This window comes from Ovis aries, chromosome 25, assembly GCF_016772045.2.
Source record: "Ovis aries strain OAR_USU_Benz2616 breed Rambouillet chromosome 25, ARS-UI_Ramb_v3.0, whole genome shotgun sequence".
NCBI lineage: Eukaryota > Metazoa > Chordata > Mammalia > Artiodactyla > Bovidae > Ovis > Ovis aries.
This window is the reverse complement of record NC_056078.1, coordinates 16,639,618-16,711,706: the sequence shown is the minus strand read 5'-3', so window position 1 is coordinate 16,711,706 and position 72,089 is coordinate 16,639,618. Positions and strand designations below refer to the sequence as shown.

The following is a 72,089-nucleotide window of genomic DNA, read 5'->3' as shown; positions in this document are numbered from 1 at the left end:
ATCTCTTTAAGAATTTCCCACAGTTTGTTTCAATCCACAGTCAAAGGCTTCAGCATAGTCAATGAATTAGAAGTAGATTGTTGTTGTTTTTTAATTCTCTTGTTTTTTTCTGTGGTCCAGAGTATGTTGCCAATTTTATCTATGGTTCATCTGCCTTTTCTAAATACAGTTAGTAAATCTGGAATTTCTTGGATCACATACTGTTGAAGCCTAGCTTGAAGGATTTTGAATATCACCTTGCTACAGTGTGAAATGAGTGCATTCATGCAATAGCTTGAACATTCTTTGCACGTCTTGGGCCTCCAAAGAGAACAGAGACCTGCCCACACCTTGATTATAATCTAGTGAGACTGCATCAGCTTTCTGACCTCTAGGACTGTTACATAATAAATTTGTTTTTGGCCAATAAATTTGTTACATGAGCCATAAAGCACTTGTACACTGTAGGAGTTATTTTTGTTTGTTTGTTTTTTGTTTTTAAAGAGACCCAAGAGGAGAATCATTCCCTCCTCTTTTTCTGCTTTTAGAGGCTACTAACATTCCTTGGCTCATGCCCCCTTCCATCTTCAAAGCCAGCAATGGCCAGTTGAATCTTTTCATTCTGTGTCACTCTAACACTGACTCTTCTGGTTTCTTCTTTTACTTATGAGGACTTTTATGTTATCTCGAATGTATGGATGTGAGAGTTGGACTGTTCAGAAGGCTGAGCACCGAAGAATTGATGCTTTTGAACTGTGGTGTTGGAGAAGACTCTTGAGAGTCCCTTGGACTGCAAGGAGATCCAACCAGTCCATTCTGAAGGAGATCCAACCAGTCCATTCTGAAGGAGATCAGCCCTGGGATTTCTCTGGAAGGAATGATGCTAAAGCTGAAACTCCAGTACTTTGGCCACCTCATGTGAAGAGTTGACTCATTGGAAAAGACTCTGATGCTGGGGGGGATTGGGGGAAGGAGGAGAAGGGGACGACAGTGATGGATGGCATCACTGACTCGATGGCCATGAGTCTGAGTGAACTCCAGGAGTTGGTGATGGACAGGGAGGCCTGGTGTGCTGCAGTTCATGGGGTTGCAAAGAGTTGGACATGACTGAGCAACTGAACTGAACTTATTAATATGACAACCGAATAGACAATTGATGAGCTTATGCCCAATAAATATGTCATGGAAAATAAGATGCAATACTTTGGGTTTATTGGATCATTTGCAATTATATCTTAAATATATTATCACTAATATCAGCATTTCTTTGTTTCTATTTTTACCCTATTATAATAGCCTAAGGGAAATTTTTTAAAAATTCCAAACACTAAGATTTCATAAGCAAACATAATGAAAATGGTCACAAATCCATACTATTGTTACTGAGTCTGAGGTCATACTGCTGGTTGTGTGACAGGCCAATAAATCAAGAGATGAGTCACTGGGGCAAGGATTAGTACTTTATCAGAGAGTCAGCAATCCAAGAAGACAGCGGACTGTTGTCCTAAAGAATAATCTTACCTGGGTTAGGATTCAAGCTTCTTTTATATTAAAAGAGGAGAGAGCGTGGTTCATTGCTGCAAACTTCTTGGTGATACAATCCTTTTTTCTTGTAGCTGTGCATGTAGGTCGGTCACACTATTCGGTAAACCTCCAACAAGAATGTTATTCTCTGTTTTGCAACTTCTTATCTGTATATGAATATAAAAGTGTCATACCTTTAAAAGTCAGAGCTTTGAGGATGGAATGTCCTTTATAGTTCAGGCTAAAGGCAACATTCTTGTAGCAAAGGCAACAGAATACAAAGGTTAAGGTAATAGAAACAGATCGAGTATGGAGGCAGATATGTTCTTCCCTATTGCACTATATGCCAGCAAATTTGGAAAACTCAGCAGTGGCCACAGGACTGGAAAAGGTCAGTTTCCATTCCAATCACAAAGAAAGGCAATGCCGAAGAATCCTCAAACTACCGCACAATTGCACTCATCTCACACGCTAGTAAAGTAATGCTCAAAATTCTCCAAGCCAGGCTTCAACAGTACATGAACCGTGAACTTCCTGATGTTCAAGCTGGTTTTACAAAAGGCAGAGGAACCAGAGATCAAACTGCCAACATCTGCTGGATCATTGAAAAAGCAAGAGAGTTCCAGAAAAACAACTATTTCTGCTTTATTGACTATGCCAAAGCCTTTGACTGTGTGGATCACAATAAACTGTGGAAAATTCTGAAAGAGATGTAAATACCAGACCACCTGACCTGCCTCTTGAAAAAACTGTATGCAGGTCAAGAAGCAACCGTTAGAAGTGGACACGGAACAACAGACTGGTTCCAAATAGGAAAAGGAGTACGTCAAGGCTGTATATTGTCACCCTGCTTATTTAACTGATATGCAGAGTACATCATGAGAAACGCTGTGCTGGAAGAAACACAAGCTGGAATCAACATTGCCGGGAGAAATATCAATAACTTTAGATATGCAGATGACACCACCCTTATGGCAGAAAGTGAAGAAGAACTAAAAGCCTCTTGATGAAAGTGAAAGAGGAGAGTGAAAAAGTTGACCTAAAGCTCCACATTCAGAAAACTAAGATAATGGCATCTGGTCCCATCACTTCATGGGAAATAGATGGGGAAACAGTAGAAACAGAGTCAGACTTTATTTTTGGGGGGCTCCAAAATCACTGCAGATGGTGACTGCAGCCATGAAATTAAAAGACGCTTACTCCTTGGAAGGAAAGTTATGACCAACCTAGACAGCATATTAAAAAGCAGAGACATTACTTTGTCAACAAATGTCTGTCTAGTCAAGGCTATGGTTTTTCCTGTGGTCATGTATGGATGTGAGAGTTGGACTGTGAAGAAAACTGAGCGCCGAAGAATTGGTGCTTTTAACTGTGGTGTTGGAGAAGACTCTTGAGAGTCCCTTGGACTGCAAGGAGATCCAACCAGTCCATCCTAAAGGAGATCAGTCTGGGGTGTTCATTGGAAGGACTGATGCTGAAGCTGAAGCTCCAATACTTTGGCCACCTCATGCGAAGAGTTGACTCATTGTAAAAGACTCTGATGCTGGGAAGGATTGGGGCAGGAGGAGAAGGGGACGACTGAGGATGAGATGGCTAGATGGTATCGCCGACTCAATGGACATGCGTTTGGGTAAGCTCCGGGAGTTGGTAATGGACAGGGAGGCCTGGCGTGCTGTGGTTCATGGGGTTGCCAAGAGTCAGACACGACTGAGCGACTGAACTGAACTGAACTGATTGCACTTGTAAGCCAAGAGAAAGTACTCTACAGCAAAGTAGCTGGTGATTAGCATATATATGTAAATATGTGTCTCCCTGGTGGCTCAGACAGTAAGGAATATGTGTGAATTGTAGGATACCTGTGTTTGATCCCTGGGTCAGAAAGATCCATCTGGAGAAGAGAATGGCTACCCACTCCAGTATTCTTGCCTGGAGAATTCCATGGACAGAGGAGCCTTGCAGACTACAGTCCATGGGGTCACAAAGAGTTGGACATGGCTCAGTGTATTACACTTTCACATGCTTCACTTCAGCAAACCTATATAAACCCAAATTTGGCTGATGCAGACTACCTTAGCTGTCAATGCACAAAGTACAGAAGAATGTGCTGCATGAAAGTTGAAAACTATGTTAAATTCTTAAAAATACATGAATCCATTATCAGACTTTGTTATGTCTGGTAAATATTTTGATTACTATAAATTCAGTTCAGTCACTCAGTTGTGTCTGACTCTTTGTGACACCATGAACCACAGCACGCCAGGCCTCCCTGTCCATCACCAACTCCCAGAATTTACCCAAACTCATTTCCACTGAATCGGTGATCCCATCCAACCATCTCATCTTCTGTCATCCCCTTATCCTCCTGCCCTCAATCTTTCCCAGCATCAGGGTCTTTTCAAATGATTCAGCTCTTCGCATCAAGTCGCCAAAGTAGTGGAGTTTAAGCTTCAACATCAGTGTTTCCAATGAACACCCAGCACTGATCTCCTTTAGGATGGACTGGTTGGATCTTCTTGCAGTCCAGGGGACTCTCAATAGTCTTCTCCAACACCACAGTTCAAAAGCATTAATTCTTCAGTGCTCAGCTTTCTTTATTGTCCAACTCTCATATCCATACATGACTACTGGAAAAACCATAGCTTTGATTAGATGGACCTTTGTCAGCAAAGTAATGTCTCTGCTTTTTAATATGCTGTCTAGGTTGATCGTATCTTTTCTTGCAAGGAGTAAGTGTCTTTTAATTTCATGGCTATAGTCACCATCTGCAGTGATTTTGGAGCCCCAAAAATAAAGTCAGCCACAGTTTCCAGTTTCCCCATTTATTTGCCATGAAGTGATGGGACTGGAGGCCATGATCTTACTTTTCTGAATGTGGAGCTTTAAGTCAACTTTTTCACTCTGCTCTTTCACTTTCATCAAGAGGCTTTTAGTTCTTCTTCACTTTCTGCCATAAGGGTGGTGTCATCTGCATATCTGAAGTTATTGATATTTTCCAGCAATCTTGATTCCAGCTTGTGCTTCATCCAGTCCAGCGTTTCTCATGATGTACTGTACATAGAAGTTAAACAAGCAGGGTAACAATATACAGTCTTGATGTACTCCTTTTTTTTTAAATTTGAAACCAGTCTGTTGTTCCATGTCCAGTTCTAACTGTTGCTTCCTGATCTGCATACGGTTTCGGAGGAGGCAGGTCAGGTGGTTCGGTATTCCCATCTCTTTCAGAATTGTCCACAGTTTATTGTGATCCACACAGTCAAAGGCTTTGGCATAGTCAATAAAGCAGAAATAGATGTTTTTTTTCTGGAACTCTCTTGCTTTTCCGATGATCCAGCGGATGTGGCAATTTGACCTCTGGTTCCTCTGCCTTTTGTAAAACCAGCTTGAACATCTGGAATTTCAGAGTTCACATATTGTTGAAGCCTGACTTAGAATTTTGAGCATTAGTTTACTAGCATGTGAGATGAGTGTGCAGTAGTTTGAGCATTCTTTGGTATTGCCTTTCTTTGTGATTGGAATGAAAACTGACCTTTTCCAGTCCTGTGGCCACTGCTGAGTTTTCCAAATTGCTGGCATATAGAGTACAGCACTTTCACACCATCATCCTTAAGGATTTGGAACATCTCAACTGGGATTCCATCACCTCCAATAGCTTTGTTCGTAGTGATGCTTCCTAAGGCCCAAATTGACTTCACATTCCAGGATGTCTGGCATCCTGGAACCAGCATTATCTGGGATGTCTGGCATCCCTGATAACCATCATGATTATCTGGGTCATGAAAATCTTTTTTGTATAGTTCTTCTGTGTATTCTTGCCACCTCTTCTTGATATCTTCTGCTTCTGTTGATATGTATTTTAATATCTGGTAGATGTTATCAGATGGACCTGAGCTGGGACTAATAAAATAGATATTTCTTAGATTATCTAGATTGGTCCTCTGAAAAAGCACAAATGATGGGCAAACCAGTAAGTCCCATCAGCACCCAGACTGGAATCCTGAAATATCATTTTTCACCGAAAGAAATCAGTTTTATGTAATTACTGAATTCTGGGTCTGGATTAGTAAATACACAAGGAATATTGGCACATATTATACCAGATAGGAAGGAACCTAGCAAACAGGCTCTATTCAAAAGGACTCAATTGTTAACCTGAATACCTCTCATTGGACAAAGACTGGACAACCAATTGGAGTGGAAACGTTTAAAATATCAGATAATTAAAAATCAGGATAAATTTGTGATTTCTGGATGCTAGAGAATAGCTCATAATTTTAGTAAGCCAAGGGAAACAAGAATTTTTACCCTGACTTTCCAGTATGAGCTGTACCTTACAGCAATTCAAGTAGCTGAAGTCAAGCTTCTCTTTATTTATGTGTTCCAGCTAATAAAGGAGAAATGATAGAACATCATCAGTAGTGAGCTGGTAATGATATTCAATGGCTGGTAACATTAAAAAATGGAGTAATAGATATTATCTGTCTCCTGACAGAAATACACAAAACCCTGTATAAAACAATCACGCCATACACAAAAATTTAAATCTTAATCTTACTCTTCTGTATCTCATCAAAGAAACAGAGTCAACAAAATTCAGATTGTGGAGGAATTCTGTATGACAAAAGAGCCTGATTCTTTAATAATAACAATAATGCAAAGATAAAAAGCCAAGATATTGAGGGAGAATCCATGAAGAGACAAGACATGTATGAAAGAACCACGACATATGCACCTATCTGGACTGCAAATCAAATAGGGGAAAAGGGGAAATAAAATAATTTTTTTTAAAGGGAAAAGAAAGCAACTGCAGAGCTGTGAACAATAATGAATATTTGAAGGTTTTGAGAATACGTTTTACATTATTTTAAGATGATAATGGTTTCGTCTTTACAGTAAAGACAAGAGCCTTAAGTTTAAAATATCGGTGAGGTGGGATGTTGGGAATAGTTAATCATATTATTTTTTCTACTTCTGTTTATGTTTTTAATTTCCTTAATAAAAAGTCAAAAATGTTTCCATTAATTCAAATTTGTATAGTTTCTAAGAGCAACAATAAGAACTCCTTTATCAAGAGAAGAATTTAGATGCTTGATTTTTCTTGATTAATATTTCAAAGAAGTTAATAAGATACCATTAAAGTTAGAAACTCAATTATCTGCTCGAGCTTAACACTGGCAAATTTCTTTCCAATCAATTTCCTCTGCTTCATAAAAGTTGTTTCAAGCAAGCTGAGGGGACTAGAAATTATAACTGAGAGGTAAGAAATAACTTTGGAAATTTGTTTTATGGTTTAATTTCATATTTAATCTAGACTTTGGCAATTGCGTACGCATTGCCTAACAAAGTTTTAGAAAAACTAGCCTTATGTACCATATTTAGAGAGCTTTCTACTATGCCTAGCTCTCTGTTAAGTATCTTCCCCTTTTTTTCAGTCATCTTTTATCTCATTGAATGGAATATTTTTCTATAATAAAGTTAGAAAATCAGATAATTGAACAAATAATTATGCCTTTGTTTTAATTGGCTAACCGTTAGAACATTGTATACCAAACTTCAGTCTATATAGATTAGATATTTAATTATAAAAAATGAAGCCATAAAAGCAATATAATAGAAAATACTGATGAATTTTTATAATCTATGATAAGGAATGACTTCCTCATGTGATATCAATTCAGAACCTACATTAAAAACACTGATAGCATTGAAGACATAGAAAGTTATATCACAATATTGCAAAAGGACTCTTTTATCCAAGTTTATGGCCAACTGGTAGATATCTAAAATACATGTTATTAAGAGTTAATATTCTTAATAAATTGAGCATTTATAAATGGATGATAAAATCTTTCTGAGAGAAAATGGACATGAATAAATGATGCACAAATAAAGCAGTGGAAATACAAATTACCAACATACACATGGGAGAAAAGTTCATCCACACTTGCTAGTAATAAATACAAATTAATATAAAGATGAGATGACATTTCCTCGTCTGAGTTTGATTGGACAGATGTGTGGTGTTGGTGCTGCAAACTGCTGGGAGGAGTTGAACTTGGCACAACGTCTCTCAAAGCAGTTTCACTGTATTAAGAGCCTTAGTGTTTGCATAACCTTTAACATGGGAACTCTTTTTTTTATATAAAAATAACAACTGTGGAAACACTAACATAAACATTTATTGCAGCATTTTCATAATAGCAAAAAAGCTGTAAGCAATCTGAAATCCCAGGGATGAGGAATTTATTCAACCCTTTGATAGATATATACAGATGCCAAAGATGCCTTATTAACACAGAAGGATGGTGATGGCTCTTGTTAAGTGGAAAAACAAGGGTTCAGAGCAATTTATATTGTGGTATCTCATTTTATTTCTCTCTCTCTCATATATATATATATATATATATATATAATACACATATATACATAACTATAATATATCTGCATTCTATACACTATTAAAAACATAATTTCTGCAATAAAACAATTTAAAAAGATGTTTTATTTCCTACTGATTTGAAAAGTTTCTGGTAAGAACTTCTACTGTAAAATGTAACAATAGGAAAGATCATAAGATCATTCAAGATAATTGAATGCTTGTTCTTGTTGAGATAGAATGACCTGTGAGTAAACTACAGCTCCAGAGGCAGAGCCCAGAGTGATCATGTAGTCCTCATGGTGTAAGTTCATCTGATTTTAATGCATCTCAAAGATAAGAAATGTAAGACTTTTTTGTATTTGGGTAGAACATGGATAGGATTTTTAATCTAGAACACACAAATATATGTACATGAACAGAGGAAAAAACTGCCTGCCAAGGAAGCTTGGGAAAGCTGATGAGGAAAGACTAATGCTACTGGTTCATAATACCCAGTAACTAAGGGACTTTCAAACTCTGTGATACAACTGTCAAGTGATATACATTATGATAGCAAGTTGAAATGATTTACTGGGTTAAATAACTCATAGTATTAAAATTAATTTTACCCATTTATTTTTACCTTTTTAAAAAGATGAGGATACCAGAAAATGTGATATTAGATATGTGGCGTGCTTTATTCTTCTGTTGAAGAGTGCTGCTCTATTTAGATTTTACTGTAGTAAAAATCTAATTATGTCATACCTCTGCTTGTAAGCTCTCAGTGTTTTCCTATTATTCTTAGGACAAGAACAAAACCCTTTAATGTGGCCCAGGAGCCCATGAATAATCTTAGCCTCACCTATCTCACCATTTCTACAATGTTCCAGTCTTCTCTTTGATTTCTTGAGGTCCAGCCAGTTACCTTCTTTCAAGCCCTTAAACATAAGATTTTTCTAACTCCAGATTGAGACTTCAAGTGTCTCATGAAAGAAATTTAGTGAGTTGAAATGAGCATTTAAAAAAATGAAACAGAACAACACTGGATAGGAGGTAAAGAACATCACAAGTAAAAAAAGGGTAAATGTTATTTTATGTAATGTGTTTCACTTTATGTGTTTCTTTACTGGATTATGTGCAAAATGTAATTCTTCCTGGAGTAAAACATGTTTGAGAAGGAGTACTCTAACTCAGGATTTCTCAGCTTTGGCACTATTGACATTTTGGCTGGATAATCCTTTATGGTGGAGAGTTGTCATGCTCTTTAAGATGTTTACCACTGTCTCTGGCCTCTACACACTAGATTCTAGTAGTACATTCTTTTTCTGTTATGATAACCCAGAATACCTCCAGACTTTGCCACACATCCACTAGCTGAGAACTACTGCTCCAAGGCATCATGTCTGATCTCACAACAAAGCTTTTTTACCAACTATTGTCACCTACTAAACGATCTTCTCACCTCTCCTCTCCTGGTAACTCTTCTTCACCTTTCAGATCCTAGCTCAACTGCATCCTCCTTGGGGAAGTCTTTCCTGAGACCTCAATAAGTCTCATCCTTCTATTTTATGGTCTTAAAAAGTCACATGCTCTATTTTAAGCACTTATCTTATCCACTTACCTCTGTGGTTATTTGATGACTATCTGCCTGTCTCACTAGGCTGCTAGTGCCATGAAGTCAGGGATCATGTCTGATTTTGCCCACAATACTGCTAAGTCACTTTAGTCGTGTCTGACTCTGTGTGACCCCATAGACGGCAGCCCACCAGGCTCCCCCGTCCCTGGGATTCTCCAGGCAAGAACACTGGAGTGGGTTGCCATTTCCTTCTCCAATGCATGAAAGTGAAAAGTGAAAGTGAAGTTGCTCAGTCATGTCCGACTCTTCGCAACCCCATGGACTGCAGCCTACCAGGCTCCTCCATCCATGGGATTTTCCAGGCAAGAGTACTGGGGTAGGGTGCCATTGCTTTCTCCATTGCCCACAATACAACATTGTGCAAATATTTTTTCAATGTCTACTATGTCCAGTTTGTAAACAAGATGCTAGATATACCTTGGGTAGCTGAAAAAGCAAAATCCCTGCCCTTGAGTGGCTGAGTCTCGTTCATTTCAATTGCTCAGTCAGGGCCGACTCTTTGTAACCCCACGGACTGCAGCACACCAGGCTTTCCTGTCCATCACCAACTCCCGGAGCTTGCTCAAACTCATACACATTGAGTCGGTGATGCCATCCAACCATCTCATCCTCTGTTGTCCCCTTTGCCAATGGCCTTCGATCTTGCCCAGCATCAGGGTCTTTTCCAGTGAGTCAGTTCTTCATATCAGGTGGCCAAAGTATTAGAGCTTCAGCATCAATCCTTCCAATGAATATTCAGGACTGATTTCCTTTAGGATGGATTGGTTTGATCTCCTTGCAATCCAAGGGACTCTCAAGAGTCTTCTCCAACACCACAGTTCAAAAGCATCAGTTCTTTGGTGCTCAGCTTTCTTTATAGTCCAACTCTCACATCTGTACATGACTACTGGAAAAACCATAGCTTTGGCTAGACGGACTAATTTGGAAACAGACTAATACTTAAGTACAAGTTAACAATGGAAATGGCACTAAGGTAAAGATGTGTTTTGTGTTAGAGACACCAAATTCATGTTGTCAGGAGAAGGTACATTGGGGATGTGAACATTAGGTAAAATTTGAAGTGTTAGAAGGATACAGTCATATAAAAGCAGGGAAAGACCATTCTAAGACCAAGTATCTTATTAAAAAATAAAAGCCCTTATGACAGGTTCCTATTAGATTTTTAAAGGCTCACTCTGCTATGAAGAGAATGCAGAGGAAATGAAAAGAAGGGGAAGCCACTTAGAAAGTCATCTAGTCCAGGCAGGAGACCATAGAATGGAAATGGAAAGAAGTATATGAAATGTAAGTATTTATTAAGTATCTAGTGTGTTAGTTGTCAGATAATAAATATTTTTTGATTTAATATCTATTTCATGAATTCATTCAGTATTTAAGCTTTAAGAAATTAAGACAACTTTGGATTAAGTTTTGAGTAATTGCCTTTTATTTTTGTCACCATATCTGCCCGTTAAAGTTTTCCAATTCCAAATTGTCAAAGAAAAATTTCCCTGTATTCTCAGACAAATTAATCTGTTTCCACAGTTATAGCAAATCTGACCTAGTACCATTGTACCACTTATCATTGTCTACCTTAGATGAGATATTTGTGTTCATCTGCCCAATTAAAGTATGGGTGCAGTGAAGGCTGGTAATTGTTTTTGAACTCTGATACAATGGGCTATACATAGGAGACATTAAATTATGTTGGTTGAGTGGAATGAATGCTCTGAAAAACTGGGAAAAATCAGTCTTTGTGCTCCCATGGCTGATTCATGTCAACGTTTAGCAAAAACCCCTACAATGTTGTAAAGTGATTAGCCTCTAATTAAAATAAATTAATTAATTAAAAAAAACTTTGCTTTGACTCAGTCAGAAATAATCTCCCAGTAGACATGAAATTTTTATACTTATTTGAAGTTAAAGATTATTTTGAAAAGGCAGTGTTTTAAAACACGTGTCAATCTCAGATATACTAAACACAGGTTTCATTAGTGTAGCTTTTGACGATGCATTTTATGGAGCTAAGGGAACATGTATTTGCATTTCTCTTTGATGCTTAGCTAGGAGTGGAATTGCTGGACCACAGGGTTAGGTTATGTTTAACTCTCTCAAAAGCTACCTAAACTTTCTCCAAAGATGTTTACTATTTTATGTTCTCAGCAGTTATTTATGAAAATTCATTCTTCTTCACATTTTTATTAACTTTTGCTATGCCAGTTATTTAAAGATTTTCAGCCTTTTTAGAGGGTAGGAATTGCTATCTCACCAAAGTTTCAGCCTGAAGTTTCCTGATGACTAATGATATGGAATACTTCATCATATCCTTATTAATCATTCACTTATCTTCCTTTTTGAAGTATTTCAGTCCTTTACCAAATTAAATTTTTTTCCAGCTATTTTGAGATGCAACTGACATATAACTTTGTGTAAATTAAAAGAGTACAACATGGTGATTTGATACACATATATATGACAAAATGATTACCACAATGAAGTTAACACGTCTATCACCCTCACATCACGTAATTAACAATTTTTGTTGTTATGGTGGTGCGAACATTTAAAATCTACTTCCTGAGCAACCTGCAAGTATACAGAACCGTATTGTTAACTATAGTGACTGTACTGTATATTATATAGCATACACTGTAATATACACACTATATTGTATAAAAGATAATAAATTCATATTTCAACTCAAAATTTGTACCCTCTGGCCAACATCTCTCCATTTCCCCCACCCACCAGCCCCTAGAAACAAAACATCTATTCTATTTCTATGAGCTCAGTTCTTTTGATTCCACATTTAAGTTAGATCATATAGTATTTACCTTTCTCTGTCTGACGTTTCATTTAGCATAATGCACTTAAGGTCCATCCAAAAATGACAGGATTTTGTTATTATTTTATGGCTTATAAATATTCATACATATTATACATAGGGGGGCTTAGCAGGTGGTGCTAGTGGTAAAGCACCTGCCTGCCCATAGGAGACATAAGAGACACAAATTTGATCCCTGGGTCAGAAGATCCCCTGGAAAACGGCACGGCAACCCACTCCAGTATTCTTGCCTGGAGAATGCCATAGACAGAGGAGCCTGGCAGACTGTAGTCCATGGGGTCGCAGAGTCAGACACGATAGAAGTGACTTAGCACACACATTATATTCAGGTAATTATAGGTAAAAAATATATATATATACATGTATTCTATTATATATAGGTATGTTACATATATATATGTATGTGTATATATATATATATATCAAGGAATGAATGGCTGAAGAAAATGTTATATATATAATATATAATTATGATTATATTATATATTATAGATTTATAGATTTATTTTTATAAATATAATTTATTATGATTTTATAAACATATACATCATATACAATATATATGATATATATGTACCATATATATTTTATATATATGATATATATATATAACATTTTCTTCAGTCAGCCATTCATCCCTTGATAGACACTAATGTTATTCCACTTCTCAGCTACAGTGAATAATGCTGCTGTGAATGAGCACAGGAGTGCAAAGATCTCTTTGAGGTAGTGATATCTTGTCCCTTGGATATATATTAATACCAGGAACTAAGATCATATGGTAATTCTATTTGCAATTTTTTTGAGGGAACTCCATACTGTTTTCCGTAGTGGCTGTACCAGTTTACATTGCCACCAACAGTGCAAAAGAGTTCCTTTAACTCCACGTTTTCCTTAGCACTTATCTCTTGTCTTTTTGAGAATAGCCATTCTAAACTATGTGAGATCTTATTGTAGGTTTGATTACATCTCCCTGATAATTAGTGATGTTTATTACCTTTTCTTGCACTTGTTGGCCTATATGTTCTCTTTGAAAAGCATTTATTCAGTTTCTTTGCCTGATTTTTAATGAGATTATTTTGGATTTTTGCTATTGATTTGTATATGCTCTTTATATTTTTTAGATATTAACCTCTTACCAGACTTATGACTTGCAAATATTTCCTCCCATCCCGCAGGTTGCTTTTTCATTTTGTTGATTCTTTTCCTGTATAGCAACTTTCTTACTTTGATGGAATCCCACTTGATTTTTGCTTTTATTACTTTTGCTTTTGGTATCATACCCAAATTTCATTGCCAAGACGAATGTCAAGGAGTTTTCCTTTAGGTTTTGTTTAGAGTTTTATGGTTTTTAGGCCTTACATTTAAGCATCTAGTTAATTTTTGTGAGTGGTGTAAGATAGGGTTTCATCTCTCTTTTTCTTTTTTGCATGTGGGTATTCCTTCACTAATTTTTTTTTTTTAAGAAGAAAAACTTTTTTTCAACCGGATTCAGTGATATGCATGCTATAGCAAAGGCTGACTGTAGCAATCTCTTTTCAAACCTGCACTGATGTATACATTAGGCTTTATTTGGGAATGATTAATTTCTGGTAAAATGTAGATTCAATCTAACATTACACCAATTTTTACATTTATTGTAGACCCTTTTAGTACTAGAGGTTAAATTTTCATCACCAAAAAATGAGACTAACCTTATAGCTACTAATAAGGTAATAAGCTGTGAAGTTAATTCCCCACTATTGCTTGGAAAATATACCCCGAGGTGGTTAAGAGAAATTCTGGCCTTATCCAAATCTGTTATTTAATTCTTCAGTCATCATCTACTATTGGCTTGGTTGTCAGTCCTCTTCTTTCTGACCCCAACCAATTAAATGCCAGTGTTTCTCAACTCTTTAAATAAGGGCATTTTTTATTTGTTTGTTTTTTCTCCTACTTCTATGCTCACAGGACTAGTCAAAACAATTCTGCCCAAATCGGGCCTGACTGCACTGTCTTCCTCCTGTAGACAGGGATCCTATGTTCACCATACATACTTCATTTTTAGACAGCCTTTGCACTTTTGGTGCCTTCTTGTCTTCTTCAGTGCCTATATGTAGAAGCCGTCTAAACAGGTCATTTCCAATTCTGTGAAGATCTCAGGTAAAGCTTCCACTGCTCCAAGTACCTGCCCCACCATTCTATTGGTCTAGCACAAAGTGGAGTCAATTTTTGTTCCAGCTTCAATAAGACCTACTGGAGCACCATATAGAAGATCATTGTCCCTTTACTAAATTAAAAAATAACTGTGTTGTATGTCCTTTTATTATTTAATTGTAGGTGTTCTTTATATAAATAATATATGTATCATATATCATTATACATAACATATGTATAAACATCTTGATCCCCTTCCCCCAATCACCCTGTTCACTTCTGACAACCACCAATCTGTTCTCTTTATATACATATATATATATGGATATGCTGCTGCTGCTAAGTTGCTTCAGTCATGTTCGACTCTGCGCGACCCCATAGACGGCAGCCCACCAGGCTCCCCCGTCCCTAGGATTCTCCAGGCAAGAATATTAGAGTGGGTTGCCATTTCCTTCTCCAATGCATGAAAGTGAAAAGTGAAAGTGAAGTTGGTCAGTTGCGTCTGACTCTTGGCGACCCCATGGACTGCAGCCCACCAGGTTCCTCCATCCATGGGATTTTCCAGGCAAAAGTACTGGAGTGGGGTGCCATCACCTTCTCCGATGGATATGCTAAATACTTCTATTATATAGTTTTCTGATGGAAATGATATCTTGCATATTTTTTACTATGTACATTTTAAATTTCTTTTATTACTGAAGTATAGTTGAGAAAGAACATTAGTTTTCAGAGTACAACATAATAATTTGACATTTGTATACATTGTGAAATGATCACCAAAATAAGTCTACTTTCCCTCTGTCATCATAGAAAGTTTCAGAAACAATTTTTTTTGTAATGAGAACTCTTAAGATTTTCTTTCTTAGCAGGTTTCAGTTCTGCAATAAAGTATTATTAACTATAGTCACCATGCTGTACATTATATTCCTATGACAATTATTTTATAATTGGAAGTTTGTAACTCTTGATCTGCTTCACCCATTTCTCCCAACCACCCCCTGCCACTTCTGGAAACCACTGGTCTGGTTCTCTTTATCTATGAGTTTTGCTTGTTGCATTTTTTAGAAGTGAAACATATAAATGTTTTTAGAAGTCTACTTTTAGAAGTCCACATATAAATAAAATAATATAATTTCTGTCTTTCTCTGATTATTTCATGAAATACAATACTTTCTAGATCCATCCATGTTCTCTCAAATGGCAAGATTTCTTTCTTATGGCCGAATAATATTCCACTGTGTGTATACACACACATAGACACAGCCCTCCACTTTTCCCTTCCATTCATCCATCAGTGGGCTCTTGGGTTGTTTCCATTTTGTGACTGTTGTAAATACTACTACAGTGAACATAGGGGTGCATATACCTTTTTGAGTTGGTGTTTTCATTTGCTTTGAACAGCCAGAATTGGAATTGCTGGGTCCATATGATAAATCCATTTTGAATTTTTTGAGGAATCTCCATACCAGTTTCCATAATGGCTGTACCAAATTAAATTCCCATAAACAATCCACAAACGTTACTTTTCTACATCCTTTTCAGAATCTATCTCTTGTTTTAATAACAGCCATTCTGACACATGTGGGATGATAACTTATTGTGACTTGCTTTGCATTTCCCTGATGATTAGTGGTGTTGAGCATCTTTCCATGTGCCTATTGGCCACCTGTACATTTTCTTTGGAAAAATGTTTATTCAGATCCTCTGCCCATTTTTAGTCAGATGGTTAGTTTATTACTGAGTTGTATGGGTTCCTTCTTTATTTTGGTTAGGAACTCTTTATTACACATATCATTTGCAAATATCTTCTCCCATTCAGTAGATTACATTTTTACCTTGCTGATGATTTCCTTTACTGTATGGAAAGATTTTTGGTTTGATGTGGCCTATTTGTTTATTTTTGCTTATGTTTCCATTGCTTCTAGAGCCATATCCCAAATTTTATATATAGATCCAAATTTATATATACATATACATAAACATATGTGTGTATGTATATATATAACTAGATATATGTATATATATGTATAGTTAAGACCAAGGTTGGCCAAGAGTGTACTGCTTATGTTTTCTTTTTTTAAATATAAATTTATTTATTTTAATTGGAGGCTAATTACTTTACAATATTGTATTGGTTTTGCCATACATCAACATGAATCTGCCACAGGTATACACGTGTTCCCCATCCTGAACCCCCTCTCCCTCCTCCCTCCCCGTACCATCCATCTGGGTCGTCTCAGTGCACCAGCCCCAAGCATCCAGTATCATGCATCGAACCTGGACTGTAATATCATATAAGAAACGAATTGCCAGTCCAGGTTCGATGCTTATGTTTTCTTCTAGGAGTTTTATGGTTTCTAGTCTTTCATTCATTTTGAGTTAATTTTTTGGTATAGTGTAAGATGGTGGCCCAGCTTTCCCAAAATTATTTGTTGAAAAACTTTTACCCATGTATGTTGTTGCTTCCTTTGACATAAACTAGTACTCTTGCCTGGAAAATCCCATGGACGGAGGAGCCTGGTAGACTGCAATCCATGGGGTCGCTAAGAGTCGGACACAACTGAGCAACTTCACTTTCACTTTTCACTTTCATGCATTGGAGAAGGAAATGGCAACCCACTCCAGTATTCTTGCCTGGAGAATCCCAGGGACGGGGGAGCCTGGTGGGCTCCCGTTTATGGGGTCGCACAGAGTCGGACACAACTGAAGCGACTTAGCAGCAGCAGCAGCAGTAGTTGACTATATGGTATTGATTTATTTCTGGGCTCTCTATTCTATTCTGTTGATTTATACGTCTGTCTTTATGCCAGTGCCATACTATTTTGGTTTGTAGTATAATTAGAAATTGGGAAGTGTGATACCTAATGCTTTGCTCTTCTTTCTCACAATGGCTTTAGCTATCAGGGATCTTTTTTGGTTCTATACAAATTTCAGAATTGACTCTATTTTGGGGGAAAATGCCATTGGACTTCTGATGGAGATTGTATTGAATTTGTAGATTGCTTTGGGTAGTTTGTGCATTTTACCAATATTAATTCTTCCAGTTCGTGAACAAAGAATATCTTCCCATTTATCCGTGTCTTTTAAAATTCCTTTCACTAATGTACTTTTCAGTGTATAGGTCCTTCATCTCCTTGGTTAAGTTCATTCCCAGGTATTTTATTCTTCTGATGCAATCAAAGGTATTTTGTAAAGGAGATTGTTTTCTTAATTTCTTTTTCTGATAATTTGTTGTTAGTCTAGAAAAAGACAACTTATTTTTATATATTGCATTTGTACCCTGAAACTTTACCAAATTTGTTTAAATGCATTTACTAATTTTAGCAGTTTTTTTGGTGGTCTTTAGGGTTTTCTATATATAAAATAATGTCCACAAATAGTGACAGTTTTACCTCTTCCTTTCCAGTTTGGATGCCTTCTTATTTTTCCTGCCAAATTGCTAGCAATTTCAGTACTGCTGCTGGTGTTTAGTTGCTAAGTTGTGTCGGACTCTTTGTGACCTCATGAACTGCAGCCTGCCAGGCTCCTCTGTCCATGGGCTTCCCCAGGCAAGAATACTGGAGTGGGTTGCCATTTCCTTCTCCAGCAGATTGTTCCAACCCCAGGGATCAACCCAACCCAGGGATCGAACCTGTCTCCTATGCATCTCTTGCATTGGCAGGTAGAGTCTTTATACTGATCCACCAGGGAATGTTGAATAAGAATATGTTAAGGTCCACTACTACTATTTATTGATGTCAGTTATTCCCTTTAGGTCTATTAATATTTGCTTATGGGTTTAGGTACTCCTAGGTTGGATGGATAAATATTTACAAATATTACATCATCTTGTTGAATACCTTTTCTACTCCTTCACATTCAGTCTTTGTGTCCTTTTATCTGAAGTGAGTCTCTTGTAAGCATATATGTGGGTCTTGTCTTTTAATCAATTCAGCCACTCTGTCTTTTGATTGGAATATTTAGTTTATTTACATTTAAAGTCATTGTTGATAGACATGTACTTATTGCAGTTTTGTTAACTGTTTTCTGGCTATTTCTGGCTAATTCTCTGTTCCTTCCTTCTTCTTGATTTCTTTCCTTGTGGTTTGATGACTTTATAAAGTGTTATGCTTAGATTCCTTTCACACTATCTTTTGGGTATCTACTATGTGTTTTTGTTTGGTGGTTATCGTGAGACTCAGATATAACAGGATATATATGTAACAATCTATTGTAAGTTGATAGCAAGTTAAGTTTGGATGTATTCTGAAACTTAGCTTATTATTACCCTTCCTGTTGTAGTTTTGATTTCATATATTTATTTATTGGCTGTGCTGTAGGGAATAAGGAATCTTAGGAATCTTTTACCTCTTTTGTCTCTAACCTTCATACTGGTTTGATAAGTAATTGATCCATTATCTTTACTACATTTTTTATCTTTACCAGTGAGATTTTTAATTATGTTTTCTTGCTACTAATTAGAACCCTTTTTAGCTTAAAGAGTTTCCTTTAACACATTACCAGCTGGGGGATTTTTGCAGAAACTAACTCCAGTGGCCAGCGATTTGTTATGGAAGGGAATATTGAAACACCCACACTGAGTAAGTATCAACAACTTTTTGTGCACTTAATGTATTTATTTGAAGTTTTGCACATGTCTTACTAAAGGATTCTAATATTTAGAATGTGATGGGCATTACAGCAGGCACCTGTGTGGAGGGAATCAGAACACGTATTACAAATATATCACGTTTCACTGTGCCTTCCCCTGGAAGAACAGACTACACTTTCTGGCAGAATTTTTTTAAAGTTGTGTGGGTATTATTGCCTCTAGGACATGTTCTTTTATTTAACCTGATAGTCAACAATGTGGATCTTTGTGGGGGGCTCTTCTAGAAACAGCATAAGAAAGACCAGGTGCAGGACTACCACTACACTCACCAGAATGGTCAGTTCACCCATTCTCTCACCACTGCTAACAAAAATTGCTGTAAGTCATTTTATTCTGTGCTTTAAGGCTACAATAAATTTTAAACACATTGAATAAACTGTAATTACTCAGTTAGAAACCCATTTTTGAATTTTCTGGAGGATATTAAAGTTTGCCAGATATTGGATTTGATCCATCAACTCCTTTCATATATTTATTATACTCCATCACTGACTTGATGGACGTGAGTTTGCGTGAACTCCGGGAGTTGGTGATGAACAAGGAGGCCTGGAGTGCTACAATTCATGGGGTCACAAAGAGTCGGACACGACTGAGCGACTGAACTGAACTGAACTGAATATACAAGTGGGATTAGTTATCTGATAGCCAGTCTTCCTGTCGTCTTTTCCTGTAGATGCTATAGAGGTGTCATGAATAGTTGTCACCATGAGAAGTTGTCTTTCCATATAAAAACAACCATTTCTCCCTTCTGTAAGAATGTCGTTTCCCCCCTCTGTAGATTTTTAGATTCCCCCTTTAATTGGTTTGGTAGGCCACAATTATCTCTGAGAGTCCCACACACTCTGGTTTTATATTTCAGATGTGAACACACTATTGCAATAATTGTCTTGATAAATATGGTTCCATGAACCAAGATAAGGTTGTAGGACTGATAATATTTTCTGCAGTTTCTTTCCTTCATCTCTGTAAATCTCAAGGTTGCATATATATCCCATTTCCATATTTTCTAAGTTTTCCAGGATTATATGTTTGGAATCTGAATTGTCCTCTCCACTTTATCACTGCCTTATCAAATGATTGCTCTTGTTTGGATAAATGAATCAATTAAAATTTTGGTAGAAAATAATTCAAAAGAGGTTTAACTTTTGAAATTCTGTCTGCAGGAAATGGAGTCCCCAAGTTATTGTTAAAGTGAAGAAATGTCATTATTTGTTTGAAGGTTAATCTCGTTATAATCTTTGGAAAGATATGTGTTTCAAGTGAGGGGTCAGTCTACTGATATTCTTTCCAGTGTGACTTTATTTGTCCCATCAAAATTATTAATTCAAGAAACTTCTTCATGTCACTACTAGTTACATTCAATCCATTTAAAAACTGTATCATACTTTTTATATAATTTGTCATTCTGCAGATGATACAAATTTGAGTAGTGACCAACTTGAAAAATTCCTTGCCAAAAATTGCTATTTCACTAACACTTTGCAGATTATTACATTCAATAATTATATAACTGTTCCTGAAACACCTGTAAAACGTTCCAATTTTCATGAAATGTTGTCTTCAATCCACTCATCTATAGATGCAAAGGAGCATTCTCCAGCATTGTGAGTTTTATTTTCACTTTCCATATTAGAATCAATCACTATGTTTTTTTGTCTTTTTGTTGGTCTTATATTCACATTGTCTGAATCAGAACTATATTCTGAAGAACTATCATATTCTGAGACACTAGTATATATGTCAGACAATTAGATAAAGCATCTGCATAAAATTCACTCAAACTCTTCACTCAAAATTTTGTGATGCGTCATTTTTGAAAATTTTATCTTAATAAATATGTTAATAACATACACAAGTTTGGAACAAAAACCTAACAGCACAAAATGTGGATGATAATGACAATCGTAAGTTATATAATGAAGCATTGATCAATTTTAAGGTCTAACGACTTTACAAGGTGATGTTAATTGTTTCATGCTCTAAAACATATTGATACATCTCCAGTCAATGACCAGGTAACAAAAGATGTATTAATATGTCTCTGGTCAATAATGCGTTTAACATTTCCTGGAAGATTGTTTTAGTGGTAATGAACTCTTTCAGTTTTTGTTTGTCTAGAAAGCTCTTTATCACTTCTTCAAATTTGAATGATAACCTTGCAGGCAGAGTGTTCTTGGTTCAAGGTTTGCCCTTTCATCCTTTAAATATATAGTTCCACTCTCTTCTGGCCTGCAGATTGTCTACTGAAAAATCAGTTGATAGCCTTATAGGAGTTCCTTTGTATGTTATATGCTGCTTTTCCTTTGCTACTTTTAATATTCTCTCTTAACTTTTGCCATTTTGATTACAAATATATCTTGGTGTGGAAGTTCCTCCTTGGGTTCATCCTACATGGGACCTTCTGTGCTTTCTGGACTTGGGTGACTGTCTCCTTTCCCAAGTTAGGGAACTTTTCAGCTATTATGTTTTAAATATAATTCTCAGCCCTTTTCTCTCTCCTCCCTCTGGGATCATTATCTGCTGATGGATGGGTCTGTGTCCCTACCTAGTTATTTGACCTGAAGCATCCTAGCACTGGCACCTACAAGCTATTGGGTGGGGCCAGGTCTTGTCACTAATGAACTAGAGGGAGGATTCTACAATGGCATCTGCCAGCAGTGGCTTTCACAGAGTAGAATGAGCTCCAAATATGGCTGCTGCCATCTATCCATGTCCCCAGTGTGAGCTGCATCCACCCTCTACCTCTGCAAGAGACACTCCAAGACCAGCAGGTAGATCTGACTCAGATGTCTATCAAATTACTTTGCACTGAGTCCTGGTGAGGATGAGATTTGTGTGCACTCTAAGAATGAAGTCTCCATTTCCTGAGGTCGTATGGGACTCCTGAAATTGAGCCCCACAGGTCCTCAAAACCAAATGCTTCAGGAGCTTGTCCTCCCAGTGCCAGACCTCTGGGCTGGAAGCCAGATGTGGGTTAAGAGCTTTCACTCCTCTTGGAAAAACTCTGCAATATAAATATTTCCCAGCTTGTGGGCTGTACACCCAGGGGTATGGGACTTGATTATATCATGAGTCCACTCCTTTTTCCTATCTTTAGTTGTAACAGATATTTTCTGATAGGTTTTGGTCTTTTTCATAGATAGCTGTTCTGAAGATAATTGTGGATTTGGCATGCTTGTGAAAGGAGATAGATTCAGAGTCTTTTTACTCCACTAACATGGCTGATCTCCAGGTCTGCTTTAATTTTTTTCCAACAGTGTTGTGTAGCTTTCATTGTAGAAGTCTTGAACATATACTGTTAACTCTATGACTAGAAGTGAAAGTGTTAGTCACTCAGTAGTGTCCAACTTGTTTGCAACCCCACGGACTGTAGCATGCCAGGCTCCCCTGTCCATGGGATTTCATAGGCAAGAATACAGGAGTGGGTTGCCATGCCCTCCTCCAGTGGATCTTCCCAACCCATAGATAGAACCTGGGTCTCCTGCATTGCAGGCAGCCTCTTTACTGTCTGAGCCACCAGGTAAGCCCAAAACTTATGACTAAGCACTTTTAATGCTATAGTTCATTTATCTATTTAAAAATTATCTGCAGGATCTGTATTGATGTCCCCTTTATTTCTGATACTGCTATTTGTGTTATTATTCTTTGTCTCTTTCCTCATCATTCTAGGTATAGGTTAATCAAGTATATTAATCTACTGGAGAATTAACTTTTGTGTTTGTTATTTTTTATTTATTTTCTGTTTGTAATATTTATATTCTTTTAACTACTTTCAGTTTAATTTTGAAATATCAATTTAAAATTCTCTCCTCCCATCAGATGAGAAGTTGTTTGAGGACAGGGACAATATCTCATGATTGACATGTTAAACCTCAACATATATTTTTAAAATCAGTTATGGAAACAGATGAAAAGTTTCCAGTTCTGCAGCATTTCATCTGCTTAATATGTATATTAGTTATCTTGCTGAATAATAAATTACCCTAAAGGTTCTTATCTGATGAGGAAGGGGAAGAAATATAAGAAAATGATTTAAAATAAAAGTCTATTTTAAATGATAGAGTCTAATAATGTAGAAGACACAGAGAGAAGGACCAGCCAGACTGTATCAAATTTAAGTCTCTAAATTTTGGACAAATAAATTTCTCTGAGCTTCAGTTTCCTCATCAGAAAATATGGTAACACTACCACTGAAAGGGTTGTAGGATTAAAGGAAAGAACACATAAAAGAGCTGCAACCGTATTTGTGTGCCTAGCACATATTAGGAGCTCAGTAAATGCTATTCATGTCCATATTTGAAAAAAATGCTCTCAAGTAGGGTTGTTGAATGTGTGGAAATAAATACTATGCACAGCACAGGACACAGTTTATTTCAGTTCCACCCGGAGTATTGCTGTTTTTTAGTAACTCAGTTGTGCCTGAGTCTTGCAATCCCATGCACTATATAGCCTGCCTGGCTCCTCGCTGAAGTGAGTGGGTAGCCATCACCATCTCCAACCCAGAGTATTAACTGCTAACTATCAGTAGAATCAATAAATCATTTTATGGTTATAGAAGGCAGAAGAAATCTATATACTTTGGGGGGGGTACTAATTTTTGCTTAAAAATTTAAAATCTACATCTTGCTTCTCCAACTGAAGGTTGGTTTTGTTTTGTTTTTTTGCAAAAAGCCTACCTGAGTTAGTGCAGTATTAAAGGGAGATGGAAAAGAAAGTCAAGATGGGGCACATGAAACAACTTTGGACCTCTGTATTCAAGAGAGTAGACTGAAAGCCAGTACCTGGATCAGGAATTTGATTCTTTGTACAATATCTGAGTGACCACCAAATGGGAGAATCAAGTAGTCTGTTTCTAAGGAATTTAAATATGTATGTATGTATGTATCAGTTCAGTCACTCAGTCCTGTCCGACACTTTGCGACCCCAAGGACTGCAGCATGCCAGGCTTCCCTATCCATTACCAACTGCAAGAGCCTACTCAAACTCATGTTCATTGAGTCAGTGATGCCATCCAACCATCTCATCCTCTGCTGTCCCCTTCTCCTCCTGCCTTCAATCTTTCTCAGCATTAGAATCTTTTCAGTTGAGTCAGTTCTTCACATCAGATGGCCAAAGTATTGGAGTTTCAGCTTTAACATCAGTCCCTCCAATGAATATTCAGGACTGATTTCCTTTAGGAGGGACTGGTTGGATCTCCTTGCAGTCCAAGGGACTCTCAAGAGTCATCTCCAACACCACAGTTCAAAAGCATCAATTCTTTGCCATTCAGCTTTCTTTATAGTCCAACTCTCACATCCATACGTGACTACTGGGAAAACCATAGCTTTGACTAGACAGACCTTTGTTGGCAAAGTAATGTCTCTGCTTTTCAATATGCTGTCTAGGCTGGTTATAACTGTCCTTCCAAGAAGTAAGCATCTTTTAATTTCATGGCTGCAGTCACCATCTTCAGTGATTTTGGAGCCCAAGGAAAGAGTCTGTCTGTCAAGAATGGAAACCATTGTTTCCCCATCTATTTACCATGAAATGATAAGACTCTTAAGAGTCCCTTGGACTGCAAGGAGATCCAACTAATCCATTCTGAAGGAGATCAGCCCTGGGATTTCTTTGGAAGGAATGATGCTAAAGCTGAAACTCCAGTACTTTGGCCACCTCATGCGAAGAGTTGACTCACTGGAAAAGACTCTGATGCTGGGAAGGATTGGGGGCAGGAGGAGAAGGGACAACTGAGGATGAGATGGCTGGATGGCATCACTGACTCGATGGACGTGAGTCTGAGTGAACTCCAGGAGTTGGTGATGGACAGGGAGGCCTGGCATGCTGCAATTCATGGGGTTGCAAAGAATAGGACATGACTGAGCAACTGAACTGAACTAACTGATGGGACTGGATGCCATGATCTTAGTTTTCTGAACGTTGAGTTTTAAGCCAAATTTTTCACTCTTTCACTTTCATCAAAAGGCTCTTTAGTTCTTCTCTTTCTGCCATAAGGGTGGTGTCATCTGCATATCTGGTTTCCCTGATAACTCAATTGGCATGTGTATGGATAACTTCAAGTGAGAAGAGAAGTACAGTCCTTCCATAAGCAACAGTAATATCTACTGCAAATGAAAAAAAAATCTAGGTTGGCCAAAAAGTTCATTTGGGTTTTACAGTACTACGTTATGGAAAAACCCAAACAAACTTCTTGGCCAACCCAATATTTTGGGATGAATAGAAAATGTATAAGCATTAATCACATGGCTAATGCTTTCTACTTACAGGTCTTCAAGCTTTAGAATACAGACTGAAAAACTCTCTGATTTAAATTCATTCAAACCCATACTTTCTTGACTACACATCAGTGTTTCTTAGTTTTTTATACACATTCGCTCATTTATCTCTCAAGATAATCTGAAGAGGTCAGTATTTTCATCCCTACTTATAGATGAGGAAGTTAAGATAAAGATGTATCTTAACTGTTGTAACTAAACTATATATTAATGTTTGCCCAGTAGCACACAACTGGGATTTGTACCCAGTCAGCCTGATTCCAGAATCCCTACTCTTAACCAGTATACACAGACATAGACACATAGTATTGAGGCAGAGTTTCAGACAGAGTAGGCCCTTAAAAACTAGTGTGCCAGGCTTCCAGTGGGATTATTCCATAAGTACTCTTCAATCAGAAGATTTCAATATTGCACATTAGGAAACAAGTGTCCTATTCATTTTTTTTTTTTTGCTATGTTTCAACATATGGTATTAACCTATAAGTAATTTCTGTGCTCAGTGTTTGACCTTTGTCCAGCAAGTTCTGAGCAAAATAATCAAGAATGTATTATTTTCCTCTTTCAAAAAAATGTTAACTTCGCATGGTTACATGGGACAAAAAGAATGAAATATACAAATCAGTTATATATGTTTCATTGACTCCTTTGTCCTATAGGATAGCCTTCTATGGTTTGATATTGTGCACCTTCATACTAATAGCAAGTAAGAATTAATTCATAAAAAAGATAAAACTGGAAAAAGTAAGTAATTTCTTATTTTCTGAAAATAATTTAACTTCCTCAATTCTGCTTTTTCAGGAACCAAATTCTGATGACATATCGTGTGCCACCTTCTGCCTAAATGATTTGATCATCTATAATAGGGGTTGTCAAATGATAGCTTGCAAGTCAATTCAGGCCTGCTGAATATAAAAAAAGTTTCATTGAAACACAGCCACATCCCTTCATTTATGTATTTTCTGTGGCTGCATTTGCACTGCAAAGGCAGAGTTCAGTAGTTATGACAGACATTCTGGTCCACAAAGCCCATATTATTTACTCTGTAGCCATTTTCAGAAAAAAAGAATACAACCTTTAGTCTATGAAGATGATACCTGTCCTTACACCATGGATGATAAGTAAGCTAAGCTATTCTTTATCCTGTGGTCAATATCTTGTTTCATTCTGCAAATAACTACTCATGCTCGGAGAAAGATCGACTAAAAATACAGTGATTTGAAAATCCTAGCCCCAGTAGATCATGAAAGCCCATATCCATAACAAAGTTGACCTCACTCATCAATAATGACAATCAATATAAAACTGACTTTTAAGCTTCTCTATTGTATGGTGTTCTGTGAAGCATAGCCTATTCCTGCTTTATAGTATCCACAATCTAAGACATATGATAACTAAAACAACATGTTATAATGAACATGCTAAAATTAATAACTAAGTTGCTAATAATGAAAGAGGAAACCGGAATTTCTTTTTGACCAGAAATTTTTGATATTTTCCATGAAAATTTGATGGAAAATTACAAATAGCAAAACTTAAAATTGTACTGAAACTTGCTTACCAGGAGGTTGTGTCAGCAGAAAGGTCATCCTATTTAACTTGGGGGTGAAGGGAGATGAATACTGTAGACATTCTTTAACAGTTGTAAGCCAGGCTTAAGTAAGGAGACAAAATATTGATTTGCAGAGTCAAACAGAGTTGATACTTAATGTTATTATTTTGCTCTGAGTTCAACATACCAGCTGGTTTGAACTGTGGGTGACCTACACAATTAAAACAACACAAATAAAAGACTAGAGGATTTACTTATCTGGCTTCCTGTTCCTTTTTATGTTGTCCAAATTATAACCCTACCATCATCACTGCAAAATAAATCAAGCATAAATTCCTATTAATGTAATGAATATTTTATATCTTTTAGATAGGACCGTTGCTATATCTTCTGCAAATATGAGTAAATTGATGAAGCAAGTCACTAAAAATGGTATGTCCTATTAACTAATTAGATGATCAGAAAGAGAAGAAAATTGAATATTTAAAGTTTATATACTATTATTTTAGCCATTTAACTGAACTGGTAAATTTCCATTAAGGCAATAATATAAAAAATGGAATTTATTTTGTATTATGAAAAATTTCAAAAAATTGAACAAAAATGAATATTCACCATCAGGACAGAGCAGCTAGTACTCATAGGCATTTGCTTGCTTTATCTCTAGTATTTTTAAATCTAGCATAGTGTCCTAGCTTTTAATTTCCTGTGTATTTAATCTCATTGACTCTCAAAAAGACCAAGTCTGTTTTCTCAAGGATTATACTAAATTTTGAGTATATAACTTTCTTTTGATGTTTTTGCCTTTTCTATCTCTCTATCCTCTATTTCTAGAGAACTCAAAGCTTGGTCTATATTCACAGTAAACATTTTGGAAAATAATTTCATTGGTGATGTTGTGTGCCTTATTCTGCCTCATATCAAGAAGCACACAACGTCAGGTCATCCCAGTACTGGTGATGCTAAATGTAATCACCCAGTTGATTTGATGACCACCAGACCTCTCCATTATATGGTTGTGCTTTTCTTTGGTAATATACATTTATCTTCTATTCCAGCAACATTTTATTTAATGGTTTTAGCCTTTATAAAGGAACTCTGCCTGGATTACTGATTTTATAAGGTGAGAACTGATTTTTTTCCTAATACATTTATTCTTTCTATGTTTATTAACTGATGGTCTTTTGTAAAAAAAAAAAAAAAAGTGTGTTTCCTCTTAACAATTGCTCACCACCTTCCCTTTAACAACCAACTGTCAGAGTAAGAAACTGGTATAACAGTAAGATATATTCCAGTTCATCCAGGACAGTCCTGATTATGTCCCTTGTAGAAATACTGCTGTGCTCCCATTCATGGATTTCCTAGGTCAGCACTGGTAAGTAAAGAACTCACCTGGAACACAGGAGATGTAAGAGTGGAGGGTTCAGTCCCTGGGTCAGGAAGATCCCCTGGAGGAGGAAATGACAACCCACTCCACTATTCTTGCCTGGAGAATCCCATGGACAGAGGAGCTCCGCAGGCTATAGTCCATGGTCTCAAAAAGAGTCAGACACAACTGATGTGACAACACAAACACGTGCTCCCATTCATATAATTTAACAGATTAAACAATAAATTATGAGAACATTCCATGTATTAGTCACCTTGAATTTCTCGCTCAAAATCTCAATCTCTCATTTTGACAATCCTAAATGTTAGTTTATTCAGTGTTTCACAATTTATATCTAAATCTTTTGATATCTAAATCTTTTATATGAAAACATAATAATTATCCCTTTTGATACTCAAATCTCAATTTTCAAGCATTCAAAATTGACTAGTGTTTAAGTCTCTTAAAAATGCTTTTGTGTCCTTTTGATATAACTCCAGTTTTGATTAAATATTTGCTTTATGACATAATAATCTATTATAGCATTACCTTGTATTTTCTGTGCTCCAGATCTGAATTCAACAATTTCCTCAAAGATCTCTGATTTCTTTTACTAGGAATTGGTAGCAGAAACTGATCAGGAGTATTCATTTTTACTGAGGTGTTATTGCCCTCAGAATATTTCAGTGGATAAATCTAGGGTATATATATAAAGATATATAAACTTTATATATTTATTATTTCCAATTCAAATTGAACATTAAAGTGACTTTCCTAATTACTTTGATTTTTTAATTTATATTTCATTCTGAAATCCTTGGTTTATAATTAGCATATTTACTTTATGATATGCATAAAATGGTTACAAAATAAAATTTCAATGTTTACCAACAAAATTCTGAATATAGTTTAAAATTATTTGATTTCTCTTTTCCTTTGTGTATATGAACTTAGGATGTATAGTTAGAGTACTAGATCAAAAGTAATTTAAGCATTTGTTTGGCAAAAAGTATAAGTAGAGAGAAATTATGAATATGAAAAACAAAGTGGTTTCTGTCACAAGCAAATGGTTAATATCCCAGACCTACTAGATATATGGGGCTTCCATCATAGCTCAGTTGGTAAAGAATCTGCCTGCAGTGCAGGAGCCCTGGGTTCAACTCCTGGATTGAGAAGATCCCTTGGAGAAAGAATTGGCAACCCACTCCAGTATTCTTGCCTGGAGAATCCCATGGACAGTGGAGCCTGCCGGGCTACAGTCCATGAGGTTGAAAGAGTCAGACAAGACTTATGACTAAACCACTACTAGATATATTAAAAAACAATGGAAACATGGTTTAGATATTAAGTTAACCTACCTAATAAATGCAAATAAATCTTAATATATGAAAACAGGCTTAAGTTGATCATAATAAGTTCAGTTCAGTTCAGTCGCTCAGTCGTGTCCAACTCTTGGCGACCCCATGAATCACAGCACGCCAGGCCTTCCTGTCCATCACCATCTCCCGGAGTTCACTCAGACTCACGTCCATTGAGTCCGTGATGCCATCCAGCCATCTCATCTTCTGTCATCCCCTTCTCCTCCTGCCCCCAATCCCCCCCAGCATCGAAGTCTTTTCCAATGAGTCAACCCTTCACATGAGGTGGCCAAAGTATTGGAGCTTCAGCTTTAGCATCGTTCCTTCCAAAGAAATCCCAGGGTTGATATCCTTCAGAATGGACTGGTTGGATCTCCTTGCAGTCCAAGGGACTCTCAAGAGTCTTCTCCAACACCACAGTTCAAAAGCATCAATTCTTCAGTGCTCAGCCTTCTTTACAGTCTAACTCTCACATCCATACATGACCACTGGAAAAACCATAGCCTTGACTAGACGGACCTTAGTCGGCAAAGTAATGTCTCTGCTTTTGAATATACTATCTAGGTTGGTCATAACTTTTCTTCCAAGGAGTAAGCATCTTTTAATTTCATGGCTGCAGTCACCATCTGCAGTGATTTTAGAGCCCAGAAAAATAAAGTCTGACACTGTTTCCACTGTTTCCCCATCTATTTCCCATGAAGTGATGGGACCAGATGCCATGATCTTAGTTTTCTGAATGTTGAGCTTTAAGCCAACTTTTTCACTCTCCTCTTTTAGTTTCATCAAGAGGCTTTTTAGTTCCTCTTCACTTTCTGCCATAAGGGTGGTATTATCTGCATATCTGAGGTTATTGATATTTCTCCCTTAAATCTTGATTCCAGCTTGTGTTTCTTCCAGTCCAGTGTTTCTCATGATGTACTCTGCATAGAAGTCAAATGGAATTTAAAACTATTTAGGTATAAACTTTGAATTACCTACACTGATAAAAATCCCAAAATTTGACAACATAATCTACTGGCAAGGCTGTAGGTATAGACAATCACATACATTGCTGGTAACAATGTAAAACAGTATAATTCTTCATGGAGAACATGATGTGGATGCCTTGGAGGGGGATACTACTTTCTGTCTACCACACAAGGTCATAAAACGAGTAGATTAATAACAAATTTGAGGGAATTGAATTCATATAGAATATAATTCTGATATTAATAGAAATAAAAATTAAAAGATTACTGAAAATTCCTCAACTACTTAAATAATGAACATGTTTCTAAACTGTCTTTAGGTCAAAGAAGAAGTCACATATAAAATTAGAAAATATTGGGGACAGCAATCACATTCAAAATTTGTGAGTTATAGCTTTAAAGCATAATTACAGAGAAATTGACATCTTTTAAGCTTCTATTCTTAAAAGATGCCAATTTCTCTGTAATTATTGATTGCAGCCATGAAATTAAAAGATGCTTACTCCTTGGAAGGAAAGTTATGACCAACCTAGATAGCATATTGAAAAGCAGAGACTTTACTTTGTCAACAAAGGTCCATCTAGTCAAGGCTATGGTTTTCCAGTGGTCATGTATGGATGTGAGAATTGGACTATGAAGAAAGCTGAGCACCGAAGAATTGATGCTTTTGAACTGTGGTGTTGGAGAAGACTCTTGAGAGTCCCTTGGACTGCAAGGAGATCCAACCAGTCCATTCTGAATGAGATCAACCCTGGGATTTGATGCTAAAGCTGAAACTCCAGTACTTTGGCCACCTCATGAGAAGAGTTGACTCATTGTAAAAGACTCTGATGCTGGGAGGGATTGAGGGCAGGAGGAGAAGGGGACGACCGAGGATGAGATGGCTGGATGGCCATGGATGTGAGTCTGAGTGAACTCTGGGAGATGGTGATGGACAGGGAGGCCTGGCGTGCTGCGATTCATGGGGTCACAAAGAGTCGGACAGGACTGAGCAACTGAACTGATGCTTCTATTAATAATTTGGAAGAGTACACAATTAGCAGTTTGTTTCTATCATAATAAGCTAAGAAAAAAACAAGTGAATAAAACCAACATTAAGTTAAAGCAAGTAAATAATAATGAAAACAAACTTAAGCAAGAAAGAAAACAGGAATAATAGAGAGTAACAAAATTCAAAGCTGAGTTTTTGAAAAGGTCAAGTAGTATAATTCTTTGATCAACTTCTAGGAGATGGATCAAGGAAAAAAGAATACACAAATTACCAATATTGAGAATAAAATAAGAAATGTCATTATTAATCTGACAGTCATTAAAAGAATTATAAGGGAATATAATGAACATTTTGTTCCAATAAGATTGAGAACTTAAACAGATTGAATACATTCCTTGAAGGGCATAAATTAGAATTCAGAGAAAAAGATAAATGTATATTTATCTTCTATACCTTATTAAAGTTGAATTTCTTAAAAACTCACCTAAAAGAATACTAGGCTCAGATGGGTTCAGAGGAGAATTCTATTGAATTTTTAAGGAATAATAATCCTGCACAATTCTTTTTAGAAAATAGAGGATTATGCAACACTGTCCAAAGTACTCTGAGTCCAGCATTAGCCTGATACTATAATATATCCAGAGAAAAACACTGTAAGAAGAAAAACCTAGGGAACAATCCCCAAACTGGACTCAATCCTCAACCCAATACCAAAAACCAAATCAAGTAATACAAAAAGCAAATTATACACAATGATCAAGTGGTATTCCTGGATTTCAAGGTTGCTTTAACCTTCTGTAAACAGTGTAATTCTCCATGTAATGGAGAAAAACATATGAACATCACAATAGATATATTAAAACATTTTACAAAATGCATCACCTATTAGAAACTCTCAGCTAAATGTAAATAGTAAGGCAACAATATGAAATATTCAGCTGACATCATATTTGCTGAGAAAGGTTAGTTTCCTGTTCTAAGAGTGGGAATAAAGTCAGAAAGTTACACATGCTTAAGATATTGTCCATTGTGTTGCACCATGTACAATAAAGCAGACGAGGTAAACACACACACACACATATATACAGGAAAGAAAGACAGCTTTTGCTTGGGTAGCATCATGATATACATAGAAATTAGTAAGGACACTACCAAATTAAAAAAAAAACAACAACCCATTACCTGACTAGTAAGTGAATACAGCAGCATCCCATGACAAAAGAGCAGTATACCAAAATCAACTGTGCTTCTAGATACTGGCGATGAAAGATTACATCATCAAAAAATACAAAATGCTTGGAGATGATCTGAATGACATGTGCAATATCTGTACAATGAAAACTATCAAAGATTGCTGAATGAAGTTAAAGAAATAAATAATGGGGGAGCTACAAAATGTTAATGAATTTAAAGACAATATTATTTTAAGGTATTGATTCTCCCTAAATTTATTTACAGAGTTAATACAACACTCATTAAAATACAACAGACATTTTCAAAGATATGGTCAAACTTATTCTGCAGTTTATATGAAATACAGAAAACAGAGAAATCTTATAATAAAAGAATGTATCTGTAGGACTTAATGCTCCCTGATTCCAAAACTTACTTCATATCTACAGGGATCAAAGTATTGATAATATGAAATTGGCATAAAAATACACATTTAGATCAATGGAACAGAATTAAACGGATATACGGTTATATGGTCAATTAATTTTTGACAAGTTACCACGATAATTCAGTGGGGTGAAATGGTCTTCTCAATAAATGGTGCTGGGGTAACTGGATATCTGTACAGAAAAGGGGGCTTTAGCATTTTCCTCACCCTACACACAAAATTTGATTCAAAATGGATTATAGAACTTAAAAAACTTAAAACCCTAAAACTTCTAGCAAAAAAAATATGAGAAATCCTTTATGACTTTGGGTAAAGCACATTTGCATTGATAGGACACAAAATATATGAATCACAAGAGAAAAGTATTTTATAATTGAAGTTTACCAAAATTTAAACTTTGCTTGTCAGAAATTATCATGGAGAAAATTAAATGACAAGTCAAAATGGGTAGAAAATATTTGAAAAGAACATATGTTAATAATGACTTGGACTCAGCATACCAACAAATCTTACAACTCAATAGTAAGACAACCAAATAGCCCACCAGGCTCCTCTGTCCATGGGAATATCTGCCCTGTGACAATTTTGAGGGATGGGATGGGGAAGGTTTAAGACGGAGGGGACACATTTATGCATATGGCTGATTCATGTTCATGTATGGCAGAAACCATCACAATATTGTAAAGCAATTATCCTCCAATTAAAAATCAAATTAAAAAATAAAAAGTCAAAGGCAGATCATAAAAAATAATACTGGAATGGATTGCCATGCCCTCCTCCAGGGGATCTTCCTGACGCAGGGATCAAACCTGCATCTCTTACATCTCCTGCATTGGTAGGTGGGTCCTTTGCCACTAGCACCACCTGGGAAGCAATGTCACAGGAGAGTGCCAGTGAGTCAGAAAGGGACTGCTCTATCAGCCTAGTGTCTGGAGGGACCACGTGGAACAAAGCCACGAGCAATCTAGAGTTGTTCAGTAAGGAAAATGAAAAATAAACCTTTGCTGCCGCTATCCAAGACTTTGTTATACAAAATAACCTTACAAAAGCCAGTGAATATAATTATATTTTGACTTGTATTTGCTGTTCTGTTTCTTGTGAATGTGCATGCTCTTTTTTTAGAGTTTTTCCCCATATAGTTCATTACAAAGCATTAGGTATGGAGCCTTTCCAATTATGATTTGGTAAATTCAACAACAACAAAATCTTTGCATACAACAAAGAGAGAGAAACAGAACACCAAGTACAAGTCAGAATATATACATATGTGTAACTGACTCACTTTGCTGTACGTCTGAAACTAACACAACATTGTAAATCAACTGTACTCCAATAAAAATGTTAAAACATTAAAAATAATGACATTGGATATCTTTAAAACAGTATACTGCATATTATGTACTATATGCTGCTGCTGCTACGTCGCTTCAGTTGTGTCTGACTTGTGTGACCCCAGAGATGGCAGCTCACCAGGCTCCCCTGTCCCTGGGATTCTCCAGGCAAGAACACTGGAGTGGGTTGCCATTTCCTTCTCCAATGCATGAAAGTGAAAAGTCAAAGTGAAGTCGTTCAGTGGTGTCCGACTCCTAGCAACCCCATGGACTGCAGCCTACCAGGCTCCTCTGTCCATGGGATTTTCCAGGCAAGAGTACTGGAGTGGAGTGCCATTGCCTTCTCCATTATATACTATATAGTATACTGTATACTATAAAAGAGTATATAGTAATAGAAATGTTAGGGAAACTTGCCTTATTCCTGTCTAAGAATTCTTCCAGTGTTTCTCTTGTTAAGGATAAGTCTTATTAAAGACAAATTCATTTAATCTCATTTTTAAAAGTGTTTTCAAAATTAGAAAATGATGTTGAATTTTCAACTGTCTCTTAAACATCTGTGGAGATGTATGATATAATTTCCTTAAATATATTGATATACTGAATAACCCTAATGCTTTTTTAAAATGTGGCACCATTCCTGTATTACTATAATAAACCCAACTTGGTCAGGATTATTATTTTTTAATGTGCTATTTTATCTTGGGGTTTTACATTGATATTTAGGAATACATTATCTCTGAGTTTCTAGGTTTAATTTTCAATGTCATACTCATTTCATAAAAATAATTTGAATATCTTCCTTCTTTCCTCTGTGATATTATTTTTATTTGTAATTTGCTTTTCTTCTTAATTTGTATGTTTTGTGGGAGAATATAAAATCACTGCAGATGGTGATTGCAGCCATGAAATTAAAAGATACTAACTCCTTGGAAGGAAAGTTATGACCAACCTAGATAGCATATTGAAAAGCAGAGACATTACTTTGCCAACAAAGGTCCGTCTAGTCAAGGCTATGGTTTTTCCAGTAGTCATGTATGGATGTGAGAGTTGGACTGTGAAGAAAGCTGAGTGCCAAAGAATTGACGCTTTTGAACTGTGGTGTTGGAGAAGACTCTTGTGAGTCCCTTGGACTGCAAGGAGATCCAACCAGTCCATTCTGAAGGAGATCAGCCCTGGGATTTCTTTGGAAGGACTGATGCTAAAGCTGAAACTCCAGTACTTTGGCCCTCTCATGCGAAGAGTTGACTCATTGGAAAAGACTCTGACACTGGGAGGGATTAGGGGCAGGAGGAGAAGGGGACGATGGAGGATGAGATGGCTGGATGGCATCACCGACTTGATGGACGTCAGTTTGAATGAACTCTGGGAGTTGGTGATGGACAGGGAGGCCTGGCGTGCTGCGATTCATGGGGTTGCAAAGAGTTGGACACGACTGAGCGACTGAACTAAACTGAACTGATGCATGGAGAAACAAGAACTTGCTAATGGCCACTCTATAATGGAAACTTGGCATTTTTGTCTTATTATAAAACCAGTGCATGCTTATTGAAGAAATCTTACAAAATACAAATGGACACAAAGAAAATATAATAACATAATAATGTTAATAAAACAACAGCTTGTTACCACTTTGAATAATCTTTTATCAAATTATTCAAAAATTTAATAGTTGGGGGGAGCAATGAAGATGAACGAGTAGAAAGACCCTGAGTGCACTTCCTCTCATGAGCACATCAAAATTACAACTATCTGCAGAACAACCATCAACTGAAAAAAAACAAAACTGTAACCTACCAGTGCGGAACCTTCCTGGTTCATTCCAAAGATCTCCCACAACTAAAGACATAAAGAAGGAACCACAATGCGATGGGTACAAGGGGTGGACTTGTGATATAATCAAACCACTGGGACGGGCAAACCAGAAAATTGCAGAATCATTATATTGCAGAGGTTCACCCACAGGAGTGAGGGTCCTGAGCTCCATCCACATCAGGCTCAAGCCCAGGGCTCTGGCTTGGGAAGATGAACTCTCAGAGCATTTGTTTTTGAAGGCTTAATTGCATGAGTTCCACAGGCCTGGGGGAAATAGATATTTACCCTTAAACACTGCACACAAAATTCCACATATACTAGGCCCCAGGGCAAGAGCTGTCATCTGATAGGAGGTTGGGCCAGACCTACCTGCTGGTTTTGCAGGAGAAGTGTGATGAGGCTGTAGCTTATTTGGGGGAGAAAAACACTGGGGCCAGACATACTGAGGAACATTCAACTGTATGAACACTCCTGGCGACCGCAATATTGGCTAGTTAGTGCCAAGACCTGGCCCCACACAACACCTGTAGGCTCCGGTGCTTCCCACTCCAGGCGGCACTGCAGGCATGCAAGGTGTGGCTTCCCCCTGGGTATCTGGCTTGGGTAAGGAGGGTTTTGCCCAGAAGATTTCTAAGGTTAGGTCACATGTCTTCTGGTCCCTTGGCTTGGGGTGAGAAAGGTCTTCCAGAAGCTCTTTTTCTCTTTGCCTGTTGCAGGCTTTGCATGGCCTGGTCTGGGGTATGTAAGCAGCAGTAAGGATACATGGGGAACGCACCACCATGTTCTTCCTCAAATCTCAAGGTCCCTCTGCAGCCATACTTCTTTACACCTTTCAGAAAAGAAAGATTGAAAATTTTAAAAAATCACAACCAACCTTTATTTTCTTTTACTTCACACATTGCATTTGAACTTGGACAGGGATTCATTTGGATCCTCGAACCTCCTTGTCAAATTAGACCCCAGAAGGTCAAGGGCAGACCAGGTTTAAGTCATCATTAATCTGTTGCAAGAAAGTGAAGGAAGAAACCTTTTTCCCTGAGTAACTAAGGCAGAATTTTTAAGTATGTCTTTAGATGATAAATGATAAGTGAGAATATTTGATCTGGAGGCAAGTGTAATATTTCCTCTAGATTTATATCCACCATTTAGCACAACCAAGTTCAGTTCATGAACACATCTAATGATAAATATCCCTTTTAGGTTAATTTTTCTGTATCTAAAATAGTGGCCCAGTGGGAAGTGATGACCAATCCATTCCCCAATGGCGTCAGGTAGGAAAATTACTGAATTCATCATCAATCTCACTCTTTAGTCCTCCAGGGAAGATTATCTTTGTAGAACACTGTAAAGCTAAATAAATTTAAAAGATTATCAAAGAGAGATTATAAATCTAGGTGGAAGTTCTCAATTCTGGGCACCCATTAGAATCACTTGGGGAATTAGAAAAAAAAATAATACTAATGGGTTTGCACTGCCCCAGGTCAATTAAATAAAAATGTTTGAGTGGGACCTGGACATCAGTATTTTTTAAAGCTGTCCAGGTGATTCTAATGTGCAGTCAAGATGGAAAATAACTCACATAGGGAGGTGATGTTTTTCTTGACAAGGGAATTTATATGTTATTACAAATTGCACTTACCATACCAGATAAAACACATTGACTAGATGTGCCGGTTACATGAGACAGGCAGCTCAAAAGGAAGTCCCTTTAAGTTTGTTCCTCCCAACATTGCTAGTGGCTTACTCTGCTACCAGAAAGTGCTCTTAAACCAGGAATAAGAATGGACGATGCTCTAAAAATATCATTCCCCAACAGGTAAAGAAATACTATGATTCTAGAGAGACGGTTGCTCTAAAGTGTAAATCTCTTGTACAGAATTTGTGAGTAACCATCAGGTTTAATTCACTGGATTCCTTAATTCTGGGACCCAAAATATGCTGACTTACCTAACAGAAACTTTACATTTCAAGAAGTACCTGGAAGTGAGCCTACCAGACATAAAGCATTGAAACAGTTGGATGTACTATGAGTGGGCATTCCCTGACCCCCTGCTCCTAGTGGAAAGCTTATCTTGGACCTAGCAAACCAATCTCATTTTGTCTATGGGTCATATTTCTAAGTAAGAGTTTTCATTTTTGAAACTTCAGGGCTCTGAAGCTAGGTATGGTCCAATCATGTGACAGGGCTTTCATAGGAAAAAGCAAGCCTCTGCATTGGTGGAATCTTACAAGGAGACATGACAGGAAGTTTCTGGATGAGATGAATATTACAATTAGGGTAGAGATATTAAGGGTTTCCTTAAGGTTGTTCAGCTGGTAAAGAATTTGCCTACAATGCAGGAGACCCTGGTTCGATTTCTGAGTTGGGAAGATCCCCTGGAGAAGAGATAGGCTACTCACTCCAGGATTCTTGGGCTTCCCTAGTGGCTCAGCTGGTAAAGAATCCACCTGCAATGCAGGAGACCTGGGTTCGATCCCTGGGTTGGGAAGATCTTCCAGGGGAGGTCATGGCAACCTACTCCAGTATTCTTGCCTGGGGAATCCCCATGGACAGAGGAGCCTGGCGGGCTACAGTCCATTGAGGAGTTCACAAAGAGTCAGACATGACTGAGTGACTAAGCGCAGCACACCAGCATAGAGGTATTAAAGGCTGTTTAAAATCACCTTTCAGGGATTTCCCTGGTGGTCCAGTGGTTAAGAATCTGCCTTCCAATGCAGGGGATGCAGGTTCAATCCCTGGTTAGGGAACTAAGATCCCACGTGCCGCAGGGCAACTAAGCCTGCGTGCCACAACTAGAGAAGGCTGCACTCTGCAACTACTGAGCCCATGCCCTCTAGGGCCTGTGCATGGCATGTAGAGAAAGGCCAAGTGCTGCAACTCGAGAAGCCGATGTGACAACTCAAGAGAAGCCCCAGCACTGCAAACAGAGAAAGTCTGCATGCTGCAATGATCAGCACAGCCAAAAAATTAATTAGTTAATTAGAATAAAATCACTGTTCAGAGAAGGCAACTTCCATGGGCCATTAACTTACTCTCCCTTGCTGCTGCTACTGCTAAGTCACTTCAGTCATGTCTGACTCTGTGTGACCCCATAGACGGCATCCCACCAGGTTCCCCCGTCCCTGGGATTCTCAAGGCAAGAACACTGGAGTGGGTTGCCATTTCCTTCTCCAGTGCATGAAAGTGAAAAGTGAAAGGGAAGTCGCTCAGTCATGTCCGACTCTTCGCGACCCCATGGACTGCAGCCTACCAGGCTCCTCCGTCCATGGGATTTGCCAGGCAAGAGTACTGGAGTGGGGTGCCATCACCTTCTCCGTACTCTCCCTTAGGGGCATAGAACAATGATTGGCAAACACCAGCCAAAGCTATCTCCTTTTCCTGAGAGAGGCAAGCCTGTTGACTAACAAAATGGATTTCTTCTCCTTAAGTTTTGATCATGTGTGTTTTCTTGAGTGGTCTATCACGGACTCTGACAAATTAAGAGGGCCTCCACAACTGCTCTCATTTACAAAATTCTACTAAGATTTCAATCTTTTTAAATGCTCCTTAGCAACTACTGGTACAGCTGAGGTACCTGTAACCAATGGCCCTGGTGTCAAGATATTTTTGAGACTATCATGTTTCTTTCAATTTGGGGCTTAAGATTTGGGATTTTCTATTTACAAAGGTCATTTGTCTTGGCTTGAAAAACAGTGGGAAGGTGTGAGAAGGCACAAGATTAGCCAGCCTAGCTTCTAGAAACTGCAGGTCATTTGGAAACCAGCATACACATAAGTAACCCAAATGGTTAAGCCTAGTTGAATATGTAGGTGCAAGCACAAGATTACTTGGAAGTTGTGTCACCCTTAGATTTCAGGGAAGGACTACCAGCTGACTTACTATTCTAGAGATAGCACTGGTTCAGTTAACAAAAGTGTATTAAATGCCTCTGCCTGCTAATATATATAGAAATGGATACAAGATGGTCTTCATCCTTTAGAAATTATGGCTAGTCATTATCTTCCTATTTTCAGCCACACTTGACTGTGAAGAGTGCTTCCAGTTTCAGAAAGTGCTAGAATAAAGTTCAACTTCTGCTCCATAGTTCACCAATGATTACATAACTCACTAAGCTCTTTCATTCTACACTTGAATATAATTACCACTAATTGACTTATCTCTCATTTTACATATTTACTATTAAAGCCTTTCTATATACAGAACCTTACATTCAAATTATAAGAAGATGGCTCACCTCACCAAGTGCATAATCACAGTTGGTGGTTCCTTAAGTCTGAGCAGACAGCTACCCATATTTCCAACATTTATCAGCCATCTCTGACATTCCCGTGTCCAAAAAAATAACCGACTCACTGTTTAAATCTATGATGAGCTACATAACACAGGCAGCATGGAAGGCTTGTTGCATGACTGATGTGGTCTCCAAAAATATCAAGTGAGAGTAAAAAAAAACCAAGGTTCTCAATGTATGTATATATATATATACATTCACACACTGGAGAAGGAAATGGCAATCGACTTCAGGACTATTGCCTGGAAAATCCCATGGACAGAGGAGCCTGGTAGGCTACAGTCCACGGGGTTGCAGAGTCGGACACGACTGAGTGACTTCACTATATTCGCTTTATTCACACACACACACACATATAAATAAAATGCTTGAAAACAGTTGGTTCATTTTCACTTAATGATAGTTATATTTCTCTACAATGAAGATACATATTAGATGTAAAAGCAGAAACTGAAGAGACATTCCATTTGGACTTGATAAGTGAATGACTGGTAAAGCAATGTCAGCTGCATGACATTACTACTTTCCATATTGGCTAGCTAAATTATGTGCTCATTAGTTTATTGGGTTAATAAATGAGAGGCTAAAAAATGTGCATGCTCTTACATGTGAAATATTTTCCCAGAGCCAAAGGAAGCCTGACTAATTTGAGTTAGATTTAAATCCAGTCTTTTGTAATGATTAATACCATGAGACAATGAGAGAGTAGTCAGCTTCTAATTCTGACTTGGCTAGTGACTCACCAAGAGGACTTGTGAAATTCTCTGAACCCCCATCTCCTCATCTCTCAAAGGATAAGATGAAGCTTATTCTTGGGGCTCTACCTAGTTCCATGATTCTGTGCCATCAGATAAAGATTCTAAGGGGTTTATATTTATAACTGAATCTTAAGTATAATAAAATTGGTGGGTGTCATTAAGCATAGTCTTGCTAGGATCAAGGTCATTTAAGGACTGAAGTATATCCTAGGCTGAGAAACACTCCAGGGCCAAGACCCATGATATAGCTGCAGTAATTAAATTGCTGAGCTCTCCAAGGAGAATGGGGCTGATGATATACTATCATGAGATATAATAATGTAAATGAAAGTGCTTTGCAAACTATTTGGAACTATATAAATGTCAAGTGTTAGGCAGTATTATCTTCTCCATTTATTGAGGGGCCAACTCATAGAACTGACTTCAACAAGGCCACATAATAAGTCAGGGACAATTTGGAAGAAAATACATTTTTTATTCTGATGTTCCTTCCTTGCCTTCTTCTTACCAATATTTATGGAGCTGCTTCTATATCTAAAGTACCAGTAGAGGAATTAAAGAGATGTCTAGGACACTACTACTATTTTCAACAAGCTTGCAATCCAGTAAATATATACGAAATAACAGCATCTGTTTTTCTTTAATGATTTTATGTAGAAGATTTTTTCCTCACCAGGTTTTAAGTTAGTTGGATACCCTCAAAGACTTTTATTTTCTTTGATCATCTTCACTATGTTCAATGGATTATGGGGGATATTGATCCTAAAAATATTATTTGATGGAAAAAAAATTCAGACAGGATTTAAACCCTCTAAAATGCTAAAGAAATGTAAGTTCTTACCATCTTTTATGTATGCTGATACTTTCTCTAGTACATCTCAAGAATAGATACACAGGATCCCTCAAGAAGATACACAGGATCCCTCAAGAAGATACACAGGATCCAGTAATTTTAGACTGATACTGTAACAATAACAGCCCCAAATAATAATGTAAAGAACAACAACCAACATGTGCTAATAATTATTAGGACTAATAATGTGCTAGGCACTGTGTTATGCATTTATATTTATCTTATTTATTCTCCACAACAATCCTATTAAGTTGGAACTTTTTTTAATCCACATTTTACAAAGGAACAGACCCAAGGTTTAGAAATGATAAAAGTCATACGGATATTGAGTGGCAGAACTAGACACTGAATCTTGCAGTATAGTTGCCAACATGGAAAGTGGGACACCATTCCTGGGGGCTGAATCTAACTGATTTACTACATTAAAAAATATCTAGAATTTAAATCAGTCTAGACCAGTGGTTCTCAATGAGTAGTAGCCTGTCCCTTCTCCAGGAGATCTTCCTGACCCAGGGATCGAACCCAGGTCTTCTGCATTGCAGGCAGATTCTTTACTGTCTGAGACACCAGGGAAGTCCAACTAACACTATCACACAAAAAATGTCCAGAATTTTAAATCAGTTTGAACTAGTGGTTCTCAATGGAGGGCAATTTTGCCACACAGGGAATATCTGATAGTATCTGGAAACATCTGTGGATATCACAACTTCACAGGTACTACAGAAACCACAGATGCTGCTGAATATCTCTCAAACAGAGGTCACCCGCACGCCCACAACAAAGAATGATCTGGTCCAAAATGTCAACAGAGAAACCCTGATCTAGACCTGTCTTTCCATACCAGAGCAGTTCTGCGGTGAATTAGGGGCTCTGTTCTAATGGCTCAGGTGGTCCTGGACAATCATGACCTGAAAGGCCAGTACAAGAGCTCAGGTAGGAGTAGAGGCGGCACATGATCCCAGAGCTTCTATGAAAGGCAGTACAGTGAGGGATATTTTTTCCCAGAAGGTAAGAACAGCATTCTCCTTTGTTACATATTACTTTTTGGTGAAACTGGAATTTGTAAAGGTTTGGTTTATAGTTATCTCCCAACTACTCTCCACACCTTTTGTTAATTTAGAACAATGTCCTATTGTTTTTTTAAATACAAAATATACCTGGAGATTATGTTCACTTGCAACTAACACAGTAGTGTAAATAAATTATACCTCAGTTTTAACAATTAAAAAATATACAGCTGAAGTCTTGCCTGTGTTTGAGACTCTTTCCATCTAACAGTTATATGGCTTTATCTATGAGTAGCTAAGTAGCTATGGCAATTTTGTGGTACTTACAGTCACATTTCCTGATAATCTCTGGATTTTCAGGGACCATTAGAGATCCTTGTATGAATCTTGGAGTAATGAAAAGTACATTCTAGCAAATATTTTAGGTATTCTGCTATTGCTGCATTGATTTAGAAGCACATTTCTAGATCAATTTTTTTTCCCCTGCAATTTTAACTTGTAATAAAATGAGTCTTAACAAAAGCACCCTTCGCAATCTAAATGCTTAGGTTGAGAACAGCAGGCCAAATTGAGAATTAATTAACATTTTGAAGCCGTAGTGCTACATTGCTTAATCCTAAATTGTACTTCAAATAGGGATTGATTTCTACACTATAGCAAAAAATGCATGATTTCTTCCCATGCTTTGTTTTAATAAAAAACATGGATGGTATATCTTTAGAGAATAAGATTAAGTAATGCAACCATTAAATGTTTTTGATGAGGCCATAATATTATCTAATTACAGAATCCATGTTCTACGAGTCATCTTTAAAACTTTAAGAAAACAATTATTACTGAATAAGGAAGACAGAAAACCAACCAGTACTGAACACATTAGTATAATTTATGTATTCATATAACTGATAATAGACATCTATTTCTAAAAATCCTTAAAGCACAGGTAATAATGGAGCCAGTCAGCAATGTGCCACTTGCAATTAATCACTCTCTTCATATTCACAACATTCAATTTTTCTTGCTATTTGAGAGAGTAGTGATTAACTGATAAAAGTTTAACAAGTGCACTAATAGCAGGTGCTTCTAATTGCAAAGTCTTCAGAATGATCCTCCCCAAACCTACTTTATGCTAATTTGTACAGCATTAGTCATAACACTTTATGATTTTACTTTTAAAACAACTTTTCTTTTAGTCACCCTAATTTAATTAAGAATTTTAACTAGTTGCATGTATCAAGAACACCAATGAATTTTAAATCTGTGAGTTTGATTACCATAAGAGATTAACAAGAAGACTCATAAAAATGCACGGCTGCCAATTAGAAGCACCAACACTGTGTAAATTAGAATTTGTTAATTGGCTTAGCAAAATGTAAATTCAATTTTTTGAAATTTTATGAACTGAAAAATTGATTATATTTTTTGTGAGCCTCAAGGAAGATCTTATTAGTAATGATATTTGTTTCAGCAGTTCCTGAGATTATATTTTAGCCACAAAGATTTCTATTTCATTTATTTCAAAAATATCTGATTATAGAATTCATTTTTCATCCACACGTTTGCCCCTCACCATCTACATACACTATTAAATGAATATTTAAGTACACATTTTTCTTTCATCTGTCTTTCCTCTTAGCAAGACATAAAATATGCATACTAGGTAAAGTTTGTTATTTTGTACTTTAATATTAAAGTACAAGTAATTAATTTAGTTTCCTTAAATGCTATGTGTTTATGACAAAACCTACAGATGCTTTTACAAAGATGAATATTGAAACAGCATTTCAGGTATGCAGATTAATACTGTTTGCCTCTAGGAAAGAGACCCAGCAATCTTGCATTTTATAAAAGGAGCAGAAACTGTACTTCAGTATGCACTGTGGAATGGCAAGGTCTCTTCGCAATGTAAGATTAAAATCCATTCTCAGTGAGGCATAGACATAGCACTAACCTCCTGTCAGTTACTGCCCTGCTGAACCGCAGTCAAGAAACAGGCAGAACTGAGGACAGGCCTGAAATGTTCTTAAGGCTGAGTCTACATACTGTGAGGAGCTGGGGAAACGCTGCACTGGATTGTTCTGTGAATTCAGCACTCCCATTTTCCAGATAATAATCACAAACACCCTCACTCAGCCCCTTAGCTACTCCTATCCCTCCCAGAACTGTTTTTTGAAAATCACAATGCTTGGTAATCTCTCCAGAAGGCTCCAAATTCAGCAGATAATTATTTCACTGTTCAAAACCTCTTGCATTAATACATCATCCTAAATTAGTGTAATGAGGTTATTCTATCCATGATTAGCTCCCGAAAGGGATAAAACACAGGATGAGACCAGAGGGAAAAGGAATCACGAACTTAGTGCCCTCCCTTTGATCACTGTGGGTGGGAAAGGGACATGCCTCACGCCTGTAGTTCCTCATCATCTTGAAGAAGCAACTGGTTCGATGCAGGATACAGGATGCTTGGGGCTGGTGCACTGGGATGACCCAGAGGGATGATATGGGGAGGGAGGTGGGAGTGGGGTTCAGGATAGGGAACACGTGTACTCCCGTGGTGGATTCATGTTGATGTATGGTTAAACCAATACAATATTGTAAAGTAATTAGCCTCCAATTACAATAAATAAATTTATATTAAAAAAAAAGAAGAAGCAACTGGGACCCAGATGGCCAGATAAGGGACCCAAGTAGCAGAAGGCAGGCCTTGGATCTGGAAGGTCTCCTGCAGGAACTCAGGGTTAAAAGAGATATAGTCACTAGAAATCAGCTGGATCATAGGGAGCAGGACAGGCTCTAACTGCCAAGAAACAGGGTGGCTTGGCTTTTTCACCCTGATCCCTTCCTCTTTGTTACAATTACTCTTCCCCAACATGATCTTCACGTTATACCAGTTTAAATTTAAAAAAAAAAGCAGAAAATAATCTCAATTTCCAAAAACCAATGATTGTTTAATAAAGTTAGGGGAATATTATGCCACTATGAAAATAATAGTGAAGATATATATATATACACACATATGTGTGTATACATATATATATATATACACACACATGGAAATATGTTTTTCCATGTGTGTATATATATATACATGGAAATATGTTCACCACTTCTTAATTCATTGGTTTACCAAATATTGTTGCATGCTTGTTATATGTCAGGCTCTGATCTGTTTCAGCAGTGTATAAAACAGTGAGAGATTCAGAAAATTAAAAACGAAAACCAAATACATAATGTAATTTCAGGGATGATACTTGCTATGAAGAAATAGAAAGCAGGGTAACAAAGCAGGGGAGTATGTGGTAAAGACATTTGAATAGATAAAGGGAGAAGACCATTCCTAGAAGAAGGAAAAGTCAGCGTGAAAGCTCAGAACTGGGAGTAAGGCCAGACACAGGGAAGGAAAGAAAGCTCCAGGCTGAAAAGGAAACAAACGAGCAGTGGGGCACAGAGCAGAGAAAGAGGCGCATCGCTGGCAGCAGGTTGGAGATGCTCCAGCATCCTCAGTAGGCTTTCCCAGGAGGGTGCCGAGAAAGGAACTGTCACCTCCCCTGAGCCGGTGGTGGTTCTGGTGTAAGAAGGTATCTTCTATCCAGGGTGCTCTACACATGTTGGTTACCAGGGGTGTCAAATGCATCGTCTCCTACCCAGTGGAAAGAGTGCAAGTACATCTGCACCCTAACTATGTTCAACTAAAAATAAAACACTATTGGGACTTCCCTGGCAGTCCAGTGTTAAGAACTTCTCCTTCCCCACAGTGGATAAGACTCCACTCACCAATGCAGGGGACATGGGTTTGATCCTTGATCTGGGAAGACTCCACATGGTGCAGAGCAACTGACCCCGTGCACCACGACTACTGATCCCACGGGCTGCAGCTACTGAAGCCCATGTGCCTACAGCCTGTACTCTGCAACAAGAGAAGCAATTGTGATGAGAAGCTCACATACTGCAAAGAATAGTAGCCCCCACTCTCTGTAACTGGAGAAAGCCCATGCAAAAGCAAGAAGACTCAGTGCAACCATAAATAAGTAAATAGACCTCTGGATGTCCACGCTAAAAAAAAATGACTTCGTCTTTCAACACACGCCATGCAGTTTCCATCCCTGGTTGTGGAGCTAATCCCACATGCTTCACAGCCATAAAACCAAAAACATAAAACAGGAGCAATATTTTAACAAAGTTATAAAGACTTGAGAATGGTTGGGAAGATTCTCTGGAGAAGGAAATGGCAACCCATTCTAGTATTCTTGCCTGGAGAATCTCATGAACAGAGGACCTTGGCAGGCTACAGTCCATGGCATTGCAAGAGTCAGACATGACTTAGCGACGAAACCACCACCACCACATTGAAAAAAAAATTTTTTTTTAATTAAAAAAAAATTATCAACCACTATGTAGGCCAGACAGATACATCTGTGGGCTTTATGAGGCCTTTGGGCTGGAAGTATTTTTAACCCCCTTTTAAGCCTGGAGTAGACATTCCAGGACTGACTGTGCTGGATAAACTAAGACAATGTGCACTGAAGTCTAAGAAAACTCTCTGAGCAGGAGACTCTCCCTGGGAGCACCCAAAACTTTCTCATCCATTGCCCTTTTCCCTCTTTTCCAGATGAACCCGAGGACACTTCTCTAGTAACAAAAGCCCTCTGTAAGTTTCACCCCTTGGAAGCTCCCCTCGTAATGTGGTACTGATTACCTTTATGGTCTGCTACTAGTCAATTCAGGGACTATAACTCTTGACGCCCCAATTTAGTTCTTTTATGGGAGTCCTGGGCAAAACCATACCACTAGAAGCCACAATTTCTTAGGCTGTTAATAAAGAGAATAGTATTTATCTTTCCTGCATGGAGGGGTGATCGTTGATTAATAAATGCTGAAATGGTGTTTTGAAGGTGACAAGTGTCAGCTATTATAGTGACTATTATTAGCTGATCCTACAATCCAGAATTAGAATGAATGCCAGCTTGCAGCGTGATTTCTACATGTTTTGGATGTACATTCTATCCACTGGAGGAATTTAATTTAAGCCCAGTGTCATTAATTAATATGTATAAAGCATGTTGCCTCAACTGCTCTAAGTACCAAGTGCAGTTGTAACAAACACCAAAGCTTTAGTTTGAACCTTGTAGTAATACTGCGTTCTGATTGGCTTCATTTACATCACAGATCAAGTACTCAGGGGCTCATTTCTATATTCTGTGCAGTGCCCAGCAGCCTGCTGGCATATCATAACTGTCCAATAAAAGCAGTAATAAAGTGGTAATCTTCTTTTCTCTTGATTTGCCTTCATGTATTTTTTTAAAAAGTAGATTAGACAGCAAGAAAGATATTCTCTTATTTGTGGCAAAAGATGACTCAAAATCTTTGCCAATGGGAATATGGAATCTTTTTTTCTCCTGTATACCAATCAGGAAAATGAAAATTATTTACTCTGGGATGTCTTGTTGTATCCCTCTTAAATCATGTATAGTCCACTAATGGACATTTATAGTCCATTCCTCCTTTGAATAATGGAGGACCTAGGAGGGCCCCTGATTTAATTTTGTCTCCTGTGTTTCTTTAGTATCTTTGTGCTTTCTTGCATTTAGGGGAATAGCACAGAAGAGAGAGTTAAGAATGATTTTTTTTTTTAAAGAAAGCTATTAAAAGCTTTTACAAGGGACTCGAGCTTTAATAAAACATCTCTGTATGCAGAAAGGCCAAATCTCCAGGGATTTGGGAAAAGGCAACCTCAAAGTTAAACATTTGAAGAGCAAACTAAATTCATGACTTTAATATCACTTCCTTTCTTCTCTCACCCTTATCTTCCCTGTAAGATACAGCATTAGGTCAGCATATTCTTTAATCCAAAATCTCTATGAGATAGCAGTATCAGTTTATAAGAGCACATACTTGTTGGACATTTTAGTTTATAAAATTCTACATTACATACCTATTAGATTTCTACTGCTCTCATAACAAATGACCATAAATTTAGCAGCTTAAAACAACTACTTATTATTTCACAGTTCTCTAGGTCAAAAATAGAGGCACAGTTTGGAGACTTCCCTGGTGTTTCCAGGGAGCTAAGACTCTGTACTCCTAATGCAGGGATCCTGGGTTCAATCCCTGGTCAGAGATCCCAATGCTGCATCAAAGAGTTGGCATGCTGCAACAAAATGATCTTGCATGCCACAGTGAAGATCAAAGATCACATGAGCTACAACTAAGATGATGCAGCCAAATAAATAAATATTAAATATATATAGGCAAAGGTTGGATAAGCTGGTTCTCTGCATCAAGTTTCACAAGATGGAAATTAAGATACCTGTGGCCCTCTCTTGAGGCTCTGGCAACGTATTCACTTCCAAGCTCATTCATGTTGCTGGCAGAATTCAGTTCCATGTGGTTGTAGGACTGTGGTACCTGCTTCCCTGGAGCTGTTGACTGGGGATTGTTCTCTAGTTTCACAGATACCCACATTCCTTCACTGATGGCTTCCTTTCTCCATCTACAAAGCCAGAAATGGTAGATAAGGTCATTTCAAGCTTTAAATGTTTCTGATTTCCCCTTCTGTCTCATCACTCATCTGCTTCCCACCTGAGAAAAGTCTCCTCTTTTAAGGGCTCATGTGATTAGACTGGGCATAGCTGGATAATCAGAATTTCACCATATCAAGGTCTGTAATCAAAATTATATCTCAGAAATCTTTTTGAACATGTTATGACTAACCTAGACAGCATATGAAAAAGCAGAGACATTACATTGCCAACAAACGTCCATTTAGCCATAGTTATGGTTTTTCCAGGGATCATGTATGGATGTGAGCATTGGACTATAAAGAAAGCTGAGCGCCAAAGAATTTATGCTTTTGAACTGTGGTGTTGGAGAAGACTCTTGAGAGTCCCTTGGACTGCAAGGAGATCCAACCAGTCCATCCTAAAGGAAATCAGTCCTGGGTGTTCATTGGAAGGACTGATGTTGAAGCTGAAACTCCAATACTTTGGCCACCTGATGCGAAGAGCTGACTCATTTGAAAAGACCTTGATGCTGGGAAAGATTGAAGGCAGGAGGAGAAGGGGATGACAGAGGATGAGATGGTTGGATGGCATCACCGACTTGATGGACATGGGTTTGGGTAAGCTCTGAAAGTTGGTGATGGACAGGGAGGCCTGATGTGCTGCGGTTCATGGGGTCGCAAAGAGTCAGACGCGACTGAGCGACTGAACTAAACTGAACTGAACATATTCATGGGCCTTCCCTGATGATCCAGTGACTAAGATTCTGTCCTCCCACTGCAGGGGGCCCAGGCTCAATCTCTGGTCAGAGAACTAGATCCCACATGCTGCAACTGAGTTTTCAGGCTGCAACTATGTCTGGTGCAGCCAAATAAAGAAAGAAATATTTGAGAAAAACATAACATATTGGCAGACTCCAGGGATCAAGGCATGGTCATCTTTGGGTATAGGACATTTTTCTGCTTATTATTTCATAGAATTATCATACTAGGCAAGGAGAACACTCTTATCCCAGCTTTACAGATGAAGAAATACAGGATCTCAGTGTGTGAGTGGTTTAATCTAGGTCACAGAGCAAGTAATCAACAGCATCCAAGAGTAATGACTAAATGACCTTCTGTTATTTCCAGTTATTCTTTGATTTTAATAAACATTTAAAGGGGGCTTATTAAGCATCAGGTTTTGTACTAATCCTGTAAATTAAGGGATAAAACTTGAAAATTCTGCATTCAAGAGGTTCACAATCTTGCAGACTAACTGACAAATATATGAGCAATTTTAATACAGTTTGTAAAGGCTATGGTTTTTAATACAGTAGTCAAGGCTATGGTTTTTCCGGTAGTCATGTATGGATGTGAGAGTTGGACTATGAAGAAGGCTGAGCACTGAAGAATTGATGCTTTTGAACTGTGGTGCTGGAGAAGACTCTTGAGAGTTGCTTGAACTGCAAGGAGATCCAACCAGTCCATTCTGAAGGAGATCAGCCCTGGGATTTCTTTGGAGGGAATGATGCTAAAGCTGAAACTCCAGTACTTTGGCCACCTCATGAGAAGAGTTGACTCATTGGAAAAGACTCTGATGCTGGGAGGGATTGGGGGCAGGAGAAGAAGGGGACGACAGAGGATGAGATGGCTGGATGGCATCACTGACTCTATGGACGTGAGTCTGAGTGAACTCTGGGAGTTGGTGATGGACAGGGAGGCCTGGCGTGCTGTGATTCATGGGGTCACAGAGAGTCAGACATGACTGGTGACTGAACTGAACTGAACTGAAAGGCTTGATAAAGAACACAGAGAAAGCACAATCTCCGAGAGGGAAATGAGTGGGCATTAGGAAAGACTTCCTGAATAGTTGATCCTTGAAAAGGCCTTTGGAGAAAAGGGAACCCTCCTACACTGTTGGTGGGAATGCAAACTAGTACAGCCACTATGGAGAACAGTGTGGAGATTCCTTAAAAAATTGCAAATAGAACTACCTTATGACCCAGCAATCCCACTTCTGGGCATACACACCGAGGAAACCAGAACTGAAAGAGACACATGTACCCCAATGTTCATCGCAGCACTGTTTATAATAGCCAGGACATGGAAACAACCTAGATGTCCATCAGCAGATGAATGGATAAGAAAGCTGTGGTACATATACACAATGGAGTATTACTCAGCCGTTAAAAAGAATTCATTTGAATCAGTTCTGATGAGATGGATGAAACTGGAGCCGATTATACAGAGTGAAGTAAGCCAGAAAGAAAAACACCAATACAGTATACTAACACATGTATATGGAATTTAGGAAGATGGCAATGACGACCCTGTATGCAAGACAGGGAAAGAGACACAGATGTGTATAACGGACTTTTGGACTCAGAGGGAGAGGGAGAGGGTGGGATGATTTGGGAGAATGACATTCTAACATGTATACTATCATGTGAATTGAATCGCCAGTCTATGTCTGACGCAGGATGCAGCATGCTTGGGGCTGGTGCATGGGGATGACCCAGAAAGATGTTATGGGGAGGGAGGTGGGAGGGGGGTTCATGTTTGGGAATGCATGTAAGAATTAAAGATTTTAAAATTTAAAAAATAAAAAACTAAAAAAAAAAAAAAAAAAGAGATCACCAAGTAGATATCCAGGGTTTAGTAGGAAAAGCAGGTCTAAAGTCTTTGTGGCAAGAAAAGCTAGGGTTCCTTCAAGAACTTGAAAAAGGGATGTAGGGCTTGAGTGGAGAAGAATGAACAGAGAAGCTGTAAGGGTGGATAGTACTGCATTGTGAGAAACTTTAAAAAGATACTTCTCACCATGGTAAGGAACAATTGAAGCACTTGATCCAGGTGTGACCTAATCTAATGTACATTTTAGAAAGGTATAAAGTGAGGAGATTCAATTAAATGGATGCTAAGATAGTGAAACAACAGTGACCATCATGTTCAAAGTACTTGTTAATATTCTGAGGTTGCAAAAACATAAATTATACATTTTTTCTTACATTTTCCTCCTTTTGTTGGAACTCTTTTGGTTGCAAAGAGCAGAAAACAAATTCAAACTCATTTTGGCCAAAGGAGAATCTATTGATAATGGGAATGGTATAGTTTCAGACCAAGCTGGATGCAGGAGCTCAAATGATATCATTAAGGGTCTATCTCCCTCTCTTACTTCTGACCTTCTCTTTTTGAAATCATTTCATAGAGTTTTCCTTCATATTGCACCAAAGATAGCCAGTAGCAACTCTACAAGAAATGGGCTTTACTAGTATAATCCCAGAGAAAGGATCATGTCTTGTCTCCCAGCATCCTTATGAATCTGGAAACGGATTTGGCTTTCCCATGCCTATTCATGGACCACTCTATTCACGAGGATAGGGTCCTCAACAACTTACCTGAGTTATATACATCCACCTCTGTGGTAGGAAAAGTGGAGCCATCTTCATGTGTTGGAGTTGGGGTATTTTTTGAAATGGGAAAATGATAGATCTTCTAAAATAAAGAATGATAGGTAAATATATCAGATCTCCATTGCATCAGTGCTTGCCAATCACCTGAGGATCTTGTTAAAATGTAGACTCTGGCATCATGGACTCGATGGACGCAAGTCTGAGTGAACTCCGGGAGTTGGTGATGAACAGGGAGGCCTGGTGTGCTATGATTCATGGGGTCGCAAAGAGTTGGACACGACTGAGCGACTGAACTGAACTGATTCAGTAATATGAGGGTAAGTTCTGAAATTCTGCAATTTGACCTGAGACATATTAGTATGCTTTTTGTTACCCAAACATTTTGGACCAGAGATAGTTCAATATTCACTTACATAACAAATTGCTGGCCACAGGTGTTAGTTTCTGCAAAATTCCCCTGGTCAATAACGTATTAATAAACTCCTGGTGCTGCTGCTTTGTGGACCACTTTAAGTAGCAAAGCACTATACTACCTGTTAAGGGAGTCAAGGTAAGCATGTGGAAAGATAACCATAATAATAAAAGTGCATGAGGTAATTAAGGCAATGACAAAAGACATGGGAAAAGGGAAAGTCACAAATTTTAAAGGCCATAGGTACCTTAGAATTTCAAAGAAGAGAGAATTTCCTTAAGGAATTTTCAGCTCACTTCAGTTCAGCCGCTCAGTCATGTTCAACTCTTTGTCATCCAATGGACTGTAGCACACCAAGCTTCCCTGTTCATCACCAAGTGCCAGGACCTACTCAAACTCATGTCCATCGCATTGGTGATGCCAGCCAACCATCTCATCCTTGGTCGTCCCCTTCTCCTCCTGCATATATGAGGTTATTGATATTTCTCCCAGCAATCTTGATTCCAGCTTATGCTTCATCCAGCCTGGCTTTTCTCATGATGTACTCTGCATATAAGTTAAATAAGCAGGGTGAAAATATACAGCTTTGATGTATTCCTTTCCCTATTTGGAACCAGTCTGTTGATCCATGTCCAGTTCTAACTGCTGCTTCTTGACCTACATACAGATTCCTCAGGAGGCAGGTCAAGTGATCTAGTATTCCCATCTCTTAAAGAATTTTCTACAGTTTATTGTGATCCACACAAAGACTTGGCATAGTCAATAAAGGAAAAGTACAAATTTTTCTAGAACTCCCTTGCTTTTTCTATGATCCAGGGGATGTTGGCAATTTGATCTCTGGTTCCTCTGCCTTTTCATATCCAGCTTGAACACCTGGGAGTTCATGGTTCATGTACTATTGAAGCCTGGCTTGGAGAATTTTGAGCATTACGTTGCTAGCTTGTGAGATGAGTCCAATTGTGTGGAAGTTTAGCAGTTTTCAAACTATGGTCTGCAGTTTGACCTGGGACCTTTTTAAGAGGTCCATAAGGTCAAATTGTTTTAATGAGAATCCTGAGACATTACTTGACTTTTTCTTATTAGTATATGTAGTAATCATACAAGAGTAATGATTAATCAAACAGATGGCACCTTGGCATGAATCAAGGGAGAGGCATCAAATTGTACAGTGGTCACAGTATTTATCATGACTGTGTTCTCATGGAAAACAAATGCCATTTTCACTTAAGAATGACTTTGGTGAAGCAGTAAAAGCTATTAATTTTATGAAGACCCTGGATTTTATTCAGTCTTTTTAATATTTTTGTGACAAAATGGGAATTCAGTTCAGTTCAGTTGCTCAGTCATGTCCGACTCTTTGCGACCCCATGAATCACAGCATGCCAGGCCTCCCTGTCCATCACCAACTCACGGAGTTCACTCAGACTCATGTCCATGGAGTCAGTGATGCCATCCAGCCATCTCATCCTCGGTCGTCCCCTTCTTCTCCTGCCCCCAATCCCTCCCAGCATCAGAGTCTTTTCCAATGAGTCAACTCTTCGGATGAGGTAGCCAAAGTACTGGAGTTTCAGCTTTAGCATCATTCCCTCCAAAGAAATCCCAGGCCTGATATCCTTCAGAATGGACTGGTTGGATCTCCTTGCAGTCCAAGGGACTCTCAAGAGTCTTCTCCAACACCACAGTTCAAAAGCATCAATTCTTCAGCACTCAGCCTTCTTCATAGTCCAACTCTCACATCCATATATGACCACTGGAAAAACCATAGCCTTGACTAGATGGACCTTAGTTGGCAAAGTAATGTCTCTGCTTTTGAATATACTATCTAGGTTGGTCATAACTTTTCTTCCAAGGAGTAAGCGTCTTTTAATTTCATGGCTGCAATCACCATCTGCAGTGATTTTGGAGCCCCCAAAAATAAAGTCTGACACTATTTCCACTGTTTCCCCATCTATTTCCCATGAAGTGATGGGACTGGATGCCATGATCTTCGTTTTCTGAATGTTGAGCTTTAGGTCAACTTTTTCACTCTCCACTTTCACTTTCATCAAGAGGCTTTTAGTTCCTCTTCACTTTCTGCCATAACAGTGGTGTCATCTGCATATCTGAGGTTATTGATATTTCTCCCTTAAATCTTGATTCCAGCTTGTGTTTCTTCCAGTGCAGCGTTTCTCATGATGTACTCTGCATATCAGTTAAATAAGCAGGGTGACAATATACAGCCTTGACGTACTCCTTTTCCTATTTGGAACCAGTCTGTTGTTCCCTGTCCAGTTCTAACTGTTGCTTCCTGACCTGCATACAGGTTTCTCAAGAGGCAGGTCAGGTGGTCTGCTATCTCTTTCAGAATATTCCACAGTTTATTGTGATCCACACAGGCAAAGACTTTGGCATAGTCAATAAAGCAGAAATAGATGTTTTTTTTGAACTCTCTTGCTTTTTCCATGATCCAGCGGATGTTGGCAATGTGACCTCTGGCTCCTCCGCCTTTTCTGAAACCAGCTTGAATTACACATAGAATAATTCTGCTGCTTCCCAAATACAATGGTGTCAGGAAGAAAAGCATTTGTATGATTGTTTGAGCTACAAGCTGAAGTAACCACATTTTTTTCATTGAAAACATTTCTTACTCGAAAGAGTGACTAGCAGTCAAGCTACAGTTATTCTAGGTGGGTATTTGTACATCATGAAAGTGAACATGTGGGCCTACTGCTTCAAGAAAACAAATGATAGCATTCATTTTTTTAATAATGAATTTTGAGCTCTCAAGCAAAAATTAGAACTTTTGGAAATGTTTCTCAGTCACTATGAGCTTTATAGCATCTCAATTTTTAAAGGCTTTTCTGGTAAAACTGAAGGTATATTAATAAATGGAATTTTTGACATTGCTGTGTCATCATTTCGATGGTTTACATAATTTAGCAAGTCAAATTTTCCAGATGGCCAATGCATAATGTTACAAAACTATGAATGGGTAAAAAACCCAATGAAAGTGCAAGACAGACTTATAGATTTAACCATAACATGTATAAATATATCACTGATACAGTTTCAGATCCTATATTGTAATAAACCTGTAATAAACTACCACTTGTTAGGTTTGAGTGTAGTATCAAAGAAGAATACGCAGAAATTAAAAAAAACGCTATTAAAATATTCTTCGCATTTCAAAATATATAGTATATCTGTGAAGGCCAGATTGTTTTCTTATACTTTAACCAAACATATATTGTAGCAGATTGAATGCAGTAGGTGACATGAAAACTCAGCCATATTCTCTGAAGTCAGACATTAGAGGTATTTGTAAAAATGTGAAATAAAGTCACTCTTGTCACTAATGATTTTATTTATGGCTTTGGAAAATATTTTTTTTCATAAAAGCATGTCATGTATTTTAGCATGCATTTGATTTAATGTTATTTTAATGGCATTAAAATAGAACTTACAAAATTTTTCCATTTCATATGTTCCAATTCTATAAATATTTATTGATATAATCCACATAAACACAAGTTCTTAATAGTTTTTAAGAGTGTAAATTGGTTCTGAGATTGAAAGGTTTGAGAATTATTAGGCAAGGTTTATTAGAAAAACTTGAGATTGCTAGGTTTTTACTGCCATTTAATTATGAATATATTATAATAGAGAAAAAATGAGTCCTTATTTTAGAATGAGCTTCTGTATCATCTAGTTGGATGGAAGCCTAGATATGGTGTTTGGAATAGAATCTGTTTCTAGAGTTGTTCAGACAAAAAATAAAACAACCTCTCCCAAACACCCTTAAGTAGCAATACATATAGTTGGTCTTATTTGAATGCCACTGACTAGAACGTTGCATTAATGTTTGTGCCTTTGTTTAATATGTGATTCTTCAAAATAAAATTTAGAGATCAAGTCTCTCACTTTTCTGAAATAAATGCTATTTGGCAGGGCTTCCATTTGTCCTAGTTTTTCTATTGCTTTTTGGGATGTCAAAATACCCTTAAATAGTTCTGGAGTTAGAAGCTTCTCTCTCTCTCTCTGGCACTTTGCCTTCCTTTCTAATGTTACTAAAGGTTGGATCACTAGAAAGTTGACTGATATATATATTCTACCCATGGCTATTCACCTCAAGATGAGATTATGAAACTCCTTACATAAATAGGCATATTGCTCCTCTGAAAATAAAGTTTTAGAAAAATAAAACTTTAGGGCTCTGCACAACAAGGTTTGTCCACTTATTATATCCAAGTATTTGTCTTGATGTTTCACAAATGCTGACCCGTGTAAGTCTTGTAATGATCATATGATGGGCCAATGAAATTGAAGAACATAGAGGTTAAGCTACTTGTTCAAGGTCACACAGCTCTTGCATGTTAGACAGTCCAGACAATCTGACTCCAGAGATGTGTCATTAACCAGGACAGTATGCTGAAATATTGCTAAGGAGATAATTTTAAAAATAATATTTCAATTGAACCGTTACTTAATTTTGGTGGACAATCTTAGTTAGAATTTACTTGAGCTTTGAACAAATACTCTTATCCTTATAAAACTTCTGAGAAAAGATTCTGGAAAGACTAAGATACAGGGGATAGAAACTGCAGTGATTTTGAGCTGGCAGAAATCTAGTTGTTCACTCAGTAGTGTCTGACTCTTAGCAACTCCATGTACTGCTGCATGCCAGGCTTCCCTGTCCTTCACTACCCCAAGAGTTTGCTCAAACTCATGTCCACTGAGTCAGTGATGGCATCCAACCATCTCATCCTCTGTTGCCCACTTCTCCTCCTTCCTTCAATCTTTCCCAGAATCAAGGTCTTTTCTAATGAGTCAGCTCTTCACATCTGGTGGCCAAAGTATTGCAGCTTCAGTTTCAGTCCTTCCAATACATTTTCAGGGTTGATTTCCTTTAGGATTGTCTGGTTTGATCTCTTTGCAGTACAGGGAATTTTCAAGAGTCTTCTCCAGCACCACAATTTGAAAGCATCTATTCTTCAGCACTCAGCCTTCTAATGGTCCGACTCTCACATTCATACATGACTACTGGAAAAATCATAGCTTTGATTATACAGACCTTTGTCAGCAAAGTGATGTCTCTGCTTTTTAATACTCTGTCTAGGTTTGTCAAAGCTTTTCTTCCAAGAAATCTGGTAATGCCCCTCAAATTCTGCCAACAAAAAACCCACCAATAGCAGGAGTATGAGAACCCTGGTTCCTGGTCCTAGTGACAAATGTCTGAAATTCCATGCTTTATCATGTCAAGGTTCTTGAATTTTACAAACTATAAACTATATTTTAATACAGAAACTGAATTTCAAATTACTCCTCATTGAAAAAAAAATGATGCTCCAAGAAGACCCAGTCACTGAAGTTCTTTGTGTCTTGAAATGGTTCCTACCACACTGTCCCAATCCTAGAGAAGCCTGGCTCCAGAGAATACTTTTGGAAGGCTCTGGAGGATTATCTCCTTTTTGTACCTCTTCTTCCTGCACTTTTACCTAGGGACCCTATACAGGTACAATCTTGGTTACACAGCTCTAAAATAATATGACAGTAAGAGGGTTGGGGTGGGGAAAAACTCTGTAAGTGTGATAGATATGGCCAAGCGATTGAACAGTCTCTCTTTCATTGATGCTTTTAATTTAAGCCCATAGTTGCACTCAAATGTCTAAAGGGACAAAGCAGGCGGCAAGAAAGAGTGAACTAGGCCAGGTAGGAAATTCTTGGAATGCAGGCCCGTGTACTAGTGAATATGGGTTGCACTACACACCTCCAGTCCAGTAAGAATGGGTCCAGATTTGCCAGGTATTCTGATTTTTTTTAAAATTAGAGACATAAGGATTTCTATTATTATCTAAAACGCATATACACCTGTGCTGGATTCATGTCAATGTATGGCAAAACCTATACAGTGTTGTAAAGTAAAATAAAGTTAAAATTAAAAAAATTAAAATTAAAAAAAAAATAAATAAATAAACCTAAAAAAATAAAATAAACTATTCAAAATTTTTTTATTGGGGCATAGTTGCTTTACAATGTTATGTTAGTTTCTACTGTACAGCAAAGTGAATTAGCTGTATGTACACATATATCCTTTCTTTGGATTTCCTTCCCCTTTAGGTCACCACAGAGCAATAAGTAGAGATCCCTGTGCTATACAGTAGGTTCTCGTTAGTTATCTGTTTCATACACAGGATCAACAGTGTATATATGTCAATCCCAATCCCCCAGTTTAATTTTAGTAATTTTGTTTATAAAATGTGTGGCCAGCCAAAAGAGTTTCAGACCTTTGGCTTATGCTGTACATTCTTCCTGGAAACCCCATGAATATGCAACATCTACGCTGCTTATGGATTTGTTTATGTCTTTAGTTGGTAGACGGACACTCCCTGGCTTTGTGTGTCTCACGCAAAGTTTGCCAAGAGAAATTTTTGTCCTCTGACCATCTTCAAGTTGTTGTTTTTGCCTACTTACAAGTCCCAAGAGGGAGAATTAAGATGACTCTTCTTAAACAGGATAAAAAATGACCTCTTTATCACTTTTATGGTATTATCCTCTGAGGATCACACAGTTTCTTCGCTCTTTCTTCAGTGTACAAGGGGAACGGCTGTTTCCCATCGTTGGAAAAAAACCTTTTTTTGTATTCTGAAATAGTTACTAAGACTCACCTTGCTCACATCTTCCCTCTCTTCAGACCAAATAACCCCTCATCCTTCAGTATTTCTTCAAGGACTTCTTTTCTTCTTAAATTTTAATTATTTTCATTAGCGACCTCTTGGACCCTCTCCAAGTTTCCCACATCTTGCTTAGAACGTGGTCACAGTGGAATGACTTGTCCTTGTGAAAGCTCAGCCAAAACTAAATACAGCCAGAAGGTTATTTGCAGTCACTGCATGTTATGTCTCTGTGTGACTGTCAAATGGCACTGCAATTCTGGCTGATACGCTAACCTGCAATCTGCCCCAAGCCCCATGTCATTTCCATTGTTTTTCTGTGTAGCCAGTTTTTTGCCTTATTCTCATGACATATTTTGTGATTTTTACTGCCTTACAGTTAATAGTAGTAGTAGTATGGTATGCATGCCTGCATGCTTAGTCACTAAGTTATGTCTTACTCTCTGCAATCCTATGGATGGTAGCCCACTAGGCTCCTCTGTCCATGGGATTTCCCAGGAAAAAACACTGGAGTGGGCTGCCATTTTCTTCTCCAGGAGATCTTCCCAACCCAGGGATCGAACCTGTGTCTCCTGCATTGTAGGTGGATTCTTTACCACTGAGCCACCAGGGAAACCCCTTAGGGTTGACCTTATGTAATTTTCTTTCTGTTTGCTTTTTCTCTGTACCCGGAGTGCTGGGACTTTAACCCAATACCTACGCAGTGTCCAGTACAAAACAGGTGGTGAAGATCTGTTTACTGATGAAATAACTCAAACATGATTTAGGCAATATGTCCCATCAAAAAAATTTTATTGAATCTAGTAGAAGTTTCTGGTACCTTTTTCCACACTTGACTAAAGATTTGGATTCTCTTTAGAGAAAGATCTGTAACTAAGTCTTGGCTCTTGTTTCTTAATAGCGATTTGATTTGCCTAAGTTATTTAAATTCTTTAAGCCTTTGTGTCTAACCTATAAAATATGCATAACAGTATCTATCTTTAAAGTTATTGTGACATTTATAAGAGACATCGAATGTAAAATATTGGGAAGTGTTCTTGGTATATCCCCTCTCAAAATGCTAGATTAAAAAAAATATACTATCCAAACCAGGCATGCACGTGTGCTCAGATGTGTCCGACTCTCCGACCCCATGGACTGTAGCTTGTCAGGCTCCTCTGACCATAGAATTTCCCAGGCAAGAATACTTGAGTGGGTTGTCATTTCTTTCTCCAGGGGATCTTCCTGATCCAAGGATTGAACCTGTGTCTCCTGCATTGGCAGGCAGATTCTTTACCACTGGTGTCAACTATCCAAGACAGAGCTTTATATCTGAATTAATTAAGGAGGAAGATATTATTGCATCTCAAATTTTCCCTTCTGAAAGGCCTTATGCTGGAAGTTGTTTCCAGACTTTAAGAATTCTTGTTCCTGGCATTCTGTCTTGATACTTCAATTTCTCATTTTTCTGCTCAAATTAAACACACAGGGTAAATGTTTAGTCCTGGTAAAATACTCGGTATACAATATTAGCATCTCAAAATCATCAGTAAGTCTTAGTTTCACCTTTTCCTGTATCTCCATGAGCTAAAAATCTAATTGGAAAGTATAGTCCATTGATGCAAAAAAGAAATGTATAGCTGCTATTGAAATAGTTTAAAGAAAAATAAGATATTTGAGCATTCAAAGAAGAGGTCTGGACCCCAGTACAAGGAAAGAAGAAGGTCTTACCCAGACTGTGCTCCAAAGAAAGTGCTGGGTAAGAGTCTCTCGTCTGATGGCGGTGCTGGTGGTGATGATGATGATAGAGTCGTGGACAAGTTCCCATATCACAGAAAACAGGATGTAGCCACTAGAGAAAAAACAGCATGTTAAGTACCCCAGTGAGTATTAGATTATTGCAAATCTTTAGGAATGCCGGGAAAAGTAAGAGGAAATGACAGTTCAGAAGTGATTCACAGCAAGATGAACATAACAAACTGGCACACTTCATGGATGCAAAAACTCACAATTCTAAAATGGTCATCAATGTAACTCCGGAAGTGTGTGTCTCAGCAGAAACTGTAAAGTGTAGATTTACAGTTTCTTTAGGAGGAGGTGACTTGCTTAGGAACAAAACTTCAGTAAGGTTTATTAGTTGTCACTAAATAATATTGTTTAGGGATGTCATTTGTTAGCACAAAAGACTATAAGTTGATAACTCACATAAAGTTTATATTAAGCTTAGGGTTCTTTAGATTAATTTCTGAAATCCAGATGACCTTGCAAGTAATTTTCATTTTAGCCACTACAGTAAATCATTTCATTTCCTACTCAGAACTACTTCAGAATTATAATGTGTCCCAAGGACACACTGAACTTTATTTTTATACCTGCCTAGTTTTACTTTCTCTGTGAAAAAGGTCATTGACAATGAGATAAATAAAATCAGAAGATCCGGTGAGTCATCCCTGCTATTATTAGGCTCAATGATTAGGATAAATCGATTAAATAATGAAAAATTATTTGATTATATTTTTCATACTGAGAAATACAACACTTGAAATTATAATATGCCACTGGCCTAAATATTTGTGCCAACTTGTTGTCTATATTGATTTGGGATGGTTGAATATAAAATGCCTAGAAAAACAGTGAAACTAACAAAGGTCTAGGAGTCAAATGACAGAATTTTATATTAGTTCTATCATTTGTTAGCTGTATACTATTTGTTAGGCAAAAACACTGAGCCCCATTTTTCCCTTTAGTTAAATGGGAATGATTTTACACTGCTGTTTCATTGAACAAAGGTGATAATGAAGGTCGTTTAGAACTCACAAGGGCTGTAACACACATATGTAAGGCTCAACTACTACTATTTCTACTACTACTGCTGCTGCTATTATTGCTACCCCCACCATGAACAGCATTATTCTTCTCTTGGATTTGCTTCAGGCAGGTATTTCTCATCCTGGGTTTGCATATGATTAACACATAGATAAACCAGGTGCATACATACCTCTTGTGCCTGTGTGCTCAGTCGTGTCCGACTCTTTGCGACCCCATTGACTGTAGCTTGCCAGGACCCTCTGTCCACAGAATATTCCTGGCAAAAATACTGGAGCCAGTTGCCATTCCCTGTTCCAGTGGATAGGGATGAAACCCTAGCCTCTCGACTCTTCTGCATTGGCAGGCAGGTTCTTTACCTCTGAGCCACTGGGGTCCTCTCATATGCTACATAACAAAAGACCATGGAGGATGTAGTAATATGCTTTTGTGTATTTATTTTTAATATAATTAATGCATATCAATTACAAAAAATTATCAAAAAATGATACAGAGTTTTCTTATAAAAAGTGAAGTATTTGAAGACGTGGAAGAGTGACTGTCTTGTTTTATTCTCCCCCAATCCCATTTCACGTTTCAGTCTGTTTTTTCAGTCTGCTGGCCTCAAGGCTAGGTGTTTTAGGCATAGAGGATACCCAATTTGAATGCAAAATGTTCCATACTAGGTAAGTTTCTCCACAAGTAAGTTAGTAGGTAAGGGCCTTCAAATGCTCTGCTTTTGAAGACAAAACTAACTTAAACGATGTTGCTGACAGACAGATTTTGAGTGCCTGTTACACACAGGACAGAGTATTATATATACTGACAAGTACAAATTTTCAGTTCTATTTTTTGCTTAGCTTCTTGCAGACTGTTTTTCTTTTCTATCTTCATTCACCTTTATAGCATCTCTCTTTTTATTTTTCATAGATTTTAAGATTATCTTACAGTTCCAACTTTACAGTTTATTTCCTCTGGAATGTGTTCCTTATTACATATATAAGGTCAATTTGACTACAGCATTCAAATGTACCTCAATTTTATTACAGGTTTCCTTAAAACAATGATTTCCACCCATCCTAAATGTAGTGGCTGGAGATCTGAGAAATGAGATAAGTAGACAGCAATGTAAATGAGCTTGCCAAAGATTATTCAAGGTTGAAGTGGAAATGCTACATTGAGGTCAAATCTGATTGCTGATACTGGCAGGACTAAGGTTACAAGGCGAGGGTCATAGATGAGTAAGGTATCAAGCATACATAAAACATGCTTTCTTTTAAAATTATAGCTTCAGCATTTCTCCATATAAATTCAAATGACTATATAATAACCATGGATATACCATTTACTACTGCTGTATGTTATAATGCCTCTGTGTTGTATTATGAATAATGGCTATGGAATGTGTAAAATCACTTTTTTACCCATATATTTGTGCTCATTGAGCAAATATTTGTGCTCATTTCATTAGAGTCCTTGAGGTAAAAGTTCAAGTCAAAGAATAAGAAAACTGTAATAGCTACATACAATATCACCTAACAACCATAATATAACAATACATAACAATTCATAACAATTTAACTTACAGCATGGATGCTTTGAAATGACCCATCTCGCTTATTTCTCCACCTCCCTGCTGACTCCTCACTCTTGATTTGGTTAATATCCAAAATACACAAAGAAATGATACAAATAAGCAGCAAAACAAAAAGCAAACAACCCTCCTCCCCAAAAAAGCAATATGAATAAGAATGGGCAGAGGGAACTGAATAGAAGACACACAAATGGCAGATACGTGAAAACGTGGTCAATATCACTAACCATCAGGGTCCATGGTACATGAAATGGTTCATCAATAGGTACATGAAGATATTCAACATCACTAATTATCTGAGAAATTCAAATGAAAACCACAATGGGATATCTCTTCACAGCTGTAATAGAGTGGAAATAACAACCAGGGTATAGGATGTGGGAAAAAGAAAACCCTTCTGTATCATTGGTAGGAACATACATTGGTGCAGCTACTAGGAAAACAATACGGAATTTCCTCAAAATTTTTAAAAAGAACTACCTCAATTCTGAGTATATATCCGAAGGAAATTAGAACAGTATATCAAACATATTATCTATACCCCTGTGTTCATTGCACACTTGACTATTATTCACAATAGCCAAGATACAAAAATGACCTAAGTGTCTATCAGCCTAGATTGAGAGAAAAATTGATAAAAAAGTTGAACATATATATATTATTATCATTGTTGTTTAGTTGCTAAGTTGTGTCCAATTCTTTTGTGATTACATGGACTATAGTTCACCAGGCTCTTCTGTCCATGGAATTTCCCAGGCAAGAATACTGGAATGGGGTTACCACTTTCTTCTCCAGGAGATCTTCCCAACTCAGGGATCAAACCCATGTCAAATATATATGTATACACACACACACACACACACACACACATACACACACACACACACACACATACACAGTTCAGTTCAGTTCAGTCGCTCAGTCATGACCGACTCTTTGTAACCCCATGAATCGCAGCACACCAGGCCTCCCTGTCCATCACCAACCCGCGGAGTTCACTCAGACTCACGGCCATCGAGTCCAAGATGCCATCTAGCCATCTCATCCTTGGTCATCCCCTTCTCCTCTTGCCCCCAATCCCTCCCAGCATCAGAGTCTTTTCCTATGAGTCAATCTTCGCATGAGGTGGCCAGAGTACTGGAGTTTCAGCCTTAGCATCATTCCTTCCAAAGAAATCTTAGGGCTGATCTCCTTCAGAATGGACTGGATGGATCTCCTTGCAGTCCAAGGGACTCTCCAGTCTTCTCCAACACCACAGTTCAAACGCATCAATTCTTCGGCGCTCAGCCTTCTTCACAGTCCAATTCTCACATCCATACATGACCACAGGAAAAACCATAGCCTTGACTGGATGAACCTTAGTCGGCAAAGTAATGTCTCTGCTTTTGAATATACTATCTAGGTTGGTCATAGCTATTCTTCCAAGGAGTAAGCGTCTTTTAATTTCATGGCTGCAGTCACCATCTGCAGTGATTTTGGAGCCCAAAAATATAAAGTCTGACACTGTTTCCCATCTATTTCCCATGAAGTGATGGGACCGGATGCCATGATCTTCGTTTTCTGAATGTTGAGCTTTAAGCCAACTTTTTCACTCTCCTCTTTCACTTTCATCAGGAGGCTTTTAGCTCCTCTTCACTTTCTGCCATAAGGGTGGTGTCATCTGCATATCTGAGGTGGTGTCTCCTGGCAATCTTGATTCCAGCTTGTGTTTCTTCCAGTCCAGCATTTCTCATGATGTACTCTGCATATCAGTTAAATAAGCAGGGTGACAATATACAGTTTTAACGTACTCCTTTTCCTGTTTGGAACCAGTCTGATGTTCCATGCCCAGTTCTAACTGTTGCTTCCTGACCTGCACACAGATTTCTCAAGAGGCAGGTAAGGTGGTCTGGTATTCCCATCTCTTTCAGAATTTTCCACAGTTTATTGTGATCCACACAAAGGCTTTGGCATAGGCAATAAAGCAAAAATAGATGTTTTTCTGGAACTCTCTTGCTTTCTCCATGATCCAGCAGATGTTGGCAATTTGATCTCTGGTTCCTCTGCCTTTTCTAAAATCAGCTTGAACATCAGGAAGTTTACCATTCACGCATTGCTGAAGCCTGGCTTGGAAAATTTTGAGCATTACTTTACTAGCATGTGAGATGAGTGCAATTGTGCGGTAGTTTGAGCATTCTTTGGCATTGCCTTTCTTTGTGATTGGAATGAAAACTGACCTTTTCCAGTCCTGTGGCCACTGCTGAGTTTTCCAAATTTGCTGGCATATTTAGTGCAGCACTTTCACAGCATCATCTTTCAGGATTTGAAACAGTTTCACTGGAATTTCATCACCTCCACTAGCTTTGTTCGTAGTGATCTTTTCTAAGGCCCACTTGACTTCATGTTCCAAGATGTCTGGCTCTAGATTAGTGATCACATCATCATGATTATCTGGGTCGTGAAGATCTTTTTTGTACAGTTCTTCTGTGTGTTCTTGTCACCTCTTCTTAATATCTTCTGCTTCTGTTAGGTTCATACCATTTTTGTCCTTTATCAAGCCCATCTTTGCATGAAATGTTCCCTTGGTATCTCTAATTTTCTTGAAGAGATCTCTCATCTTTCCCATTCTGTTGTTTTCCTCTATTTCTTTGCATTGATCGCTGAAGAAGGCTTTCTTATCTCTTCTTGCTATTCTATGGAACTCTGCATTCAGATGCTTATATCTTTCCTTTTCTCCTTTGCTTTTTGCCTCTGTTCTTTTCACAGCTATTTGTAAGGCCTCCCCAGACAGCCATTTTGCTTTTTTGCATTTCTTTTCCATGGGGATGGTCCTGATCCCTGTATCCTGTACAATGTCATGAACCTCATTCCATAGTTCATCAGGCACTCTATCTATCAGATCTATATTATTCAACCATGAGACAGAACATGCTAACATTTGCCACAACATTAACAGACCATGAGGGCTTTATGCTAAGTGGGAAAATTCAAAAAAAGGACTGTATGATATCACATATATGTGGATTTTTTTTTTAAAAAAAAGCAAAGCTAAGAAATAGAGACTAAAAGGGGAGTTACAAGAGGCTAGAGGGTGGAGGAAAAGGGAAGATGTTGGTGAAAGGATATAAATGTCCAATTATAAGATAAATGAGTTCTGAGGATCTAATGTACAGCAGAGTGACTATAGTTAATACTATTGTATAATATACTTGCTAAGAGAATATATCTTAAATGTCCTCATCACAAAAAAACAGTGGTATTTGTGTGACATGCTGCAGGTATTACCTAATATTATGGTAATAATAATTTTCAATACTTAAATGTATCAAATCAACACATTATATGTCAATTCAGTTCAGTTCACTTCAGTCATTCAGTCGTGTCCGACTCTTTGTGACCCCATGAATCACAGCACTCCAGGCCTCCCAGTCCATCACCAACTCCTGGAGTTCACTCAGACTCACGGCCATCGAGTCAGTGATGCCATCAAGCCATCTCATCCTCAGTCGTCCCCTTCTCCTCCTGCCCCCAATCCCTCCCAGCATCAGAGTCTTTTCCAATGACTCAATCTTCGCATGAGGTGGTCAAAGTATTGGTGTTTCAGCTTCAGCATCATTCCTTCCAAAGAAATCCCAGGGTGGATCTCCTTCAGAATGGACTGGATGGATCTCCTTGCTGTCCAAGGGACTCTCAAGAGTCTTCTCCAACACCACAGTTCAAAAGCATCAATTCTTTGGTGCTCAGCCTTCTTCACAGTCCAACTCTCACATCCATACATGACCACTGGAAAAACCACAGCCTTGACTAGACAGACCTTAGTTGGCAAAGTAATGTCTCTGCTTTTGAATATGCTATCTAGGTTGGTTATAACTTTTCTTCCAAGGAAAAGTTATGTCAAATATATACGTATAAACACACACACACATATATATATACACACACAAAGGAATATTATTCAACCATGAGAAAGAACATGCTAACATTTGCCACAAGATTAACAGACCATGAGGGCATCATGCTAAGTGGAAAAATTCAAAAAAAGGACTGTATGATATCACATATATGTGGATTTTGAATCCACATATATGTGATATCATACAGTCTTTTAATTTCATGGCTCCAGCCACCATCTGCAGTGATTTTGGAGCTCCCAAAAATAAAGTCTGACACTGTTTCCACTGTTTCCCATCTATTTCCCATGAAGTGATGGGACCTTTTAGAAATAACACCCAAAAAAGATGTTCTTTTCATTATAGGGGACTGGAATGCAAAATTAGGAAGTCAAGAAACACCTGGAGTAACAGGCAAATTTGGCCTCGGAATGTGGAATGAAGCAGGGCAAAGACTAATAGAGTTTTGCCAAGAGAACACACTGGTCATAGCAAACACCCTCTTGCAACAACATAAGAGAAGACTCTACACATGGAGATCACCAGATGGTCAACATCAAAGTCAGATTGATTCTATTCTTTGCAGCCAAAGATGGAGAAGATCTATATAGTCAACAAAAACAAGACCAGGAGCCGACTGTGGCTCAGATCATGAACTCCTTATGACCAAATTCAGACTTAAATTGAAGAAAGTAGGGAAAACCGCTAGACCATTCAGATATGACCTAAATCAAATTCCTTATGATTATACAGTACAAAAAAGATCTTCACGACCCAGATAATCATGATGATGTGATCACTAATCTAGAGCCAGACATCTTGGAACGTGAAGTCCAGTCGGCCTTAGAAAGCATCACTACAAACAAAGCTAGTGGAGATGATGGAATTGCAGTGGAGCTGTTTCAGATCCTCAAAGATGATGCTGTGAAAGTGCTGCACTAAATATGCCAGCAAATTTGGAAAACTCAGCAGTGGCCACAAAACTGGAAAAGGTCAGTTTTCATTCCAATCACAAAGAAAGGCAATGCCAAAGAATGCTCAAACTACCGCACAATTGCACTCATCTCACATGCTAGTAAAGTAATGCTCAAAATTCTCCAAGCCAGGCTTCAGCAATGCATGAACCATGAACTCCCTGATGTTCAAGCTGGTATTAGAAAAGGCAGAGGAAGCAGAGATCAAATTCCCAACATCCGCTGGATCATGGAGAAAGCAAGAGAGTTCCAGAAAAACATCTATTTCTGCTTTATTGACTATGGCAAAGCCTTTGATTGTGTGGATCACAATAAACTGTGGAAAATTCTGAAAGAGATGGGAATACCAGACCACCTTACCTGCCTCTTGAGAAATCTGTGTGCAGCTCAGGAAGCAACAGTTTGAACTGGAGATGGAACAACAGACTGGTTCCAAGTAGGAAAAGGAGTATGTCAAGGCTGTATATTGTCACCCTGCTTATTTAACTGATATGCAGAGCACATCATGAGAAATGCTGGACTGGAAGAAACACAAGCTGGAATCAAGATTGCCAGGAGAAATATCAATAACCTCAGATATGCAGATGACACCACCCTTATGGCAGAAAGTGAAGAGGAGCTAAAAAGCCTCCTGATGAAAGTGAAAGAGGAGAGTGAAAAAGTTGGCTAAAAGCTCAATATTCAGAAAACGAAGATCATGGCATCTGGTCCCATCATTTCATGGGAAATAGATGGGGAAGCAGTGGAAACAGTGTCAGACTTTATATTTTTGGGCTCCAAAATCACTGCAGATGGTGACTGCAGCCATGAAATTAAAAGACGCTTACTCCTTGGAAGAATAGTTATGACCAACCTAGATAGTATATTCAAAAGCAGAGACATTACTTTGCCGACTAAGGTTCATCCAGTCAAGGCTATGGTTTTTCCTGTGGTCATGTATGGATGTGAGAGTTGGACTGTGAAGAAGGCTGAGCGCCGAAGAATTGATGCTTTTGAACTGTGGTGTTGGAGAAGACTCTTGAGAGTCCCTTGGACTGCAAGGAGATCCAACCAGTCCATTCTGAAGGAGATCAGCCCTGGGATTTCTTTGGAAGGAATGATGCTAAAGCTGAAACTCCAGTACCTTGGCCACCTCATGCGAAGAGTTGACTCATTGGAAAAGACTCTGATGCTGGGAGGGATTGGGGGCAGGAGGAGAAGGGGACGACCGAGGATGAGATGGCTTGATGGCATCACTGACTCGATGGACGTGATCTGAGTGAACTCTGGGAGATGGTGGTGAACAGGGAGGCCTGGCATGCTGCGATTCATGGGGTCGCAAAGAGTCGGACACGACTGAGCGACTGAACTAACCTGATGATTATACAGTGGAAGTGAGAAATAGATTTAAGGGCCTAGATCTGATAGATAGACTGCCTGATAAACTATGGAATGAGATTCGTGACATTGTACAGGAGACAGGGATCAAGACCATCCACGTGGAAAAGAAATGCAAGGAAGCAAAATGGCTGTCTGGAGAGGCCTTACAAATAGCTGTGAAAAAAAATATGTCAATTATATCACAATAAAACTAGGAAAATATTTCTAATTTTTCTTTTGTGAATTGCTGGTCAGTATGGAAACCCTCATACAAACCTGAATAATTTATTTGATGTTTTATGTAAAAATTATCTCAACCCACTTTCATACTTATAACATTGCTTCCAGGGTATTTTCGTATTTTAATTTAGATTATGTTTTCTTTCATTTATAGAATAAAAATTATTTTATGAAGTTAATGGCTATTTTCTCTATAGTTTCTTTTATTTCCATTAAACAGTATAATGAATCAGAGGTAATAATGCAAGGTCATTTAAATAACTCTAAAGTAATACTAGTAGTATCATTACCAGTACCAGCAACACCACTACCATTTTAGTTTGGCGTATACCAAATAAAAAGTGAAAATCTGCAGAAACACACAGGAGTAGGACCAGATTAGAATCTGAGCAGCCCCCACAGTAGGTCCAGTGTTGGACAGCATCCTAGGTAGGTAAGGTGGACTGTGATTCCCAGTGCAAGAAACGACTCTGACAGCAGTGACTCAAGAAAAATATTTACTATTCTTATTTTTTGACTTGTTTTACAGATTCTTTTGGATTTTTTTTCTTTTTCTTTTCCCTTCTCTCCCTCTGTTGTAGTTGTTGATTTTATTGGCACTAGGAAATTTAATTAAGATTTTGAGCTTTTTTTTTTTTTCTTCTTTTTCCTCAGTCATATTTTTTATTGTTGTCATAAACCTCTGCCTTTACATTGGGCATTTGCAGCTCTATGGAGTTTTCCTGTTTTTTTTTTTTTTCTTTTCTTTTTTTTTAATTTAAAATTTTTAAACCTATTATTATTTCTTCTGCATTTATTCCTTTGTATGCTTTTTCTACTGTTCTTTCCGCCTTGCAGTTGATCTTTAACATATATAAATATTTTTATCTACCTCTATTTAAGTTTTCATATCTATTCTTTCATTCTTTTCTGTCTCTCCTTTCCTCTCAACGTATTTCTTAGTTTTATTTTCATTGCTTTGTTCCCCAATTGGCACCTTGCTTTAGTTTTGTTTTCCAGTTTCTGCTTTAATTAGTTTTGTTCTGGTAGA

General features: G+C 37.9%; 1 long non-coding RNA gene across 1 annotated transcript; it reads right to left on the bottom strand.

The window, feature by feature from the left end:
- Positions 1–33,044: 33,044 nt before the first annotated feature.
- Positions 33,045–62,065, bottom strand: LOC121817973 (uncharacterized). Its single transcript, XR_006058066.2, has 4 exons — positions 61,950–62,065; positions 53,163–53,259; positions 49,597–49,779; positions 33,045–37,208 (listed from the first exon to the last, which is right to left on the bottom strand). It is a non-coding gene; the product is annotated as an uncharacterized LOC121817973 (long non-coding RNA).
- Between the last annotated feature and the right edge of the window lie 10,024 nt (positions 62,066–72,089).